General features: G+C 34.6%; 1 non-coding gene across 1 annotated transcript; it reads right to left on the reverse strand.

The window, feature by feature from the left end:
* Positions 1 to 16,783: 16,783 nt before the first annotated feature.
* Positions 16,784 to 16,886, reverse strand: LOC124523371 (U6 spliceosomal RNA). The gene has a single exon (XR_006964985.1). It is a non-coding gene; the product is annotated as a U6 spliceosomal RNA (small nuclear RNA).
* Positions 16,887 to 72,089: the final 55,203 nt, after the last annotated feature.

Raw genomic sequence — 72,089 nt, forward strand, 5'->3', positions numbered from 1 at the left:
GCACACCAAGAGACTGACATTCTGTCATGTGATTATATGCTCATCTTCTTGTACACTTTATTACCACATCAACATGTTTCCAGTAAAATAACAAAAGATCACAGCTGAAAGAGCCATAAGGCACACAGACTATTTAAGGGGAAGTTGTTAGTGAAATCTAAACACAATCGGTGGATCAGAATGAGGACCCTATTTGAAGTTTCCGATCCCTACAGCCTCAGACAACATTAAACATTATCCAATTCCTATGAAAATTAACATAAACTCTTCTACTAAAGGTTGATTTATCTCAGTTTCTGTTACCTGACAAATCATGTTTGGCTTTCAACAAACAGATTAGAAGATGTGTCATAAACCAAGAAAAATTATAGTCTAAAGAGATGCAGCATTAGAATCATAATGGTATGGAATTATCACTCAGGGAATTTTAAATAATTATAACTAATATGTTAGGGGCTGTGGTGGAAAAGAAGAGACACTAGAATAGATAGGCAAAATAAACACAGAAGTAGACAATCTAAGAAAAAATCAAACGGAAATGGTACAAATAAAAAACACTATTATAAAAATGAAGAATGCCTTTGATGGGCTTATCAGTAAACTGAAAATGACTTAGACAAAAGTAAGTGATCATGAGGGCACTGGGTGGCTCAGTTAGACTCAGGTTATGATCTCACGGGTTTGAGTTCAAGCCCTGCATTGGGCTCTGTGCTGACAGTTGCTGGGGATTCTGTGTCCCTCTCTCTCTCTGCCCCTCACCAGCTGGTTCTCTCTCTCTCTGTCTCTCTCTCTCACACACAAAAATAAGTAATAGACATTAAAAAAAGTTAGTGATCACGGAAATATGTCCGTGAAAACTTCAAAAACTGAAATGCAAGAAGAAAGAAAGAAAGAAAGAAAGAAAGAAAGAAAGAAAGAAAGAAAGAAAAAGGTAAGAGAAGCCAGACCAAATTCTAAGAACTGTGGGATGATATGAGATGTAACATACATGGTGACTGGGATGTCAGAAGAAGACAGAGAGAATGGAGCAGCAGAAATATTCAAAGTAATAATAGTTAAATATTTTCCACAATTAATAACAGGCTCCATACCACTGATCCATGAAGCTACGAAAACAATAGGAGAAACAGAAAAAATCCAAATACATCTAAGTAGATCATAATCTAATGCAGAAATCAAATACAAAGTAAAAAATCTTGAAAGAATTTAGAGGGCAGGGATCTTACTACAGAGTATAACAACTGCATTATTATATAACAAGTATAACAATTATATTGGACATCTTGTCACTACGCAAGCAAAGGAAAGTAGAACATGTTGAAAGAGTAAAACTCTGCCGCCCTAAAATATGACATCGAGCACAATTATTCTTCAAAAACAAAGGACAAAGAAAGAATTTCTTAAAAAAAAAAAAACTGAAGAAATTCATTGCTAGAAAGTTTGCCTTGCAAGAATTGTTAAAGAAAGTTTTCAGTAAAACAAAAAATGATATAGATTAGAAACTCAAATCTACATATTTAAAGGAAGAGCATCAAGAAAAGAACAAATGAAAGTAAATAAAATATTTTTGTGTTCTTAACTGTTCTAAAATTCACTGTTTTAGAAGTAATTATAGCAACAATATATTGGATTGGTGAAATGGATGACAGCAGCCTTATCAGAAATGAGAGGAAAAAAACTTGGGATACTTTTATAAGGTACATGTGAATACTTCAGTATTTGAATGTGACTTTAAATTAATCATAAATGTATACTACAAACTATAGGGCACTCTTTCTTTTTTTAAGAGCATAATCAATATGGAAACAGATGACAGAAAATAAAATTCTATAAAACCTTCAATTAAAATCAGAAAAGGGGGGCGCCTGGGTGGCGCAGTCGGTTAAGCGTCCGACTTCAGCCAGGTCACGATCTCGCGGTCTGTGAGTTCGAGCCCCGCGTCGGGCTCTGGGCTGATGGCTCAGAGCCTGGAGCCTGTTTCCGATTCTGTGTCTGCCTCTCTCTCTGCCCCTCCCCTGTTCATGCTCTGTCTCTCTCTGTCCCAAAAATAAATAAACGTTGAAAAAAAAAATTTTTAAAAATAAAAAAAAAATAAAAAAAAAATAAAAAAAAAATAAAATCAGAAAAGGCAGGTAAATAGAGAAAGAAAATGAAAGATAACAAGTGCAATAAACAAATTACAAATAGATACAATCCAACAATGTCAATAATCATTTTAAATAGTAATGATTTGAATATATTAATAAAAATGGTAAAAAAGAGTATCATGGACAACTATGTGCCTACAAATTTGACAACTTATATAAAATGGACCATTTTATTGAAAGGTACAAACTACCAAAAATTATGCAATAAGTAAATAAATAAATAAATTGAATTAGGCTGCATATTTTGAAGAAACTGAAAGTATAATTAACCTTCCAAAAAAAAAAAAAAAGTAATGCATTACGGTTCTACTGGAGAAGTCTACTATTTAAAAAGAAATGGTACCCTTCTACACAACTATTTCTAGAAAGCAGGAGAAGAAATGCTTCCTAACTCATTCTCTAAGGTCTGCATCACCCTGAGCAAAACCATATAAAAACCATTACAAAAACAAACAAACAAGCAAGCAAACAAAAACTATAGATCAACATCTATCAAAAACATAGATGCAAAATGTTCAACAAGACCTCAGCAAATTGAATCTGACACTATATAAACAGAATTACCATAACCAAGTAGGAATTATTCCAAATAATGTTGGTTGCAAGGTTGGTTGTATATTTAAAATCCAATTAATGTAAACCACCACATCAATACAATAAAGAAGAGAAAACACATGATCATATCAAAACACATGATCTACAAAGATAAGAAACAAGATAAGGATCACCCTCCCCATAATCCAATTGCACATCACGACAGAAGTCCCAGGCAGTGCACTAAGAAGGAAGGTATACGATTGGCAAGGAAAAGGTAAAACTATCTTTGTTCAAAGATGATAAAACTATCTATGCAGAAAATCCCAAAGAACCTAGAAAATTTTTCTGCAACTAATTAATAAATATACCAAGGCCACAAAATCAAGTTTAATATCCATAAATTGACTGCTTTCCCATATGTGAGTAGTCAGCAATTTCAATCTGAATTTAAAAAATGCAATTTACACTACCAAAACTACCAAAAAAAGTGAAATTCTTAAATATACATGTAGTGAAATATGTACAACATTGATATGCAGAAAACAGCAAAATCATGATGACTAGAATAAAAGCTGATTCAAATAAATGGAGAGATGTTTAGTTTTCAGGGACTGGAAAATTCAATATTGTAAAGATATTAATTCTTTCCAAATTAATCTATAGACTCATTTAAATTATGATCATAACCTTAAGAAGTTATTTTTTTAGATACCAACAAATTCTGAACTTTGTATGAAAAGACCAAAGACTGAAAATAACCAATACATTACTGATGAAGAACAAAGTTAGGGAACTCACATTACCCAAATTCAGTATTTACATTACAAAGCTATATCAGTCAAGGCGGCATGATACTGATGAAAGAATAGACACACAAATAAATGAAACAGAATAGAGAGTTAAAAAAATTGACCCATATGAATACAGTAAACTTTTTTTTTGACAAAGAAACAAAGGCAAATCAAGGGACAAAGAATAATATTTCAACAAATAGTGCTGGAACAATTGGACATCTACATGAAACAAGAAAAAAAGAATCTAGATACAGACCTACACAAAAATTAACTAAAAGTGGATCATATATCCAAATGAAAAACATAAAACATTAACACTTACAGAAGATAGCAGGAGAACATCTACATGACCTGGTTTTGGTGAAAAGTTTTAAGATGGAAAACCAAAAACATGATTCCTGAAAGAAAACATTGATAATTTAGATATTATTGAAAATTAAAATCTCTGCTCTGCAAAAGACACTGTTAAGAGCATGAAAAGCAGGGTGCCTGAGTGGCTCAGTCCCTTAAGTGACTGACTCTTGATTTCAGCTCAGGTCATGGTCTCAAGGTTCACGGGAATAGAGCCCTGTGTTGGGCTCTGTGCTGACAGCATGGAGCCTGCTTGGAATTTTTTATCTCCCTCTCTCTGTATCTGTCCCCTGCTCACATAGGCATGTGCACTCTCTCTTTCTCTCTCTCTCTCTCAAAATAAATAAATAAACATTTTTTAAAAAGGCATGAAAAGATAAGCCACAGACTTGGAGAAAACATACCTGATAATGGTCTTGCATTCAAAATGTACAAAACCTCTTAAGCTTAAGAATAGGTACACAACTCCGTTCTAAAGTAGGCAAAAGAGCTGAATGGACACCTCGCCAAACAGGATATACAGATGACAAACACACATATGAAAAATGCTCAATATCATTTGTGATTAGGGAATTGCAAATTAATACAACAATGAGGAATCACTACACACCTGTTAGAATGGCTAAAATCCAAAAATCTGACAATACAAATTTCTAGTGAGGATGTGAAGCAACAGGAACTCTTATGTGTTGCTAGTGGTAATTCAAAATGTACCAGGTGAAGGAACATTATTCAGTGATAAAATGAAATGTTATCTCCACAAGTAGACATGCATAAATCCTAAATATATATTGCTAAGCAAAAGAAGCTACTCCAAAGAGCCTACAAAATGTATGATTTCAGTTATATAACACTCTTTAATATACAAAACTATATTATAAAATTATACAAAGGTCAGTGATTGCCAGCAGTTCAGGGGAGGACTGGTGAGTTGAATTGGTAAAGCACAAGTAATTTTTTAGTGTTGTAAACTATTTTTGACACTTTAATAATGGATAATTGTCACTAGGTATTATTCAAAACACATACATAGAACTTTACATCACAAACAGTGAACCCTATTGCCCATTTTGCCTTCCTTCCAAAGTGTAAGGGATGGAAAGGCAGGAGAACAGAGCACCCTCATCTTGTAGAAATGTGACTAACACTACTGCCACCAGATGATCAAAGTTCTCATTAACAGTGATAAGTCTTGAGGTAACACGGATCCTTGATACAATACAATGAGAATGCAACTTTATCTCTATGATTTTTCTTGCAAAAACTCAACCTCAGTTTCATCATGAGAAAAATGCACAAAGCACAAAGGGGCATTCCACAAAGTACCTTGACTCCTCAAATTTGTCACAGTCATCAAAAATGAGGAAACTCTGAGGAACTATCACACCCAAGATGGGTTAAAGGAGGCACAACAACTAACCGCAACCTGCTATCTTAGGTGAAATCTTAAAACAAATAAATGTCCTGGGATGCCTAGGTAGCTCGGTCAGTTAAGCATCTAGTTCTTGGTTATGGTTCAAATCATGATCTCACTGTTCAAGCCATGTGTAGGGCTCTGTGCTGACAGTGCAGAGCCTGCTTGAAATTCTCTCTCTCTCCCTGTCTCTCTGCCTCTCTTTCTCAAAATAAATAAATAAACAAACTTAAAAAAATAAGAAACAGCAACAACAACAAAAACAAAATGATGTTAGGTCAAAACTAAGGAAATCTGAATGGAATATGGACTCTAATTAATAATTGTACATCAATATGGGTTCATTAATTTTAACAAGTGCACTATACTAATATGCTAATAGTAGGAGAAATAAGTTGAGGGTATATGGTAACTCTCTATTATCTACTCAATTTATTGTAAGCCTAAAATAGTTAAACAGTAAAATCTTTTTTTTTAAAGGCAATTATTGGAGAGAGTTGTGGAAATCATATATAAAATCTAGTAAATAAAATTATGCATTATAATAGTTGGACAATAAAAATATGTTGATATTGTAGACATACACATATCTAATATAAAGAGGAAAAAATTACTATCATTGCAGTAGATGTTAAAAAAGCATTGATCAAATTTAAAATATTACTTACCAGAATTTAGATGATCCAGTAATAGGATTAATCTCTCTTAACAAGTTTTAAAAATAATAAAGCAAATGAGCAACCTGTGCAACACTAAATGAATTTCATTATAGTGAAGACTAAGGAAGTATAATATCATTGTAATGATCAAAATGTGTGGTTGAAGTATTAGCTAATACACTCAGACACATATATTAAAAGTTAGAGAATAAATTTCAGTTGTTTCACAGAAACGTGTTGTTTAAATATACTAAAATCAAATGAAAATCATTAGTACTAATATGAGAATGATATGGCTACATGGATTTCCTAGGGCTGCTATTACAAAATCTCACAAACTAGGTGGCATAAAACAAGGCAGATGTAATGTCTAAAGGTTCTGGAGGCTGAAGTTCAAAACAAAGGGTTGGTTAGGGTTATGCTTCCTTTGAAACCTCTATGGGGGGATCCTTCCTTGCCTTCTGCAGCTCTGATAGCCTCAGGTGTCCCTGGCTTTTGGTCAACTCCAATCTCTATCTCTTCTTATAAAGGCACCCGTTTTTGGATTAGGGTCTCTTAACTAACATGGACTCATCTTAACTTCATTGTATCTGCAAAGATCTTATTTCCAAATAAGGTCGCATTCACAGGTTCTGGGAGTTAGTACTTCAATGTATCTTTTTTTGAGGATACAGTTTAAACTTTAACACTGGTATACAAGATAAAAACACAGGTTTCTTATGCACCAATAACAAACAATTGAAAGCATACCTGCGTGTGAATATAAGTGTCTGTGTTTATCTATGTATTTACATATTTGTATGTATCTCTCATATTAACTTCCAAATAAGTAAAACATATATATAAATATATATATAAAACAAATACATAAATAGGTATCACAGATAATGTACAACATATACTTATATGGTATGTACTTTTTTTAAGTTCATTTATTTTGAGAGAGAGAGAGAGAGAGAGAGAGAAAGAGAGAGGACACCAGCAGGGGAAGGTCAGAGAGAGAGGGTGAGAGAATCCCGAGCAGGCTCCACACAGTCAACACAGATCCTGACACTAGGCTCAAACCCATGAACCATGAAATCATGAAATGAGCCAAGATAAAGAGTTGAACACACTTAACCAACTGAGCCACCCAGGCATCTCTGGTATGTAATTTTATTACAAAAATATATCATAGTGTCTCCATCACATTGTAGCTCCATGACCTTAGATGGTTTCAAAAATCGCTCCGTTTTCTGTTTTCACAGCAGTAAAATGAGAGAGTAGTAATACAGGCACCAAGGAGTGATAGTGATGATTAAATATGTTGCATTTAGGAATGGGGACTAGCATAAAGTCAATTCATGATAATAGTATCTAGTAATTAAATTATAAGAAACGTAAGCCCTATGTGAAGGATCATATAAAACTTTACCATGAAGCATTAAGAATAATTTATTAAATAAATATCCTATCTTGGAAAACATTCTAAAGATAAACATTTCCCTCAATAAAAGTACAGATTAATGCAAACTCAATTAAAACCCAATTTCAATTTATGGAAAAACCTTACAATGATAACCATCTGTCATTTGATGCAAACTGTGTAACAACTCTGAAGAAATTTTTGAAAAATAAAGGTAGTAAGAGAAGTATTATAAGCTATAAAAACCTGATTTTAAAAACACTATATTAATCAAACATAATGATAATGATGTATGGATTAGACTTTTGTATTTAAGTCTCATTTGGATCAGCGGATGAAGAATTATTAATTTAATATTGCTTCTGAGAATATAAATTATATATTAAGTATACTTTGAATTTATATTCAATATGAAAACAATTTTCAGATGAATATGACAGCTAACTGTATGGTAAAAAACTAACAAATCAAAGGCAAATATTTATTAAATTCTCATGGTGGAGAAAAAAATGGTGTATTAGTTTAAAAATATTTACCCAGCAATTCCAACCTCTGTAAATTTAAAAAAGGGAAAAGTACATTTGAAAAAAATATTTATTGAATATTAAGAGAAAATAACTGGAAGTGAAATAAATACCTATTAACAAAGAAAAGTTTAAATAAACATAGTACATCAATACAATTGAATTATATTGAGTATTATGTAACCATTAAAATATATTTTGTGAAATAATGAGTGAATAAAACCATCTTCCATAATTGTAAATGAATTAATGAGTATTAAACTAACGTATTCAGTGTGCTCTTCGGTTTTGCAAGTAAATAAATGTGTTCGATAGAAATACATAAACAAATGTAATTATTTTTAATGTATTATATAATAAACTTCTATTATTTATATAATCCTAACAAAATATAAGGGCTCGTTTTTGAAATTTAACATAAGCAATAAAACTTTGATTTATCAGTTCAAGATCTTTAAACGATACACTCACAATTCATATTTATCTCTACCTAATGCATTAGAATGGTTCTTTCTAGCAGCACTCTGCAGACAATCTGCCCCATTTTTTTAAAAGGGTAAGATTTTTCCTCCACTAAACAAAGGCTTATTATCTGACCAAATACGTTGTTTGAAATTATATAAATTTAAACATTTCTTTATAAAGGTCCAAAATTCTGTAGGAATATCTGACAAGTGTAGACAGAGCCCCTTCATCGTATACCCAACATTTTACACTGTATTACACTAAAGAGCAATTTGTTTCTGTCTCTCAGGGTTGAATCATCCAAATAGAAGTCAGTTCTAAGTCAAATCCCATGAAGTCAATATCAATCACCAACTACTGATGTTCACCCAAATTCTACACACTGGCATTTACTCTTAATAATGAACAATCACTGATGAAAAATAAATATGGAAAAGTTTTCAGAATTTAACAAACTTTAAACAAATCAAAGGTTTGACAGGTAACTCATTTCCTTAATAAATTAGTGGTTTACTGTGGGAGAAAAAAATCCAAGAACACAAGTTACATAAAATGTGATATACTTTGGGTATTAAATTAAGGAGGCATTACTAGCTGAGAAGGTATCAAAACATAAATTAATAAAATAGTATGCACGTAAGAAAAATTAATAATATGCCTAACAAATTATTTTTAAAGATAATGTACTCTCAGATCAGGAAAAATAAAGTATGACAATACTGACACATGAAACATAATTACATTAAAAATACATGTTTTGCTTAAGCAGTTCTTGAATCAAGCCTGTAAAATGAGTCTTTGAATATTTGCCATTACCAAAATGGAAAAATTTATGGAGTATATATCAGAAGAGAAGTGAAGGTATTAATTTTTAGGTATAATTGAAAAGACTATTTATTGAACTAAATTTTCAGAGAGAAATGAAAGGGGTGAGAGGAAAAAGTCTGCTATTACTTGCTGGTGACCTTAGGCAAATATGTTTTCAATGTCTCAGTTTCTTCACCTAAAATAACATTTCTAAGCCTTGGGATTTTGGATCAGACAGGTTTTTTTTTTATTTTATTTATTTATTTATTTTAATTTTAAGGGGTGTTCTATGCATTGTATGATGTTCACCAGCATGCTTGGTCTATACCCACTGGATGCCAGGATACCATTCTGTATACATCCTATTATGTGGATTTTCTATCACTATTATACAGTAATTTTCACAAACATAAAGGTCTTATTCCAAGCTATTTTCAGAGAATTAGCAAAATTAATGTGTAAAAAATAGATATACAATCAAAGTACACAATATATACACTTAGGAATACATTATCTTCATTATATTTCACTTCATATAAAATCGTAACTTGGAAAGGAGGCAAGTTTCTTAGTCTTGCGATATATATCAAATGCGTTTCGTTTCAACATTTGATATTGAAAATGATCAAAAATTTTCCTGCATTTAAAATTATCTATTAAATACAAATTGGTAGACTTATTTATTTTTCAAAGACTAAAAAATAATTACATGGGGGCTTCAGTTATTCCTTATTTGGGTGGTTTAGTTTTCTTTCTAGTATTTTGTGCTTTTACTACTATACATATAAGAATATTGTGTAATTTTTTTTCAGTTTCTAACATTTATTCATTTTGTTTAATGGTTTTCCAAATTTGCTTTCTAAGTGACATTTGCTAAAATGCTATGTTATTCTCCATATCTCTCTACAGAGCACATTTATCCTCAATTATTTTATAATTCTTTCCTGCAATTATATGGGATTCTCTTTGTTATTAGAGATTGCTTTTTGCAGTAGAAGGACATTCTTCTCACTTTTAATTATGTTGTCTCTTAGAGGCACTTCCCCCCTCCCTGCAACAGTTGGAAAACTTGTTCTCAATGTACCATATGGTTGTCACCAAATTTTTTTATTTCTTCACATTTGATTAATATTCCTGCAGTGTTATGATTAGTAAACACATTACCTTCTGTCATGTTGTAAGTTTAAATTATTGACCTCTAAGCAAACATTTATGAAATTCATTTTATCTTTTTTCTCAATATAAAATAAACGGCTCTCCTGAGGAAATGTATATTTTCCCTTGTATGTTTCCAAAAAATAAAGCATTTATTTTGGAGGTGTTTTAATTTCAACATATAGCATTAACATTACTAATCTATATTAATAAAGAATTCCAGATCCAAAATAAGACAGCCCCTTCTTTCAGTAAATCTTTGGTATTCTTGAGTTTAATTGTGGTTGTATCTTATTGGTATATAGGAGACTGATTTTCCATGTCTGAGTTAACAGTTCCTGTGACGAGGTGGACATAATGATCCTGGTTAAGCAGCATTGAGATGTGGGTGCATCTCTTATGTGGACAAGATAGGAAAAAATACAGATGACTCATGTGTCCTACATATGTAATATCATATCATATTATATAATGTTATAGATGTTGTTATATATGTTGATTTTATATATATCAATCACATTCTGTAATTATGTTATTTTATTTAAAATCATAACTATCCTGAGTGAATTTATTACTAAAGAGTACCAACTCTCTCTCTCTCTCCCAGCCCCTGCCTTTTCTTTTACATGCACTCACACACACACACACACACACCACTGATCATTTTGAGGTTCCCCCCTTTTTTTCGTAATATAGGACTTCATTGTCTGATCTTTTTTACAAGTATGACTTATGTTGTAATCAGAAAACGTTACCTTACATAAATGTGTGAAACATTCTGTTGCAGATAACAGAAGTTATTAACCCAAACTAGTTTAAGCTCACCTGGAAATTTTTTGCTTTAGACAACAGAAAATCCACATACACAATGTGGCTTCAGAAATGGCTAGATTTAGCTTCATAAATGATGGGTCTGAACCCTGTTTCTGTGTCTTGTCCAGATTTGGATTATGTCTCCATCTCAGAGTTCACAATTCCTGTGACAAGGCAGGCATAATGATCCTGATTAAGAAGGTTGAGTTGTAGGTGCATCTCTTATGTGGATGAGATAGGAAAAATTGCAGAAGACCCAAAAACATGGAGATTAGATAGATATAGATATAGATAGATGTAGATACAGATATTTCTCAAAAAGAAAAAGAATGTTGAATAGATGGGAATAGGAGATGTCTCTTCCATGTGTGATTAAGTTTTGGTCTGAGACAAATGCATGAACTATTAATTTCCTGAGGGCAGTGTCCACTGAATAAATTGTTGAAAAGGTAAATGAATCATTGTTAATAAAATAAATATATCCAGATGTGTTTGTCACATTAACATGCCTCCCCCATCCTCTATATGATAGGAATTCTAGCAGAGGACAATGTTGGCAAGTATCTTCTCAGATACCTTAAGGATACTCATAGGAACTTTCTGTTCACTATAAGAATTGACCAAACTATCCTCATTCTGTCAGACATACCTAGTCACGCAAACGTGGTACTCAAAGGAACTGACAATAAATAGGAGAACTTTATCATACTAATGATATCTTACCACTCCTTGGAAACCAGAAAGCTCAATGTACTATGCTGTTTTGTGTTAATCATGTATAAGTTTGACATTTTGCAGGCAAAACCATGGATCTTTCTTGCAAAGTGTTCAGAAACAGATCAAGGTAGATTTAACAAAGGATTTAATGCCTAACACTATTTACATATTTGTTGAATAAATGAATAAATGAAGGAATATAAAATAAATTTCAATGAGCTATAATTGAGTTAGAGTGAAAGCCTTGGTTTCTTAAAAAATTAAGCAGAAATCTCTTCGGTTATAATACTTCGTGAAGCTGAAATAAACATATTAATCACTTTCTAAACTAAAATGTATTAAATACTTCCTGTTTAGTAATCAGGGATTAAATAATAAAATTGAATCTTCCTGATATTTGTAGAACCATTCTGTGCTCATTAATATAAATCCTAGAATCTATGATTACCGTCCACAATTTACATGTAAATGTGGAAAGTGTTGGATGTTGTGCAGCTCACTCAGTTCCACATACTGTGGAGATCACCCTCCCTTAAATAAACACCTGGCTTTATCACTTTTAAAAATTCCTGTAAGTTAAATAATTTTAAGCCATTCATTTATTTTACCTGAATCTCTTTACATCAGATGCTTGGTGGGACTTTTAGTGTAAAATGTAGTGTGAACTCAAGAAAGTATTTAGAGTCCCTAAAAGAGCATACAGAATAGAACTCTGAATAACACAGGAGAAGAATTAGCCATCGTATAACTATAATTATAACATAATAAACAGGATAGCACTCAATAAAATATTACAGTAATTAACTGAATCCTATATTTGTATATACAAATGGAATCTGCACATGTTAGAAAAGCAAAGTAATTAGTATCTTCTACTTGAAACTGATTAATTCTCTTTTGAAACTGAGAGAGTTCAAAAGAGACTAAGTGTTCAATCCATTTTAAGATAAACTTCAGAATGTTTTTTTAGATTTTGGAAAGATATGTATTGCAGAGGAACTTCAAATAAATGTAACAAAGAAGGGCCAGTATTAAAAGTAGATATGAAAAAGAAGATCAGAAAGAAAAATCTCACTTCAGAAATGTAACAATTAGATTTTAAAACAGGAATAAAGTACTGCACTGTGAATGTGTGGAAGAAAAATCAACAATCCAGAAAAAGCACAGGATTAAATGGGAGGGGTAAAAATGATGGTTGTCCTCCATTAACACCATCATTTAAAATTGCAAACATACATGAAATTTCAGTTAAAAATGTTAGAATTAATTTTGCAGGACAGCCAATGCTTGGGAAGGCTGGACTAACCTGTCATTTTAATCTATAAGTGAGGCTTTGTCCAAGATCCTGCTGGATACAGCACTCCTGAGAAGCTAAAGACTTGACAACACTCATTAATGTTCACACAAAGATGCTGTCTAAAAAATGTAATCCATGTTGGATATGTATTTCCAGATTAGATATGAAAGATGAATAAAAATATTCCCATAAATCTTTCATGTCTTAAAATTCCTTTGGTCAAAGATTTTCCTAACTTTTTGATGCTAGGTAATGTTTGCTTTTGTTGTTGTTATTTTGTTTTCTTTTGTTTTCAATTGCTAGCATTTATTTTTAAATTAATTACTAAAAGCCCTTAAACATGTCCTGAGGTTTAGACATCTCTTTAATTTTGATTTTTATTCTCGTTATTGCTATTAAATGCCAGAATTATATTTGCCTCATCTCTGTAATTATTGTTTTATCTCTCTAAGAAGCTTTTAAAACTCAGAGCCTTGAACCTGTTTTTTATTACAATTTAAGAGAACAATAACTGAGGGTTTTTGTTTTGTTTTGTTTTGTTTTTCGGCATATTTTCCAGGTTTTAAGGACAGAGAAAATCCCTCAGAATTTAATTACATGCAGATATTTAGAAGGAGGCATGGGAGGTAATAAATTTTATATTTAACGTAATTAATTGCTTGGCTAATCCTTGGAAGTTTGAATAAAATATCTCCATAATTTAACATTAATTTCCATTTGGATAATGCAATGAATAATGTATTATGCTTTGTTAACTAGATATCTTTTAATAGGAATAAAAGTGAGCAAGAACTAGACAAAAAGTTTTATGCATACAATTGATTATAGAAAAATAAAAATAACTATTACATAGAAAAATGGTATAAATAATTCAGTTAATATCATTAATAGTCTTATCTAAGAAATATCAGGGGTTTTTAAATTGTTTTTTCTGAGCTTAAATATTAACATCACATCAAATTTTATTTCTTTTTATGTCCTTTTATAAATACTTCAGTGTACCGCAAAAAGTAAGGTAGTATCTTCTTTTACAAAACATAATACCTGAGACATTGTGGGAAACGTGGCTATAAAATCTGTATTAAACCAAATAAATTATAGTATTAGATATTCTCTCCACTTGTAGTCAAAAACTTAGCTAGTAATTTTCAGGGTGCCTTATTAACTTTTAAGGGCTGAATGGAGAGTTCTAAGATTGCTATTTGATTGGTATAGATAAGGACTGTTATTGGCAGTATTTACAATATTACAGGTTTTCCCCTTTGCAAATATGAAAGCAATCATCTATAAAGGTTATTTAGGTAAAAAAAAAGTTCGCTAAAGCAGTAGGGAACATATCTTAATATTTCTCATTTATACTGTGCTTTTCTACACTTACAGTATGATACATGCAATTTAAAACTTTTACTATCCTTGTTGGCTTTAGTTAGGCACTTTATGGGTACATGAAATAGTAACATGATTCCAAATGGCCAACTGTACAAACACTGTCATTCTAGTATTAGATGTGCCATTCTCACCCATCCTGTCATGGAAAGAAAAATATCTCCTTAGATTCTGGTTTATCCTTGCTGTGTTTCTTCCTATACAAATAAATGGTATATATTTTTTTAAATTATTTTTTATTCAAAAAAAATTTAACGTTTATATTTTATTATTGAGAGACAGAGCATGAGCATGGGACAGGCAGAGAAAGAGGGAAACACAGAATCCGAAGTAGGCTCCACGCTCTGAGCTGTCAGCATAGAGCCCGACGCGGGCTCGAACCCACAAACTGTGAGATCACAGTCTGAGATGACTTCAGATGCTTAACCGACTAAGCCACCCAGGCGCCCCTTTAAATATTTTTTTAATGTTTATCCATCTTTGAGAGAGAGAGAGAGACAGAGTGCCAGTGGGGTAGGGGCAGAAAAAGAGGGAGACACAGAATCCGAAACAGCCTCCAGGCTCTGAGGTATCAGCACAGAACCTGACAGGGGGCTCGAACTCATGAATGGCGAGATCATGACCTGAGCAGGAGTCAGAAGCTTAACCGACTCAGCCACCCAGGCGCCCGTGTTATAAATATATATATATATATATATATATATATATATATATATATATATATATTTTAGTTCTCATTTTCTACAAAGAGTGCTATACTGAAGATAGTCTTTCCGCCTCACCTTTTTTGAAAAAGGTGACTAACACATCCCTTGGGATTTCCTCCACTTTATAAATATCCGTATGTTTTCAAGTTTTTCGGGTATTTTTTTCTACTTCTTTTTATATTAACACAGTAAACTTAAGATATTTTGTGTACAATTCTTTAATTTTGATATATATATATACAGACTTTTATAAACACCACTGTAATAAACACCAGCCCCAAATCTATTGGGTATTACCCCTTTACAGTCACATCCTCTCCTCTCTCACCCTGGCGACCACTCATCTGTTCTCCCTGACTATAGTTTTGTGATTGTGAGAATGTCGTGTCAATGAAGCATATAGTTTTTAACAATTTGAAACTAGCATCTCTCACTCAGTGTAATCAAAACTATCAAAACTATTTATGCATATCAAGTTTATTCACTGTTATTTCTGATTAATATTCTGGTGGGTGGATGTGCCAGGGGACACTGACCCATTCACCCACTGAAGAACATCTGTGTTATTTCCAGGTTTTGGAGATTATGAAAGAGCAGCTATAAACATTGGTGTACAAGTGATTGCGTAAATATAGGTTTTCATTATTCTAGAACAAATATATAGGAGTAGAATTTCTGAGAAATACAATTAGTTTAACTATATAAAAAACTGCCACAACTGTCTAAAGCAACTACACCATTTTGCTTACCTACTATCACTTTACGCCAAGTCCCATTTAGTCTGCATCCTCACCCACACTTGGTGTTACTAGCATTTTTCACTTTAACTATTCTATTAGGTGTGGAATAGTATCTCATTATGGTTTTAATTTGTGTTTCCCTAATAGCTCAGAATATTGAACTTGGTTCATATGCCTAATTGCTTTCCATATGTCCTATCTGATGAAGTTTCTCAAGTCTCTGATTTTTTTTAACTGGGTCATTTGTTTTCTTACTATTGAATTTTGAGACTTCTTTATAATATTCTGGATAAAAGTCCTTTTTCAGATATGTTATCTGCAAATATTTCCTTCTAATTTGTAGCTTGTTTGTTTTTTCATTCTGTTAGTATCATTTCATCCTCTTAGTATCATTACTTTTCTATGGCATTTTAGGCATGCAGTTTATGTCTATTAAGTATAATTTGTCCATCTTTTTTTAAGCATCTACATTTTTACTTGTAGTTAGAAAGCATTTCTGCACAATCAAAGAGGAATTCACCTACGTGTTCTTCAAAAACTTATTTGGTTTTATATTTTTATATTTAGAGCTCTGAACTCTAAATGTTTAGCCTTGTGCAATGGTGTGAGATTTGGATCTGATTTTATCCTTGTCAAACGGCCAGCCAATTATCCAAATAATATTATTTAAAAAGCCTCTTGTTTCCCAAAAGATTTGAGATGCTACCCTCATCTCATATTAAACTGTCATATACTTTTAGTGTAATTCTGAATGTTTGTTTCTCTGGTTAGCATGACTCTTCATGCATCAGAACCATGTGTTTTAATCATGTAATGTCTAGGTTATAATCCAGTGTAGGTTTATTCTCTTTCAAAGATTTTCTTTTTTTTTATGGAACACGTCACAAATTTGTGTGTCATCTTTGCACAGGAGTCATGCTAATCTCTATATTATTCCAATCTAGTATATGTACTGCTGAAATGAGCACTCTAATGGTGTCCTTAATCAGTATTCCTAATGCTAGTACCACAATCAATAAATATATGCTTATTTTTTCTTGCCCTATTTCCTTTCCTTATTTGTAGCACTATATTGTAAGTGACATACATCATATAAAGCATTTTATTCCAATACCATTCATACATTCCTTTTAGTCTTTAATCTAGAATTAAGTATACAAAATGTCTAATGTTAGTCCTTTTGTTGTTATTGCCCCTATTCTCTCTTGATTGGATGAAGTTCATCTTCTAAAAGATTCCTCAGGAAGGGCTAATGAGTGCACAATTCCTTGATCTCTTGCATATTTAATCTTTTCATGTAACCTTGATAGAAACAGTTTTGCTGTTTATGAAATTCTTTGTCCACAATTATATTTGAGTTTCCTGAAAATGTTGATCCCTCTCAAATTTTTCTTGTTTTCCGTAAGTACATATGATGGAGCATGGCCAGTAGCTTGGTGGAATGTGCTATTTATTTTTTCACTTAGAGCAATATTTATCCTAATAGCATGAATGGATATTTATATTTATCCTAATAGCATGAATGGATATTTATAGTTTTATTTGTTCTTATTTTTATTTTATTTTTCTGTTTTAGAGGCGTGAAGAGGACATGTTGCAAGATTTATATTTATACAACCACCATTATTATTATAATAATTCAGAAAATATGTAAATGAAATTATTTTGCTACCAAATATGGAGACAAACCTAAAATTCCTAGGTCATTGTCAAATCAGTAGCTTATTTTGTGTTGTAACTTGCCAGAGATAGTGACACCACTAGCTGTTTTTGCTTATATATCAATAAGGGCAATGCACTCCCATGTAGTTGGGCTTAATGAATGCTTATTGGCTGAATAAATACTGTATGTTGCTGAAAAATTAGTCAAAGGCATAATCCTACAGTTTATTCATGTTAAAATCAATCCCGAACACCAGAAACGATGCTCAGAAAATGTTATTTTTCTTGGCTATTTAATCTTAAATGTATGCCAATAAACCTAATAGTCACTGAGAAAAGGGAATCATGGAAGTTCTATAGCTGATTTGTGTTCTTTGTTCCTTACATCCATATGGATCTTTTTTACAACAATGCATAAACCTTCATTATCCACCTAATTGCTTTGAGGCAGCCTCCCTCAAGGTGGACTATTCCAAATCTCAAATGTCCTCAAGGAATGAAAGGACCACTCAGCCTTTAAAGTAGAGCAATAACAAATTTATATCATTTTGCACTTTCAAAGCCTTGCTAATCATTAAAGAATGAGGCTAGGATAAGCAGCATCAACATCACTTAAGAATTTATCAAAATCACAAAATTTCATGTGTCTTCTCAGACTTAACTTAATTAGAACCTGCATTTCACTAATACCCCAAGTAATTCAGATGATTATTAAAGTTTGAGAAGCACTACTTTATATGGATTGGAAAAAAAATTTAATAAAAAAAATACTAACAAAAGATAAGGAAGAAAAGGAAGAAATCAAGGTTGTCTACAACAGAGTTGAATTTAGCCATAGTATATTTAAGCAACATCAAGAAAAAAGATGAAAAGGCTAAGACACCAGCTACAGATTCAAAAGTCAAAGCAGCTGAGAAAGGGACAAGTTCTTCCATATCTAGGTATCTTTTCCTAGATCTATAATCATACATTTTCTTCAGATGCTTAGGAATCTATAGAAAACATACATTTTTCATTCTGGACCTAAAAATAGCAAACCATATGAACTTGAAAAAATTAGTGTGTCTCTCACCATCAATTTTCTTATGTGTGAAATAAAATGGTTGGCTAACAATTATAGTTTGACAATAATGTGAATACTGTCCTTTACAACAAAGAAAAATACTGTCAACTGAGACCATATTAGAAATTATGTTCTTCCTTTCTTCCTTCATTCCTTCTTTCCCTGTGTAGGAAAAAAGTCTCAAGGGCAGGGAACATTCTATTTATTTTTTAATCTTCAGAATCAAGCATAATAATGTCTCATGGTGAGTTCCCAGATGATGTTAGTGGATCAAACTGACAGAATACAATCACCAATGTTGGAGAATTCAGGTATTTCTTGCTTAGTAGATATCTGGTGGCCTCTCTTAGTGATAACTTTTTGCCAAGTGTTAATTCAGTTTGGAATGTAGTAAAGTTTATAACAAGGTAAGATGTAAAAGACAGATATTGTTCTGGGTTAAGACTATTAATGTACAACTCATTCCATTAATTTTTGTTTTCTTTTGAGAATATTTTATTTGTGCAAGTGTACAAATGTCTGCAATGAAAATATTTACAAAAGATATGAATTTGCTGTTATGTTACTGCCTATATTTAGACATAAATGCAAACAATTTTATCACTAATTAATTGGCTAACACTTGACAATAATAAAAATAAACATTAGTAAATGAAATCATTAAATAAATAAAAATATAAATATTTCAGATGCTCATTATTGACCTCTCTACAAATATTTGTGAGTATAGATTATTTTTTCCAAATGTTTATTTATTTTTGAGAGAGACAGCATGCAAGCAGGAGAGGGGCAGAGAGAAGGGGACAGAGGATCCAAAGTCGGCTCTGCACTGACAGCAGTGAGCCTGATGTGGGGCATGAACTCATGAACCGTGAGATCATGACCTGAGCTGAAGTCTGATGCTCAACCAACTGAGCCACCCAGGGGCCCCAATACAGATTATTTCTAACACCTGGACTAGCTGAATGTATAATACGTATCTTTGGACCTGTAGTCATACTGGAAGTTTTGTACTGATACACATCAAAGCACCAAACTATTCTAACTTATATGTGCATGCATCTGTATTGACATTTCAGGATTAACTGTAAAATGCCTAACTTTATTCCAATATTGATACAGATACTAACACATAAAGATTTAATACAATGAGCTGTAAGGTAATCAAATGAAATAACCTAGAATCACTAATTATCCTTTTGTGGTAGTTGGCTTGATCTCCATCTACTTCTTAATATCCTGAAAATGGGTAAAAATATGGAAGCACCTTCATTTAATCTTAAAAAATACCACATTTCATTTTCAACATAAAAATAAGGCACTCAGAGTAAAGGGTAAATTCGTTAGTTTTATTACTGGGAAAAAAAGAGGAAAGTACTAAAATAAACTTTTTCTCCAACTTTGCAATTCATACCAATGTGTCTAGTAGTATCACTGATTCTGATGGCCTCAAACAGACATAACCATAAATGCTAATTAGGAAAAAAGAAGAAAGTTAGGATGCTTCATTAATAATTAGAATGTGCTCTTACTATATAACCAGAATCAGAGTTCAAAAATAATTCATATTTTAATTAACTTCTTAAATATTTGCATGCAAGTCCAGTACAACTTGATCTTCAAAGACATACTGCATCAGTATTCTCTAAATATTACTGTGGAGAGTTTTAATAAGTTTATGGTTATTATAAGGCTGGAAGTTATAGTTAATTACTTTTTCTCTCTTGCAACCTATTAATAGTCTTCATGAAAATAAATTAGTCCTTTCCATATGCATGCATTATCACCAAGCCCAGCGATTTACTGATTACAATTATAGAATGGAAAGGATAAGAACTGAAGCTCACATTTAGAGAAACAAACCTTGCTCCTACTCCACTTCCCACCTCTTAGGACTGAATCTTCTACTAGGGTAAACAATTAAAAATTTTAGGGGATTTTTTGTTTTGTTTTATTCTCATTTGAATGATCACAAATGGGGATACTAACAGTACCAGATTTAAATGTTACATTTTAGCAATATTTATTTTAATTTTCTGCTATATTTTTGTAAACCATTTAAGATTTCACCAAAATTCAAAATGCATTTCTCCTTGCTCTTAGATTTTCACCATAACCACAACGCTATTTGTTTCTTTTGACTGTTTAATCATTTCACTTTCTCTTGCCTAACTTAATGTGCGTGTGTGGACATGTTTACATGTTGGTGCTTAAACAACAAAATAATCAAAAGATCAAGATCAGGATTCAGTTTCTCAAACTATTGCTCATCTTAACCTAAAAAGTTATGGACAAGCTTCCCATCCCCCAATGTGTTGAAGAGATGTGAAGAAAAACATTTGCAAAGGCAATTAAGAGTCTAGATGTAATTAGAACAACACAATCATTCTCATGAAAGATATGAAAAGAAGCAGATAAAAGAAAAGGGATCATTTTTTGTTGTTCTTTTTAAAAAATATGTCTCAACAGGGGCGCCTGGGTGGCGCAGTCGGTTAAGCGTCCGACTTCAGCCAGGTCACGATCTCGCGGTCTGTGAGTTCGAGCCCCGCGTCAGGCTCTGGGCCGATGGCTCAGAGCCTGGAGCCTGCTTCCGATTCTGTGTCTCCCTCTCTCTCTGCCCCTCCCCCGCTCATGCTCTGTCTCTCTCTGTCTCAAAAATAAATAAACGTAAAAAAAAAAAATATGTCTCAACAAAGCAAACAAAAACATTGATTTGAAAAGATATATGCACCCTTATGTTTTATTGCAGAATTATTTATAATAGACAAGATATGGAAGCAACCCAAGTGTCCATCAATAGATGAATGGATAAATAAAATGTGGAATATTACTCAACCATTAAAAAAGAATGAGATCTTGCCATTTGCAACAACATGGATAGACCTAGAGGGTATCATGCTAAGTGAAATCAGTAAGAAAAAGACAAATATCATAGGATTAAATTTATATGTAGAATATAAAAAACAAAACAATTAAGCAAAGAATGGTCTCTTAAATATAAAGAGTAAATTGGTGGCTACCAGGGAAGTAAGTGGTGGGTAGAGGGATGGGCAAAATAGATAAAGGGGATTAAGAGGTGAAAAATCTTCCAGTTATATAATAAATATATCACAAAGATGAAAAGGAAAGCACAGGGAATATAATCAATAATATTGCAATAATACTGTATGGTGACAGATGGTGACTACTCTTACTCTGGTGAGCATTGTGTAATATATAGAATTGTCGAATTATATGTTGTAAACCTGAAGCTAATATCATATTGTATGTTATTTATACTGAAAAAAAATACAATCCAGGCCGTGGTGGTATAATGTAGCTCAAATTTTTATTCATTTTCTTATGTGTGGCCTGAACCAAGGTTCAGGAAAATTTGTAAGCTCCTGCTTCAATGAATGGAATTCACGGAATAAACTTGGGAGTTAAATCTAGATCTTTGCTGAAGGAAAGTTATGTACTAAAAGACCAAGAAGCTAAATCTTACAACAAGGAGACTGTCCTTTTTAAGGGTGGTAATACAGGCCTGATTTTGTATGGCATATAGCCTTCATTAAGTAAATCCACATGAAGAACCCTGGATCAGCTAATTCATAGAGAAAATGTATTAGAGATATAGTACCTATAATAGACAAGTAGATCCTCATGGCTGATAAAAAATATGATTTATATAGTTACCTTTTCACTTTAGCCAATTCATCACATATTATGTTTCAAATTTATAAAGTGCAGCAACATTCATTTACACCCATGTGCACACACGCGCACACACACACACACACACACACACACGCCACGTTAGGCTGCACATGGGTTCTCTTTCCAGTCATTACCTAATCCTTTAGGGACCTTGGAAACATTGGGTTCAAGAGATTCTGTAATTCTTTTCTAGGTTTTCTCATTTATTTAAATAAGGCCTCAGTGATGAACATATTTATATGCAGAAGTTCCCCCTTGTCTTTCTAGATTAATTCTGGAAATATAAATTTCAATGTTATTGGCATATATATGGCAACTGAAGTCAGCAAGTTTATGTTATTCTTATTTTCATGTTTATGGCATTGGTTTATGTGTACCTTAAATTCACAGATAAACTCCACTTAGCCACAAAACATAATACTCCCATTGGATATTCCATTAGCAGCAGCCCATTTTATCCAAGTTAATTTTTACCCTGGAATTAAACATTAAATTCATAGCATAGAGCAAGGCCTTCTAAGCTTGGGGTGACACTTGACTGTGGCATTTCAGGAGTGTTTTGTATGAAAACAATACATGGAACAATTAAAGGTATAAATATGCTGTCTTTATCAAGCCATGGATGCTGACTGAGGAATGAAGTGAAGGGAAATCTATCCTTTCTCTTTATGGTGACTATAAATTTGTAAATTTGGAGTGGATAAAATATCCTCAAATTTTAAATTAAATATATGCAATATAAATATTAGGATTCATGGATTTTTCTTCAATGAAGCACATAAACAAAGTTAACAGATGGGGTGACAGCTTGGACTTTGATATTTACAACATCTACAACTGACAAGGGATTAGCATCAGGAATTTAGGAGGAACTTTTGCAAAACAACTAGAGACAGGAAAAACAATAGGAAATTGAGCAAAGAATATGAATACGCCAAGAAGTTAAAGTAGAAAATTCAGATTAAATTAAAACTAAACTAATATATTCACACCAATGGAAATTCAGATTAATACAATAATGAGGCAACATTTTAAGATGATCTGCTTAGCAAAAACTAAAAGATAATACCAATGTAAGAGATCTGGGAAAATTCAGTGGCTCATGGCAGAACTGTAAACTGGCTATATTCTAAAAAGAAAAACATTGTGGAACTTCATGAAATTAAGTAGCATATATTAACATTCCAGAAATTCAGTACTGGGCATTTTTCACCAGAGAATCTCCCATTGACGTATAAAGGAACATGAATATGCTCATTTTCATGGTGGGAGAACTTACATGTAGTTAAATCTAGATATCTATTTTTAGGAGGAAAAATAAGTAGGATTCTTTGGATATATGCCTCAAAAGAGGCATAGAGGGACACCTGGGTGGCTCAGTCAGTTAAGCATCGGACAATGAATATTGGCTCAGGTGATGATCCTGTGGTTCATGAGTTTGAGCCCGGCAACCAGCTCGGCACTGATAGCACAGAGCCTGCTTGGGATTGTCTTTGTCTCTCTCTCCCTCTCTCTCTCTCTCTCTCTCTCTCTCTGGCCCTCCCTCACTCACTCTCTCTCTCTCTCTCTCTCTCTGAAAATAAATAAATAAATAAGCTTAAAAAAAAGCAGCATACTAGAAACAGAAACAGAAACTAGAACATATCTTAAACTTCTGATGTTAATTCTATTCTTTAACATTATAGTAGAAACCCTTTTTTTGTTTTTTCTTGTTCTTTGATTTATTCATCTTCACCCTAATAATGCTGAATTGCTTTGTTATATTTGACTGTCGTTTTCATAACTTTGTTTTATACTGTCTTTGTATTTGTCTTTATTTTTATGTTCCCTCTCTTAAAATATGGCTAATTTTAATACATTTCTCATGTTTTTAATCAAGATAATTAATGTTAAATGTAGATTTATTAATGTAATTTAATTTATATTTCCTTTTTACCTTCTTTCTTTTTTTACATTTTTAAAACATTTTTTCTATGCTTCTATTTGTTCTTTTCTGCATATTTTGAATTATTATTCATCTTTTTCCTCTACTAGGTTATACGTTATATGCCCTATTTCTATCAAATGTGTTGTTGAAATTTTAAAATGTGTATTCATTCAACTGGGTTCACAGATGATTACTAACATTCCTCTCCTCCTGAAAAATAGAATAATCTTAAATGGTCCTGTGAACTAACTATGCTTCTTCTTATCCTGTGTTGAGTTACTCTCATTTGCTTTTTTAATTCCTCAGAGAGAATTATCATAGTGTTTTACAGCTGTGGATATTTAATCCATGTTTACAGCTTTTTCTTACTATTTGTCTTGCATCTTGAATTATTTTAGGTATCACTTTACACTTTCCTCTGCCTTGAGGACATACTGTAGAATATATATATGTATATATATGTGTGTGTATATATATACACACACATATATATACATATATATATACACACACATATACATATATGTATATATATTCTACATATATACATGCATATATGTATATGCATGTATATATTAGTTTTTAGGCTGCATTCTACTCTTGAACACAAATAATACTTTCTTGTCTAAAAAAGGGTAAATCTGCAGTAAGTTCTGTAGGTATTTTGAAGCTATTACTCCATTCTGTTGTCTTTATATACTTACTGTTAAAACATGTCTTGTTTTAACAAGTGAATCCCCCATATGTAATATCTTCTTTCTCCATATATAATCTCTTCTTTCTCTTTGATTATTTTTAAGATATTATTTAGTAAGTTTTTGGCACACTTAATTATCTGCACATTATATGTAGCTTGTTATGGACTAATTATATTTATCTTTGTTGGAATAAGCAGTAACATCAGTATCTGAAAATTCATAGAGAATAAAATCAATATGGTCATCTTAAAACATTCAGAAGAAGCATATTAAATAAAAATGCAACAACTACTTATGATTTTTTTTTAATTTATTTTTGGGACAGAGAGAGACAGAGCATGAACAGGGGAGGGGCAGAGAGAGAGGGAGACACAGAATCGGAAACAGGCTCCAGGCTCTGAGCCATCAGCCCAGAGCCCGACGCGGGGCTCGAACTCACGGACCGCGAGATCGTGACCTGGCTGAAGTCGGACGCTTTAACCGACTGCACCACCCAGGCGCCCTAATTTTAAAAACAAAAGTAATAACCCTAGGAAGAGAGAAAAACATCCTCAATCTGATAAACAGCATTTTGGAAAAATATATAAAAAGAAACACAAAACTACAGCTAACATCATTGTTAATGGTGAAAGACTACATGCTTTTCCTCTAATAATGAGAAAAAGACAAAGATATGCACTAAAAACAACTATTTAACATTGTTCTACAGATTACAATAAGTCCAAAGGACAAGGGAATGGAATAAATAAATCAAAGCATGCACTTTGGATATACAAAAATTGTACATTTACAAATAGAAATTTTATTTACAAAAGGAAAAGTGGAATCAAAAGTATGAATGAAGGAAAATAAGATAATATAAAAAATAGAGAGAGACTTTACATTGACCAAGGATTGTAGAGAAGTTAACTCCATATAAGCTAGCTATCAAGCATATGAAAATGTACTCATATGATTAGTCATGAAGGGAATGCAGATTAAATTTACATTTTGAGGGGCGCCTGGGTGACTCAGTCGGTTGAGCGTCCAACTTCGGCTGAGGTCATGAACTCACAGCTCGTGAGTTCGAGCCCCACGTTGGGCTCTGTGCTGACAGCTCAGAGGCTGGATCCTGTTTCGGATTCTGTGTCTCCCTCTCTCTCTGCCCCTTACCCACTCACATTCTGTCTATGCCTCTCTCAAAAAATAAACATTAAACACAATTTTTAATTACATTTTGAAACAGTTACAAACATACTATAATTAATAAATAGTTAAAATGATACTATCAAATGCTGACAAATATGAAGTCATTGGAACTTACAGACTCTTGGTGTGGATGTACAATTTTACAAGCCTATGAAAGCAATTTATTAGTTTCTTATAAATTGACACACACAACACAGCAATTCCTTCCAAGAGAAACAAAAACATAAAATGTTCTTTATCCTCAATAGCCAGAAACTAAAACATCTCAAATTCACATGAACAATGTAATTACACATGAATATGTAAACAAACATATGTGTGTGTGTGTGTGCGTGTGTGCATGTGTGTGTGTGTGTGTGTGTGTGTGTGTGTGTGTGTGTGTGTGTGTGTTGGCATGTGAATAGTCTTGATGCTCCCAACTACCTGGCTACAGCCAGGTCAATAATCCTATTTAATCATAAGTTCTTTCCTTGGCAATTTAAACCCAGGTGCAGAGTCCCTTCATAAGCGAGGCAGTGAGAATTTTGGGGCACACATCTGGTTTAAACATAGCAATAAGAAAAACCTGATTTTTATTTTTTATTTTTTATTTTTTTTTTATATGAAGTTTATTGACAAATTGGTTTCCATACAACACCCGGTGCTCATCCCAAAAGGTGCCCTCCTCAATACCCATCACCCACCCGCCCCTCCCTCCCACCCCCCATCAACCCTCAGTTTGTTCTCAGTTTTTAACAGTCTCTTATGCTTTGGCTCTCTCCCACTCTAACGTCCTTTTTTTTTTTTTTTTTTTTTTTTTCCTTCCCCTCCCCCATGGGTTCCTGTTAAGTTTCTCAGGATCCACATAAGAGTGAAACCATATGGTATCTGTCTTTCTCTGTATGGCTTATTTCACTTAGCATCACACTCTCCAGTTCCATCCACGTTGCTACAAAAGGCCATATTTCATTTTTTCTCATTGCCACGTAGTATTCCATTGTGTATATAAACCACAATTTCTTTATCCATTCATCAGTTGATGGACATTTAGGCTCTTTCCATAATTTGGCTATTGTTGAGAGTGCTGCTATGAACATTGGGGTACAAGTGCCCCTATGCATCAGTACTCCTGTATCCCTTGGGTAGATTCCTAGCAGTGCTATTGCTGGGTCATAGGGTAGGTCTATTTTTAATTTTCTGAGGAACCTCCACACTGCTTTCCAGAGCGGCTGCACCATTCACAATTGCACCAAGAAGCATAAAATACCTAGGAATAAATCTAAGCAAAGATGTAAAGGATCTGTATGCTGAAAACTATAGAAAGCTTATGAAGGTAATTGAAGAAGATTTAAAGAAATGGAAAGACATTCCCTGCTCATGGATTGGAAAAATAAATATTGTCAAAATGTCAATACTACCCAAAGCTATCTACACATTCAATGCAATCCCAATCAAAATTGCACCAGCATTCTTCTCAAAACTAGAACAAGCAATCCTAAAATTCATATGGAACCACAAAAGGCCCCGAATAGCCAAAGGAATTTTGAAGAAGAAGACCAAAGCAGGAGGCATCACAATCCCAGACTTCAGCCTCTACTACAAAGCTGTCATCATCAAGACAGCATGGTATTGGCACAAAAACAGACACACAGACCAATGGAATAGAATAGAAACCCCAGAACTAGACCCACAAACATATGGCCAACTCATCTTTGACAAAGCAGGAAAGAACATCCAATGGAAAAAAGACAGCCTCTTTAACAAATGGTGCTGGGAGAACTGGACAGCAACATGCAGAAGGTTGAAACTAGACCACTTTCTCACACCATTTACAAAAATAAACTCAAAATGGATAAAGGACCTAAATGTGAGACAGGAAACCATCAGAACCTTAGAGGAGAAAGCAGGAAAAGACCTCTCTGACCTCAGCCGTAGCAATCTCTTACTCGACACATCCCCAAAGGCAAGGGAATTAAAAGCAAAAGTGAATTACTGGGACCTTATGAAGATAAAAAGCTTCTGCACAGCCAAGGAAACAACCAACAAAACTAAAAGGCAACCAACGGAATGGGAAAAGATATTTGCAAATGACATATCGGACAAAGGGCTAGTATCTAAAATCTATAAAGAGCTCACCAAACTCCACACACGAAAAACAAATAACCCAGTGAAGAAATGGGCAGAAAACATGAATAGACACTTCTCTAAAGAAGACATCCAGATGGCCAACAGGCACATGAAAAGATGTTCAGCGTCGCTCCTTATCAGGGAAATACAAATCAAAACCACACTCAGGCATCACCTCACGCCAGTCAGAGTGGCCAAAATGAACAAATCAGGAGACTATAGATGCTGGAGAGGATGTGGAGAAACGGGAACCCTCTTGCACTGTTGGTGGGAAAACCTGATTTTTAAATATCTTTTTTTTTAATTTTGTTTTTTAACGTTTATTTTTGAGACAGAGAGAGACAGAGCATGAACGGGGGAGGGGCAGAGAGAGGGAGACACAGAATCTGAAACAGGCTCCAGGCTCTGAGCCGTCAGCACAGAGCCCGACGTAGGGCTCGAACTCACGGACTGCGAGATCGTGACCTGAGCCGAAGTCGGCCGTTTAACCGACTGAGCCAACCAGGCGCCCCAGATAAACCTGATTTTTTAATAAACATGGACTATAAAAGCAAGTATCTACTAGCTCTGCTGATTGAAAAAAATAATAAGTAGGGGTGCCTGGGTGGCTCAGTCGGTTAAGCGTCCGACTTCAGCTCAGATCACGATCTCGCGCTCCGTGAGTTCGAGCCCCGAGCCGGGCTCTGGGCTGATGGCTCAGAGCCTGAAGCCTGCTTCCAATTCTGTATCTCCCTCTCTCTCTGCCCCTCCCCCGTTCATGCTCTGTCTCTCTCTGTCTCAAAAATAAATAAAAACGTTAAAAAAATTTTAAAAAAATAATAAGTAATTTGGATTTTAATAGAGATACAGTAGTAAATTATTAATAGAAAATAAATATCAATAGATTATTAAAATACACTGATTACAAAAAAGCTTTTTCATGAAAAGCTCTTTTATGAATAATTTTATTATAGAAACAGTAATTATTTACATAGATTTTTAAATTAATGTGAAGTTAATTTATGTGATTATGAATCATAGTTAATGTAACTATGGCAGTAATTTAGGCTATAGTTTCTGAATCTTTAGGTTTGGCAAATTGAGCTAAACATTGGAGACTCATAACCACACTGTAGCAGGATTCTCCCACATAATGGAAGATAAAATAGAAAATAAAAACAAAAATATGACATTTAAAGAAATCCTCAATAACACAGAGCCAAACACTCTGCAAGATTCAGTGACTATTTTCATTTCCAGTTAAGCAACTGATGAGACACAGATAATAGTTCACATAGACACCCAAATATTTTTGAAATTGACGAGAAAAATAAAAAGTAACTCAATTACTAAAATGAAACTACTGAGGTAAGATGAATGTATCATGTGTTACATGAATATGAGCACTAGAAAGAAGGCTAAAACATGGATCTTTTTAAATATATAAAATGTATACAATCTAAATAGGAGTGGGATTCAAAATGAGTTGGCAATAGAAAGAAGGTAAGAGGGGCAAGGGATTCGACAGCCAGAACTTGAAGGTTTTCCAGACTTATATAGGACAATTTTGAAACCCCAGCTATTATATCTGTGGAAGCACCTAACTATAAAATACTCCAAATAAATGTAGTCAAAAGAGTAAGAGATTGAAGTGATCCAATCAATCCTCAGATGATTATCAGAAGACCAATAATCCTCAGATCCACAAGGAGGTCAAAGTGGGAAGGGGGACTTCATTTCACTGAAGGCATATTACTCAGAGATAGCTACATACAGTAAAAGGAAAATGTGAATGGGGAATAGTGGCAAGAGATTTAGGAAAACTCAGCTGTTCCCCTTTTAGTAGCACCTGCATGGTAAGGGTTATGCGACATTATCTTAGATAAGGAGTAAGGGCTTCAAGACCCAGCACAGAAAATGGAATAATACCTGCTCATCACCTCTATCACTTTACTTGGCCCCTAAATGAGCTTGACTACAACAGTGAATAATGAACATCGAGGTATTAGATTTTTCTTCCCTTTGTTGAACCCAAGTATTTTATAAATGTTCCATTATCCAGCATGAAGGATTACAGATGAAAATACAAAAGAAAAAAAAAGTCTAAAGATACAAACATGCATGGCGCCTGGGTGGCTCAGTCAGTGGAGTGTCTGACTGATTTCCACTCAGGTCATGATCTTACAGTACATGAGTTCAAGCCCCAAGTCAGGTCCCACACTGACAGCCCAGAGCATGCTTCAGACTCACTCTCTCTGTCTGTCTGTCTGTCTGTCTCTCTCTCTCTCTCTCTCCCTCTTTCAAAATAAGTAAATAAACAAAAACAAAAAAAAAAGAAGGTAAGCATGCATTGTGGGAAAACAACAACGACTCTTTAAATACAGTGCCATGCGACCTATGACTTACAACTTAGGATATTTCACATCCCCATTGTACCCCATCCACTGTAGTCCTTTCCTTTACTGCTACTTACATGGGTCCTTGTTTCTCTCTTTCCCACCCCATTTTCAGAATTTCCTACCTCTACCTTCTCTGTCTGATAGGATTCTCAGGATTAGAACTCTTCCATTCCAAACTATCTTGAAATGTAATGAATTCACTACATTTGTATTTGTATGGGATCTATGGTCATTAAGCCACAATTTGGGCTGCCACATTTGTGTCTATTTTGCTCCAAATACCTAATAATTGCTCTTTCCTTAAGATAGGTCTACATTAAAATAGGTCTTTCCCATAATTTTACAAGCTTTTAAATTATAAAATATTTTAAAGATAATATTGATCATCTCAGTTATTATATCCTCTTTTTTTTCTTTTTTAAAAAAATTTTTTTTCAACGTTTATTTATTTTTGGGACAGAGAGAGACAGAGCATGAACGGGGGAGGGGCAGAGAGAGAGGGAGACACAGAATCGGAAACAGGCTCCAGGCTCCGAGCCATCAGCCCAGAGCCTGACGCGGGGCTCAAACTCACAGACCGCGAGATCGTGACCTGGCTGAAGTCGGACGCTTAACCGACTGCGCCACCCAGGCGCCCCCTCTTTTTTTTCTTAATACCTTTTTTTTAAGTAGACTCTAAGCCCAGCACAGAGCCCAGTATGGGGCTCAAACTCACAACACTGAGGTAAATACCTGAGCTGAGATCAAGAGTCAAATGCTTAACCAATGGAGACAGCCAAGTGCCCCTTAAAACTTTTTTTTTAATTGAGGTATAACTGACATATATTATATTCAGTTGTACATTCTAATGATTCCATATTTGTATGCACTATGAAACGATCACCACTAAGTAAGTCTGTCATCATCTATCAGCATAAAAGTCACAATCTTTTTCTCATGAGGAGAACTTTTGAGATTCATTCTTAGTGACTTTCAAATACACAATAAAATATTATTGACACTAGTATTCATGTTGTTCATTACATCTTCATGACTATTTACTTTAAAACTGGAAGTCTGAACCTCTTCACCTCATTCACTCCCCAAAACTGCCAAGACCAATATCAAGGAGCTAATTGCTTATGTTTTCTTCTATAAGTTTTGTGGTTTCAGGTCTTAGGTTGAAGTGTTTAATTCATTTTGAGTTAATTTTTTAATATGATGTAAGACACTGTTTTAGTTTCATTCTTTTGCATAAGCCTGTCCAAATTTTTCCAGCACCCTTTATTAGAGAATGTCCTTTCCTTATTTTATATTCTTGACTCCTTTATCACAAATAACTGACCATATATACATAAGCTTATTTCTGGGCTCTCTGTTCTTTTCCATTATTTGTGTGTCTATTTTTATGCCAATACCATACTGTCTTGATTATTATAGCTTTGTAATTTGATACATCCAGTTTCATTCTTCTTCTACAAGATTTCTTTGGCTATTCAGTGTCTTTTGTGTTTCCGTATAAATTTTAGGGTTATTTGTTCTATTTCCATAGAAAATCCATTGGAATTTGAGAGGGATTGCATTGATTCTGTGTTTCTTTGGGTACGATGGGCATTTTAACAATATTAATTCTTCCAGTACATGAGCAAGGATGGTTCAACATCCACGAATCAACCAATGTGTCTCAAATCTTTCATTACTTAAGCAGCTCAATTTATTCTTAATTAACTGGAAGCCAGATGCTCAGTCAACAGTTTTCAAAGTATGCAAATATATATATTCCTGTGGAACTGCAAATCATAAACACGGCTCACCTCAAAACCAGGCAGTCCTAGAGAAGTCCCCTATGTGACAGTTGCAAAAATTGGAGCTTTATATGAGTGTGTAACTTCCTTCCTGGTCAGTACTAGTGAGCTGTAGTGAGGCCGAGGGAAAGCCCAAAGATGGCACCCCCAACCTACATTCTCTGAGAGCACCTCAGAAGTCTCTAGATGTGTGGCAAACTTAAAGCATATCTTTCAGACTAAAGCTCCAGGACAAATAAACAGGCATTTTTCACAGGAAGACTGTGGTATATTTCAGTCTGCTGTCTGTGCAGTGCCCTGTGGGATGTATACTGACAAGGACTGCCTCTGGTTGTTTCACTTCCTTGGGTCCCAGACATATAAGCCCTGCCCCTTGCAACAAGAGGTGATAAGGGGCATCCCTTGTGTAGACTTCATATGCCCACTAGCTTTAGTGAGGCAGAGGGAGAATAGCTTTAGTGAGGCAGTAGGAGGATCCTGTGGCTGCATGCACTTGCTGCGAAGGTAGAGGCAGAGTACAAAGATAGCACCTGCCAGTACCTCCATCCAGGCAAGAGTCCCAACAGGCCCCTGCTCCTCTGGGAGAAGCTTTAAGATTGGCAAACGATCTCTTTCAAATGCTGCTTTTGTGCTAGGTCCGAAGTAAATCTGAGTACAAATACTTTAAGAGCAGAAACTCAGTTCCCAATGGCCCTGTGAGTGAGATCCATTGGTTTTCAAAGCCAGACAGTTTGGGGGCTTGACTTTCTGGAAGAGTCCCAAGGCTGGGAAGCCTGATGTGGGGCATAAACCCCTGGACCCTTAGGAAGAAGCTCCATATTTGTGAGACCCTCCTGATTATGGCTTGCTGCACCTGGGGTGAGGTTTTCTGTGAGACTATGCCTCTGCCTCTCCTAACCATCTTGATGTGACTCATCCTTTGTTGAGGAAAGGCTGTTCAAATAGTTTTGAGATCTTTTCCAGAGATAACTGCTCCATATGTACCTAAAGATTTGGTATATCTGTAGGAGGAAGTGGGTTCAGGATTTTCCTATACCGCCATCTTTTTTAAAAAAATTTTTAATGTTTTTATTTATTTTTGAGACAGAGAGAGACACAGCATGAGCAGGGGAGGGGCAGACAGAGAGGGAGACACAGAATCTGAAACAGGCTCCAGGCTCTGAGCTGTCAGCACAGAGCCAGTTGTGGGGCTCGAACTCACAGACTGTGAGATCATGACCTGAGCTGAAGTCAGATGCTTAACCGACTGAGCCACTCAGGCACCCGGTATGCCACCATCTTTTAACTGCCTCCATATCCCTTCTGTGATGGCAATACTGTAGAAAGCAGACAGTCTTTCCCAGTCTAATTGGACAGAATTCCATAAACAGAACTCAGCTAAAAATAACCCATCATGGAATACTTTATATTGATACTTATTCAGTGCTGAGAACTCTAGTCACATATTGGAAATACATTGGTAACAAGGTATACACAATCCTTCTATTTAGGTAGTTAAATATTCTAAAAGGCATATAGGCATTACATAAAAAATACCCCAAAATATTTGAGTAACAATTTTAGTAGGGGATACAGAGAAATACAGGATACTGAAAAACTATAGATGATAAAGATATTTTCCAGGGAGACAGCATTGGTCAATCTAATTTTTAATCCTACAACCCATATTCTAGTCACATTTCAATTACTTACAAGAGGTGAATTATGGCTAGTCAGTAGTATCAGAACATTTTATACTTTATACACTTTAACTGTATTTATGTAACACAGAATGAATTGGAAGAAGCAAGTATGTGGTAAACTTTATCTGTATCCTGTCCAACTGGGTAGTTTAGCTCCATAACAAGTGTATTGAAACTAATGGGCAATTAGCAAATATTTCCTTTATTTCATGTAAACCTAGGAAAAATAGCAGGATAATTACTAAAATCCTTCTTTTAAGAGAAATAGTAATTCCCTACTTGGGAACCAATAGTATAATATATGTTAAATGAATATAATTTAAATAAAAAAATTGAAACCAACAAAAAATAAAATAAAAATTCAGATAAAAAAATTCCATACTTAGTATATCATATTTTTTTCAGATTTCTGTATGACTTAGAAGTATTTCATAAACACATCAATTTATTCCCTTTTTTTTTTTAAATTTTTTTTTTTCAACGTTTTATTTATTTTTGGGACAGAGAGAGACAGAGCATGAACGGGGAAGGGGCAGAGAGAGAGGGAGACACAGAATCGGAAACAGGCTCCAGGCTCTGAGCCATCAGCCCAGAGCCTGACGCGGGGCTCGAACTCACAGACCGCGAGATCGTGACCTGGCTGAAGTCGGACGCTTAACCGACTGCGCCACCCAGGCGCCCCTTTATTCCCTTTTTAAAGCTGAAGAATCACAAGCAGAAATTTTCAGTGTACCTCATGTTACCATCTGCATTTTTTTTTAATTTTTTTTTAACGTTTTATTTATTTTTGAGACAGAGAGAGACAGAGCATGAACAGGGGAGGGTCAGCGAGAGGGAGACACAGAATCTGAAACAGGCTCCAGGCTCTGAGCTGTCAGCACAGAGCCCGACGCAGGGCTGGAACTCATGGACCGCGAGATCATGACCTGAGCCGAAGTCGGCCGCTTAACCGACTGAGCCACCCAGGCGCCCCTACCATCTGCATTTTTAAGTGAAAATTTGAAACAATTTTAATATTGTATACCATGGCCCTGATTTATCCTTATTATTTATCTTATAATGTAAAACACACTAGTAAATACAAATTCTTGGTGACAAATATTTCTCTTTCTCTAAGTAAAATTTAGGATGGATTAACTAAATGATTTTCCTAAACATTCTATTACTTCCTCTATTAATGTTTTTTTATGTGTAGAAAGTGCTTTTAATTATGGTTTATATACAGCAAGAGTACAAAGTAGACCCATAGTGAGGAAATGACAAGCTTGCCAACAGAGCCTAAAATCTCCTAATACTAAGTTCCAAACTCCATTCTTTTTTTTTAACTTATTTTTAATGTTTATTTATTTTTTAGAGAGAGACAGAGCACGAGTGGGGGAGGGGAAGAGAGAGAGGAAGGCACAGAATCTGAAGCAGGTCCCAGGCTTTGAGCTGTTAGCACAGAGCCTGATGTGGGGCTCAAACTCACAAACCATGAGATCATGACCTGAGCTGAAGTCAGACACTTAACCAACTGAGCGGCCCAGGCACCCCCAAACTCCATTCTTTACAGATTTCCTATTTTAAAGAAATGACAAAACACTATTCTTTCACGTTTTTTCTTTAAAAAGATATGTGATTTAAATTTATTGTTTAAGGAGATATTTTAGTTGCTACTTAGGCTAAATATCCATATATATCAGGTACATCACATATATATATATATATATATATATATATATATATATATATATGCTAATTGTATATATATATGCTAATTGTATATATATATATATATATATATATATATATGTGCTAATTATACCAATAGCACAAACACACAATACATTTACAGACTCCATATGTATAGAAACCTGGATTTGTAAATAATAAATGTATTTGATAGAGAACTTACAGAATAGGCAGAATTTATTCTGTAGGTGTCTTTGTTTCTTTTTGTTGTTTTCAGTTGACCTATGAATACATAAGGAAATAATTCAGACCAAGCAAATAAAAGGGTACAATAGCTTTGACTGATAGTAACACATACAGAGAGCCTCATTATAAATATATATGGTGATATTATCTCTGCTTGTACATTAGCCCAAATAAACTTTGGTATCCCTTTGGAAATAAGTAACACAAACTTTCTAGAAATACATTTTCAAAAACAAGACACATGAGAAATTACAGTGGCTATAATGTAAAGCAGTTTACTTGAAACATAACTGTATATGTAACTCTAATGTATTTATAAATTTCAAATATTATATACATTATTTTACTAGTCTTTACAGAGACATTAATAAGAAGGAAGAGATTTGTTCTTATCTATATAGCTAGTAAAGCAGTTGCTTCCTGAATAAAGATTTGTTCTTTTCCACTACCACATTTTATAGAACAGTTTGAAAATACTCATGGTGCCATGCCAATTATGTAAAAATCTCTATAGAAGTAAATCACCCCATTAATTTATGTCATTAATGAAAGTAAATTATAAATAATGGCATACAGACATTTTATTTCTCTAATTCAGTGAGGTTTACTGAATACATACACACATCATCAACCTAATTTTTAAAAAAAATTTTTTATGTTTATTTATTTTTGAGAGACAGAGAGACAGACTGCGAGCAGGAGAGGAGCAGAAAGAGAGGGAGACACAGAATCCGAAGCAGGCTCCAGGCTCTGAGCTGTCAGCGCAGAACCTGATGTGGGGCTTGAACTCATGAACTGTGAGATCACAACCTGAGCTGAAGTTGGATGTTTAACCCACTGAGCCACCCAGGTGCCCCATCAACAACCTAATTAAGATGAAGAACACTTCCATCGCTCCAGAGAATTCCTTCATGTGACCAATACCCCTTGGAAGTCGATGTTATTATTTCAGTCACCAGAAATCAGTTTTAAAATTTGTCACAAAATTTAATATAAATGAAACAATACATTGTATATTAATATGCATCTGATTTCTCTTAATAAACTAAGGTTTTTGAGACTAATCATTGTTTTTGCATATTTTGGTATGTTTCTTTTAAACTGTTGAGTAGGATTCCACCATATAAATCTAGAAAAAATTTATCCCCCCATTCGTTAGTTGATGGATATTTGGGTTGTTTCCACTTGTAGGTTATTAAAACCAACCTATAATGCATATTCGTTTAACCTTTTATTACTTCTATTTAATTTGTTTAATTTTTTACTATATTATGCTTTTTAAGTTAGAAATTTAGAAAATGGATTTTTTAATGTTTTTAATTTATTTCTTCTTTTAAGTTTATTTATTTTGACAGAAAGACAGTGATCGTATGAGCAGGGCAAAGGCACAAAGGGTGAGGAGAGAGAGAGAATCTCAAGAATCCTGATAGCACAGAGCCTGACAGGAGGCTGTATCTCACGAACCATGAGATCATGAACTGGGCCAAAATCAGGAGTCAGAAGTTTCACCAACTTAGGCACCCAGTCGCTCCCAATTTTTTTTTTTTTTAATAGAAGCACTTATACTAAGAAAATTCCTTTTAACACTGTTTTCACCACATCCCACAAAAAGTAATATACTGTATTATTATTCAGTTGAAAATAAAGTCCCTTGTGGTGTATATTTTAACCTAAGGGATATTTATATGTATGTGGCTTAAGTTTTCAAATACATGAATATCTTACTTTTTGTTAATAATTACTAATTTTGTTCTGTTTGGTCACTGAATATGTACTCCGTAGGATAGCAATTTTTTTTGAAATTTTTGAGACTAACTTTATGGCCTACCTTATGGTTATTTTGTTGAAAATTCTATGTTTACCTTAAAAATATGTATTTTATTGTTGTTGGATGATGTGTTCTAAAAATATCAATTAGGGCACTTGTAATGAGCACAGGGTGTTGTAGTAAAGTGTTAAATCACTATATTGTACATTTGAAACTAATATTACATTGTATGTTAACTAACCGGAATTTAAATAAAATCTTTTTTTTTAAGGACATTTGTTTTTAGTGTTGTTGAAATCATCTAGTTCCTTACCAATTGTTCTGAATGTTCTATATGGCTACTTATGATATGCATGTTTTACCTATTAAAAATAACTTCCATATTTGGGAACTAGGATTGTACATATATCTCTTTTTCTCTTTTATGTTTTTGCTGTATCATTTTCCTAACTTTGATTTTGAGTACCACCTGCTTCATTTCTGATATTTGTTATTTGTGTTCTTTTCCTGAGAAGCATGTCTAGATGTTGGTAATAATCTTCTGAAGGATACAACTATTCTATTCACTAATTTTCCTTATTTTCTCATTTTTACAGATTTTGCTTCTTTTTTTTAATTTTTTCTACTTTGTTTCATTTTTTAATTTAACTTTATTAAAAAGTATTTTAGAGCAATTTGGGGTTCAGAGCAAAATTGAGAGAAAAGTACAGAAATTTTCCATGTATATAAGCATAGCCTCCCCAAGTACCAAATCCCCCACCAGAGTGGCACATCTCTTGCAAGTGATGAACTGACAATTGACACATAAAAATCAAAGTCCATACTTTATATAAGACTTTATTCTTGGTGTTGTACATTCTATGGGTTTGGACAAACGTGTATCATGTAGCCAACAAATGGTATCATAAGGAATAGTTTCACTGCCCTAAAAATCCTCTATGTTTCAATACTCATCCCTTTATTTCCCCCTTAACACTTGGCAACCACTGATCTTCTTACTCTCTCCATATTTTGCCTTTTCCAGAATGTCATTGAATTAAATCACGCAATCTGTAGTCTTTTCAAGATTGGCTTCTTCCACTAAGTAATATGCATTTAGTTTATTCCATGTCTTTGCATGGCTTGATAACACATTTTTTTACTGCTGAATAATATTCTATTGTTTGAATGAACCAGAGTCTAGTAATCCATTCACCCACCATAGAACATCTTGGTTGCTTACAAGTTTTTGCAATTATTATGTAAAAAAAATATGTTTATTTATTTTTGAGAGAGATAGAATGCGAGTGGGTTAGGGGCAGAGAGAGAGGGAGACACAGAATCTGAAGCAGACTCCAGGCTCCAAGCTGTCAGCACAGAGCCTGACGCGGGGCTTGAACTCACAAGCTGTGAGATCATGACCTGAGTTGAAGTCGGATGCTCGACCGACTGAGCCACCCAGGCGCCCTGAGTTTTTGCAATTATGAATAAAGATGCTACAAATATTTCTGTGCAGTTTTCTGTGTGGACATAGTTTTCAACTCTCTTGGGTAAATACTAAGAAACACAACTGCTGGTTTATGTTGTAAGAGTATATTTAGTTTTGTAAGGAACCACCAAACTGTCTTCAAATTAGCTATACCATTCTGCATTCTCAATAGCAATAAATGAGAATTGCTGTTGCTCAATATCGTGGCCAGCACTTAATGTTGTCACTTTTCTGTATTTTTGTCATTCTAACACGTATGCAGTGGTACTTGATTATTGTTTGAATTTGTATTTCCCTGAAGACATGATGGGGAACATCTTTTCATGTGTTTATTTGACATGTGTATGTCTTACCTGGTGAGGTGTCTCTATAGCTTTTGGACCATTTTTAATCAGGCTGTTTGTTTCCTTACTGTTGAATTTTAAGACTTCTTTGTATATTTTGAATAACAACCTGTATCAGATATATATTTTGCAAATGTTTTCTTTCAGTCTGTAGCTTGCCTTTATTCTCTTGATAATATCTTTTGCAGAGCAGAATTTTTAATTTTAATGAAGTCTAGCTTAATTCTTTATTTCATGGGTTGTGGCTTTGGCATCCTAATGTTATTATCTAACCCAATATCATCTAGATTTTCTTCTATATAATTTCTATGAGTTTTATAGTTTTTTGTTCCACATTTAGGTCTATGATGCATTTTTTAAACATTTTATTTTTAAGGAATCTCTGCATCCAATATGGGGCTCAAAACTGCAACCCCATGATTAAGAGTTGCATGCTCCACTGACCAAGCCAGCCAGGCATCCAGGTCTACAATCCATGTTGAGTTAATTTTTTATAAAGTGTGTAAGGCCCATGTCTAAATTTTTTAAGCATATTCATGTTCAGTTGTTCTATCACTATTTGTTGAAAAGACTATCTGCTCCATTGTACTGCCTTTGCAACTTTTTCAAAGATTAGTAGACTATATTTCTCCCTCAATATTGTGTTGGCTATTCTGAGTCTTTGCCTCTCCACATCAACTTTAGAATCAGTTGCTCAATGTCTACAAAACAATTTTCTGGGATTCTAACTGGGATTGCAATGAATCTATACATCAACTTTTAATGCACTTATTGATATGATATGATATGATTTTTCTTTGTTTAGTCCATTGATATGATGGATTACATTAATTTTCAAATGTTGAATAAGCTTTGTATAACTGGAATAAATCCTTCTTAGTCAGGTGTATAATTTTCTCATAAATTATTGGATTCAATTTGGAAATAATTGGTTCAGGATTTTCTTCACCTATGCTCATGAGACATTGATCTAGTTTTATAATGTTTTGTCTGATTTTGGTGTTAGGCTAATGCTGGCCTTGTAACTTGGCTTAGGGAGTATTCCTTTGATATATATCCTTTGAAAAAGATTGCAGAGAACGGGTATAAATTCTTCCTTAAACAGTTGATAGAATTCACCAGTGATCCTATCTGGGCCTGGTGCTTTCTGATTTGGAAGGGCATTAATTATTAACTATACTTATTTAATAGACATAATATAGTTAGATCATCCATTTCTTCTTGTGTGAGTTTAGCAGAATGTGTATTTCAGAGAATTAGTCCATTTCAACTAGGTTATCAAATAGCAGGAATAGAGTTGTTTATAGTATTCCTTTATTATGCTTTTCCCATCCATGAGTTCTATAGTGAACTTTTATTTCTGTTATTAGTGATTTGTATTCTCTCTTATCCTGGCCAGAAGAATATCAATTTTATACTTTTCAAACAGCCAACTTTTGGTTTTGTTGATTTTCTCTATTGATTTTCAGGTTTCTATTTTATTGATTTCTGTTTTTATTCTTATTATTTCTTTTCTTCTTTGAATATAATTCACTCTCCTTTTTCTAGTGTCCTAAGGTAAAATCTCAGATAATTTTAGATATTTTAGATCTTTCTCTTCTTTAAATTTGCATACAATGCTATAAATTTCCCTCTATGCACTACTTTCAAGCGCATCCCACACATTTTGGCAAGTTGTGCTTTCATTTTCAGTAGTTCAGTGTGTGTGTGTGTGTGTGTGTGTGTGTAGAGAGAGAGAGAGAGAGAGAGAGAGAGAGAGAAATTACAGATTACTTTTTTAATTTTTTCAGAATTTTTAAAAATTTAAATCCAAGTTAGTTAACATACAGTATAATAATGATTTCAGGAATAGAATCCAGTGATTCATCACTTACATATAACAGTGCTCATCCCAACAAGTGCCCTCCTTAATGCCCATCACCCATTTAGCCCATCCCCCACCCAACATCCTACCAACAACCCTGTTTGTTCTCCGTATTTTAGAGTCTCATATGGTTTGTCTCCCTCTCTGTTTGATCTTATTTTTGCTTCCCTTCCCCTATGTTCATCTGTTTTTGTTTCTTAAATTCCACATATGAGTGAAGTCATATATTTGTCTTTCTCCGACTGATTTATTTTGCTTAGCATAATACACTCCAGTTCCATCCACATTGTTACAAATGGCAACATATATATAGGAGGTATAGATAGACAGATACACACATATCACATCTTCTTTATCCATTCATCAGTTGAAGGACATTTGGGCTCTTTCCATATTTTGGCTTTTGTAGATAGTGTTGCTGTAAACATTGGGGTTCATGTGCCCCTTTGAATCAGCATTTTTATATCTTTTGTATAAATACCTAGTAGTGCAATTACTGGGTTGCAGGGTAGTTCTATTTTTAACTTTTGAGGAACCTCCATACTGTTTGCCAGAAGGGCTACACCAGCTTGCATTCCCATCAACAATGCAAAAGAGATCCTCTTTCTCTGCATCTCGCCAAAATTTGTTGTTGCCTGAGTTGTTAATGTTAGCCATTCTGACAGGTGTGAGGTGGTATTTGTGTGGTTTTAATATGTATTTCCCTGATGATAAGTGACGTTGAACATTTTTTCATGTGTCTGTTAGCCATCTGCATGAATTCTATGGAAAAGTGTCTATTCATGTCATCTGCCCATTTCTTCACTGGATTATTTGTGTTTTGGGTTTTGAGTTTGATAAGTTCTTATAGATTTGGATATTAACCCTTTATCAGATATGTCATTTGCAAATATCTTCTCCCATTTCATCAGTTGTCTTTTAGTTTTTCTGGTTGTTTCCTTCTCTGTGCAGAAGTTTTTATTTTGATGAGGTCCCTGTAGTTCGTTTTTGCTTTTGTTTCCCTTGCCTCCAGAGACGTGTCAAGTAAAACATTGCTGCAGCCACGGTCAAAGAGGTTGTTCTCTGTTTTCTCCTCTAGGATTTTGATGGCTTCCTGTATTATGTTTAGGTGTCTCATCCATTTTGAGTTTATTTTTGTGTATTGTGTAAGAAAGTGGTCCAGGTTCATTCTTCTGCATGTTGCTGTCCAGGTTTCCCAACACAATTTACTAGAGACTGTATTTTTTCCACTGGATATTCTTTCCTGCTTTGTTAAAGATTAGTTGGCCATATATTTGGGTGATCCATTTTTGGGTTCTCTATTGTGTTCCATTGATCTATGTGTCTGTTTTTGTGCCAGTACCATACTGTCTTGATGATTATCACTTTGCAATCATACTTGAAGTCTGGAATTGTGATGCCTCCAGATTTGGTTTTCTTTTTCAACATTACTTTGCTCTTTGGGGTCTTTCTTGGTTCCATACAAATTTTAGAACTGTTCCTTCTGGCTCTGAAGAATGTTGGTGTTATTTTGATAGGGATTGAACTGAATAAGTGATTACTTTAGGTAGTATTGACATTTTAACAATATTTGTTCTTCCATCCATGAACATGAACAGTATATTTTTCAATGTCTCATGAGATTTCTTCTTTTATGTTTACATAATTTAGAAGTTTGTCATCTAATCTCAATATAATTTGGGATGTTTCAAGTTATCTTTCTATCATTGATTACTAGTTTAATTATATTGTGATCTGAGAGCAGACATTGTATGATTTATATTCTTTTATATTTTTTAATGTATGTTTATGGGCCAGAAAGTCTATCTTGGTCTATGTTTTTGTGAGCTCTTCTTTATTTATTTTATTTTATATTTATATTTATTTTTACTCACTCTTATTATTATGTAATAACCCTCTGTAACTCTGATGATTTCCTGTTTTGAAATTTGCCCTATTGAAATTCATATAGTTGCCCCTTTTATTAGTGTTAGCATGTTTCTCCATTCATTTATTTTATTATTTGTTATTTATTTATTTTTTTAAATTTATTTATTTTGAGAGAGAGAAGGCATGAGCAGGGGAGGGGCAGAGAGAGTGGGAGACGAAGAGAGAGATAATCCCAAGTAGGCTCCATGCTGTCTGCACAGAGTCAGATGTGGGACTCTGAGCTGAAATTGAGAGTCAGACGTTTAACCGAATGAGCCGCCTGGGTACTCCTCAATTCATTTACTTTAAATCTATGTGTATATTTATACTTAAAGTGAGTTCTTATATAAGATAGAGTTGGGTGTTATTTGATTCATTCTGATCATCTCTGTCTTTTTACATGGTGTATTTAGATCTCTGAAGTTCAAAGTTATTATTGTATATTTGGAGTAATATTTACCTACTGTCTTCTATTTGTTGCTCTTGTTCTTTGTTCCAAATTTTGTTTCACACAATTTTTTTCTGCATTTTTTTGGTTTTCACTGAATATTTTATATCATTCTATTTTTTCTTCCCTCTTAGTGTATCAGTTATACATTTTTTTTTTTAGTGGTTGCTCTAGAGTTTGCTATATGCATTTACAATGAATCCGAGCCATCTTTCAGAAAACATTACACCACTTCATGTGCAGTATGAGTACCTTATAATAACCAAATAATTCTAATTCTTCCCTCCTATCTCTTTTTTTTTCTGGTATTTATTTCACTTATATATAATCATTTGTACACATATATACATAAGTATACATAATCAAATATACTGATGCTATTTTAACTTGAACAAATTCTTACCTATTAGGTCAATTAAATTTTATTTTTACTTATTCCTTCCTCAGTGCTCTTTCTTTATGTCAATTCACATCTGATTTATATTAATTTGCTTCTCTCTAAAAATTTCTTTTAATATTTCTTGCAAACCGAGTCTACTGGCAATAAATTCCTTAAATTTTTGTCTGAGAAAATCTTTCCATCCCTTCACTTTTGAAGCATAATTTCAGAGTAGTCACTCTTGCAGGTGACTATTTTTCCCCCCCTCTCATCTGCTTTATCTATCAGAGCTCTTAGCATAACAATCACAGCTGTTTTAAAATCCCAGTCTGATAACTCCAACATCCCTTCCATGTCTACATTTCTTTTTTTTTTAATATGAAATTTATTGTCAAATTGGTTTCCATACAACACCCAGGGCTCATCCCAAAAGGTGCCCTCCTCAATACCCATCTGTCTCTTTAAACTATTTTACTTTTGTTTGTTTGTTTTGCCTGTTAGTATGTCTTGTAAATGCCTTGGTAGCCAGACATGATGTACTGGTTAAAAGAAACTACTATAAATAGTCCTTTAGTAATGTGGTGGAGGGAGTGGGGTAGAGAGATGTTATAATCCTATAATTTTGGTTTCAGTCTTTTCATTAGTCTATGCCTCTGGACTGTGAGTTTTACAACTACTTCTGAGTTCCTCCACCCCCACTCCTCCTTTGGTGGTACTAGATTACTAGAGTGGTCTGGAGTTGGATGTTTCTTTTCTTCCAATGAATTAGGCTCTGAAAAAACCCAAGGAGATTAGTAGCTGGCTGACTAGTTTCTCCTGAGGAATTTTTTATTAAGAAGAGCAGGGTGCTCTGGCATATTTCAAAATCATTCCTGTTTCCTTCCACCTGATGTAAACACGAGGCTTTTTTTCTCCAACATAGGGATAACTTGTGTTATTATACTTCACATTATTGTGTTTCACAGAGAGTGCATTTTTCTTCCAAATTGAAGATTAGTCATAACCCTGTGTCAAGTCCATCAGTGCCATTTTCCAAAGTATTTGCTTATTTTATGTCTCTGTATCACAATTTGGTAATTCTCACAATATTTCAAGGTTTTTATTATTATATTGGTTATGGGATCTGCAATCAGTGATTACAATTTTCCAAAAGCTCAGATAATAGTATTTTTAACAATAAAATATTTTTAAATTAAGGTAAGTACATTTTTTTAGATACAAAATTATTGCACACTTAATAGACTAGAGTACAGTGTAAACATGCATTTTATATGAACTGGGAAACCAAAAAGTTAATCTGACTTGTTAGTTGTGATATGTACTCCATTAGAGTGGTCTTAAGCCAAACTTGCAGTATCTCTGAGGAATGCCAGTATTTATAGTGAGAAAATGGCTGAACTCTTGGAGGTAAAATTCACAAAGCACAGGGCCCCTCTGTGACTGGAGTTTTTAACTCTCAGAGCTGTCCACACTGAGCCTCCAGAGATTTGTCAATTATGGTTCAGGTTTCCCACTGTCATGGGGTGTCTTGGTTCCTGCAGATGTTTCTCCACCAGGATGTTGTGATCCTCTGTATCCATTTGTCTGTTTCTCCATATAGGGGAGCATGGCTTCCCTGTGACTTCATTTCTCTTAAGAACCTAAGATTTATTCACTTTTCAATTTGTTTAGCATTCTACTCCTAAGAAGAGAGGGGCAGCTACATGCTGAAATGGAAAACCTGTCCCTTATTTAGTTTCTTGAAGTGGACACTAAAGGACAAACCATTTATTTGAACTATTTCTTTCTTTCTACTATATGTCCTTCATGCTATATATTTAAATATAAGTACTGGTTTAGCTGGATTCCACAATTTTCAAAATATTTTGTTTTTACTTTCTTTCAGTTTATTTCTCCTAATTTTTCTGTTGATTTCTTCTTTGACACATGGATTATTTGGAGTGTTTCTATTTTTCAAATAATTTGGCATTTTCCAGATATTTTTGTTATTGATTTCCAATTTACACTGCAGTCAGGTTACATTATGTACAAATGGCTTGAATCTTCTTGAATTACTTTATACCCCAGAATGTTGTTCTCCTTTGCAAAATGTTCTATGTGCTTTGTGAAAGATATATGCTCTGTTGTTATTGAGTATAGTGTTCCTTAAGTATCAGTTAAGTCAAAGTATTTGTTTTATTCAAGTCTTCCATAACCTTACTGATTTTCTGTCAATTCTTTCAATCATTTATTGAGAAACATGTTGAAATCCCTGGCTGTGATTTACTTTGTCTATTTCTGTTTATAGGCTTTTCAGATATTGCTATATATATATTAGTATATTGTAAATGTTTTATTATATGCAAAAATGTTTACTATTTTTCTGTTATCCTGATGAATTGACACACTTATCATTAAAAATCATTGTGATAATGTTCTTTATTATGAAAATTATTTTGCCTGATATTCATATACCCACTACCAGTCACTTGTCATTAGCATGGTATACTTCTTTGCTTTTATTCTTATTTTGCTTGTATATTTATATTTAAAGTGTTTTTCACTGATGAATGGCTAGATGTGAGGCTGCTTTGTTAATATATACAGTTTGAATTAATCCTTCTCTAAATATTTTGTAAGTATATTCAGTTTCAAACCTGCCACCAAAACTAGTTAATAGCATTCATTGTGCATAAAGTTTTTCCTAAGTGAATAAAATTGCACATCTGCAAAAAAAAATAAATTGTTTTTATTGTAGGCTGCATATAATTGGCATTGCTTTTATATACAATCTGATAATCACTGCTTTCAATTTGCATTGTGAGATGATTTACACTTATGTGATTACTTATATGCTTGGGTTTAAATTTATACTACCCCTATTATTACAATACATTATTTCACATGTGTGAAAGAATTCTACATTTGTATTTTTTAAATTTTTTTTAATGTTTATTTTATTTTATTTTTTTAATTTTTTATTTTTTTTACGTTTATTTATTTTTGAGACAGAGAGAGACAGAGCATGAATGGGGGAGGGTCAGAGAGAGAGGGAGACACAGAATCGGAAACAGGCTCCAGGCTCTGAGTGGTCAGCACAGAGCCCACGCGGGACTTGAACTCACAGACCGCGAGATCATGACCTGAGCTGAAGTCGGACGCTTAACCGACTGAGCCACCCAGGCACCCTTAATGTTTATTTTTGAGAGAGAGAGAGACAGAGCATGAGCAGGGGGAGGGACAAAGAGAAAGATACAGAATCCGAAGCATGGTCCAGGCTCTGAGCTGTCAGCACAGAGCCTGATGCGGGGCTTGAACTCACAAGCCGTGAGATCAAGACCTGTGCTGAAGTCAAAATCTTAACTGATTGAGCCACCCAGGCATCCCCCAAACTCTACCTTTGTAATTAAGGTTCAATTAACCAGCTCACTTTGAATTAATCAAAGCAAACTCCTACTGGGTAGGCCTGACCTAATCAAATGGATTCTTTTAAAAGGCAGTCTAGAGATCAGAGAAAAACTCTCCTGCTAGCTTTGAAAAAGCAAGTTTGCCATGAGTTCCATAGTTGCAAAGAAATTTATTCTTATAACCACCACATGATCTTGAAAGAGGACCTTGGACCTCAGATGAGAATGTAATCCTGATTAACACCTTGAATGCAGCCTGTGGAACCCTGTACAGAGAACTCATCAAAAACAAGCCTGGACTGGTAACCCAGGGAAATTTGGTAACAGAGTGAAATAATAGGTATACATTGTTTAAAGACACTAGGTTTGTGGTAATTTATGTGGCAAGTGAAACTAATACATGATTATAAAACTGTTCTGGCACTTACAGGTTAATTTAGGGTTTATAGTGTACATTGTTCACTTATCACAATTTACTAATAAATATAAATTCAAGTTTTATTTATCAAAAAATAATGTATCAAGAAAGAACATTATAACAGTATATTTTGGATTTCTTCCTTTCTGACCTGTGTGCTATTGCTGTCACACATTTTCCTTCTACATGATTCCCCCATGGTACAGTTTCATTATTTCCATTTTAGACAGTTAATTATCATTTTAAAGGATTTAAGTGATAATTTTAAAAATATTTATTTTATTTTATTTAATGTTTATTTATTTTTGAGAGAGAAAGAGAGTGCAAGCCGGGGAGGGTCAGAGAGAGAGGGAGACACAGAATCTGAAGCAGGGCTCCAGGCTCAGTGTCTGTATAGAGCCCGATGTGGGGCTCAAACACACGAACCATGAGATAATGACCTGAGCTGAAGTCGGAGGCTTAACTGAGTGGGCCACCCAGGTGCCCCAGTAATTTTAAAAATCTTTGTATTTATCCATAAAGTTACTGTTTCTGGTGTTCGTCATTCCTTTATTTTGAACCAGATTTCCATCTGGTACCATGTTCCTTCTACTTAAATAACTTCTTTTAGCATTCCTTGTAGTGCAGTTCTGCTGGGATGATATATTCTTTTAGCTCTGTGTCTGAAAAATATCTTTGTTTCACTTTCATATTTGAAATACATTTTTTTTCTGGATAAAGAATTCTAAGCAGACAGATTTCTTTCTTTTTTTTTTCCTTTTACTACTTTAAAATTATTTTCCACTATGTTTTTGCTTGTATTGTTTCTAATGAGTGATCTGCTTTCAGTCTTATCTGTTTTTTTTTTCTGTATATAACATGTCTTTTTCCTCTGGATGCGTTTACAATTTCCTACATTTTACTGTTGTTGAGCAATTTTATTGTGATGTGCCTTGGTGTGGTTTTCTTTATGTTTCCTGTGCTTGGGCTTGATTAGCTTCTTGATGAATGAGTTAGAAGTACTGTGACACATTCTAACTATGCATTATAAATTCACACTCTGAATCAATGTGTTCATGCACTAATATCAAATTTAAAAGCAAAACCATCCAGAATGTCTCAGAGATTATAATGATATAATATTGAATTTGACGGATATTGAATTTCATGTGATTTGAATGACTCAGTGTTTATTATTTTTAAAGAACTGCTTAAATTCACAATTATAAAAGGAAAATGCGGATTATATACATAAATGTTGAGATTGAAAATAGTATTATAGGTTATTGAACATTTTATTTAATTATCACTGTGTGCCTTGTGGCATTACCAGTAAAGCAAAGTCTCTTTAAATTATCTAGTCATGTACATTCACTGGGAATTTGGGGGAAGTGCCTTTTTGGGTGTAGTACTCTATTAATATGTTGTGATGGTCTTTTTTTTAAAGTTTTTTTAATGTTTATTTATTTTTGAGAGACAGAGAAAGAGAGACACAGAACATAAGCAAGGGGTTGGGGATGGGGAGCAGAGAGAGGGAGACACAGAATCTGAAGCAGGCTCCAGGCTCTGAGCTGTCAGCACAGAGCCCTATGCAGGGCTCAAACCCACAAACCGAGAGACCATGACCTGAGCTGAAGTCGGAGGCTTGAATGACTGACCAACCCAGGCGCCCCTAATATGTTGATAGTCTTAATGAACCTCAAAGACAACATCTATTATTACTATTTAAATCCTAGTATACACTTTCTGTTTGATGGCAACATAATGAAATCATACAGTAAAATGCTTCAAGAAACTTTCAAAACTGGTAGCACTTTATGGTCTGGCAGAGGCTAACCCAACACTCTTAAATAGCATGCTCCTGGCAGCTGCCCTGTGAGTACAGCAGGGGAGATATTGGCATTCCAGTCCTGCCTACCAGTTTCACAATACCACCTGCCCTGAACATACCTGCTGAGAATGCTGGGGTCATGGAAGAATCCAAAGGTCAGGCTTCTGGTTTTGGTGTAGCTTTAGAGGAGATAGAAAAAGCTTGGAGGGAAATTTTCTCTGTATTTTTTCTCAGCAAAAGGAAAGTATATCCTCTAAAACCCTGTGTAAGAAGTGAAAAAATAAAAAGAGGACATTTATTCTGCAGCTAAAGTAGGACAAAAACACAACTTAGAGTCATGAGTTAAAAGTCAGTAAACATATTGTAGTTCTTTTCCAAAGAGCTCAGTTGAGATAACGGTTCTTTAGGAAGGTGTAAGGAATAATAGTACTTACGATTTGTAAAAGCTGTCATTTGAGGTGGTCAGAATGCAAGACTATAATGCTGAATTGAAGTATAAGACAAACAACAAGCTTCTGAAATCATAAATCCGGCATGCAATTTTGAGAAGTGAGGTACATTTGTTTTGAGTGGGCTATTGGTGAGCCTAGGCCAAACAGTCTTTGGAATTGAAAGCAAGGCTCATATGACTTGTTACAAATTTTATATGTTTCAGACCTAGTGAGGTTCAAAAGTGAGGAATTTGTTTGCATTCTGATGCAATACCAATTGTATTAACAGATGTTTAAGGATGAATGTTCTAAACCAAAGGCATTTGTTTGATATTTTCAGCATCATTTTTTCTACCCACATATGTCAAAACAATTCTGAACAGCATGCTTTCCAAACTGCTAGTAATTTCTTTAGAGAAATAACTTCAGAAGCAAAAGTAATTAACTAAGCAAATAAAGTTTGTATAAAATTAGAACCTATTCAAGTAGAACAAAAAAAATTTTTTTGTTAAGAGCTAATACAGAGGGATCACAGTGAATTAGATTAAATTTCTTTTTCACAAATATTAATATTCTTTGTACTATTATGGGCTACGTATTCTGATTCAGGTATTAAGAGTTGTCATAGTCCAACTGTTTCTGTGGTGGAGAAGGAAATGTTCACCTTTTATATTATCTTTTTGAATAATTTTTAAATTTACAATTTTTAGTAAAGAAATAAGCTTGGAGGTCAGCAAACTATACTTATAGAACCAATGTTGGCTTATTACTTGATGTTCTCCAAGGCATATGCTTTTCTTCTATTCACCCACAGCATAAACTAAAAACTGTCAGTGTGCAGGACCCAGAGAAGAGCAGCGTCATTCTGTGGACAACAACCATCATATATACCTTGCAGCAGAAACTTACTGTATGGGTCATTCTCTCCACACACATATCAGTATACCCAGTTCAGGTTAAGCTGTTGAGTCATTTTGGTATCTTAGAGCACTTTTCCTTGTGTGGAATCCTCTTCTTTGTAGACAGGCCTAATTATAGTCATCGACGATTATCCAATGAACAAGTCTTCTAGAACATGTAGATAACCTGTTTCCTACCCAACTCCTCCTTAAGAATCCCGGTACCTCTGGGAATCCTGAGAGAAAGACTGGAAAAGAAACAGACTCTTGGCAAAAGAAGTGGACTGGAATTAGTTTTTGAATTCTCTAAACAATGAGTTTGCACAGCAATGGAACTTTAAACTGGTACCTCCACTAACCATAATTCTATAGAGTTGATTGCTTTGAAAGATCTGTAACATACCACACTGTAAAAATACAAATAATTAACAAGATGAGTTATAGAATTTATTGTTTTCTCTCTCAAGTCTAATTGGTTATTAAAATCACAGGAATATTTTTGAGTGTTAATCAGTGTATACATGCAACTTCATATCTCTATGGTAAGTTGGTCATCATTTCCCTCAGTATTTAATTTTTATTGTATTAAATATATTAAATATTAAATATACATAAAGTATTACTTTTACCTTAAATTCCAAGTTGCAGATTATGTTCTTATTGCATACCAATGCAATGAAATGAGCTATTTCTACTGCTAAAAAGCATGTATTGATTAAAGAGTTATAGCTATAATCATATTAAACCCCCAAACTGTGGCAGATGCTGGTTAAAAAAAAAAAATGCAGAGGCACCGGGGGGGCACAGTTGGTTAACCGTCCTACTTCGGCTCAGGTCCTGATCATGGGTCCGTGGGTTCAAGCCCCACATTGGGCTCTGTGCAGACAGCTTAGAGTCTGGAGCCTGCTTCAGATTCTGTGTCTCCCTGTCTCTCTACCCTCCCCTGCTTGCACTCTGTCTCTCTCTCTGTCTCTCAAAAAATAAAATAAAAAGTTAAACAAAAGTTTTTTAAATACAGAAATCTCGCATATTCTCACAAAAGATAGGATAATCTTATTTTTTCCCCATAGAAAACAATTTTTGTAAATAAACAAGTCTTCTGTAATGTGAAGCAATTGCTTTTTGCAAAAAATGATACTTCAGTATAAAAAATTAATTCAGTTCATAGAAGATGGTTAGAGCTTGACAAGTTTTATTCCAAAAATAAATAAAGGTCTGTCACTGTACATTTCTCAGACTCTAGCAATCTTTCACACAAGGTATTATCTGTAATTTCATTGAAAATAAACATGACTACTTTCTACCATGCATAAAGATATATAGTTATATGTTATTCTAGGCCAAGTGAATTATTCTGTGTTACTGATTGGTTTAAATTAGGTAATTTGTGAGAAACAAGGAAATCCTACAACAACAAAGCACACGGATTGCTTCAAAATTGAAACGCTGCTGTAAGGAAGCTCACACAGCAAGATGCTTTCTTTGCACAGTAAGAGACCCACCTTTTGAGAAATACAGTCTGCACAGGTTTATAACATCATGATCTTAAAAAAAAAAACACACTTTTCAGAAAGCTGTTCAGTATCTATAGATTCTATGAAGCAGAAATCATGCTGATGTCTGACAGGTGTGAAAAAAAATTAGGGTTCAGCAGGGTTTTTACATGACCAAAATTTGTGCTGAATCCACGTTGCAAATTTGTTGTGTGTTTTTAGTCTTCAGTGGAGAACAAAACCAGTTGTATGCTAAAACAGCCCCTCCTTTCCCCACCATACTCTAGAATCCATCTCCCACGTGCTGGGGAAAGGGACATCTTTCTTTTCCATCACTTTAGCAGAATGATGAATTCCCCAATCCAGTGGAATTTACTCTTCAGTTTAACTGTTTAAAAAAAAACGTATTTGTTGTGTTATGTAGGCCCAGGGCCTCAGAAAAACAAACAGGCAAAAGCACAGCAACCCCAAACCTTCCCTGATCTAGGAGTTATGAAACCTGCTCCTGTCATATAGCACTGATCTATCCCTTTATCTCTAGGATCCTCAGTTTACCCACTTACATAATTACATAGTTGAACGGGGTAACATACTAGCTCCCTAAAAGATTTATCTGATTCTAAAACAGAAGTTTTTAATCTGACCATTCAGTATTGTCTCTCTGGTTTCCCACAAACTTAAAAGAGTCAGTAACTGATAAAGCTTGATTTACTGTGAAACAGATTCTTAAGAGACAATAGCAATTTAATAATCACAAACTACTTACTATATCCTCTATTAATATTCCATTGTCATGTGAAGTAATTGTATTTTATTTTTTCCATTCTAGAAGTGTTAAGAAAATATCTCCATTGAACAAAAATACCTCCCAGTGACAATTTACTTTTTGTTATTATCTGCTCCTTGTTTTCTTTTCTAAATTTTTTTAGTGATTTTCAGTAAATTAGATGAAATGGTGAAATAGATTGAACCTGTAGTGCGATAGTAGTTGTTTCCTTTTTATTCCCATCAAGGTATCTTTCTGTTTTTCTGGTTCATGTAAGCTCACAGCTGCCCCAGACACTACCTAAGAAGAATGCCACTTCCTTATCCACAACATGAAGTTAGAGTCACACATCCCACACTCTTCTTTTCACATGGCTGTCCAAGGAACTACTATTGTTAATACAATCATGCTTTGGAACATTACTTTTCTCACCATCACTACTATTTAGTAAAGTTTAATTTGTATTTGGCTAAGTTGGAAAAAAGTTCAAATCTGAATAAAGCATGGCATTCTGTAAACAGACGCTTCAAGTAGTAACACAATGGACAGTAAGATGGGAACAGGGCAAACTAGATGTTTAGCATCAGCAATACAGAAAAAACAAAAGCTAAAATGCTATTTATTTTTTTGACAGAGAGAAAGAGAGAGCGAGAGCGAGAGCGAGAGAGAGAGAGAGAGAGAATTCCAAGCAGGCTCCTCATTGTCAGTACAGAGCCAGGCAGGGCTTGATCTCAGGAACTGTGGGATCATGACCTGAGCCGAAAACAGTGAGACACTCAACCGACTGAGCCACCCAGGTGGCCCTAGAATGTTATTTTCAAATTCAACAATTGGGTATTACTCTATAAATACTGGATACAAAACAATACCCAGGAAAGGCAGGGTAATTTAGTATGCAATAATTAAATTGGTATGTGGCAGAGGATAGAATTATCCTTGAAACAATAAAAAAAAAAGTGTATTGCAACTGTTGCTTTTTTCCCAATTAATAACAGATGTAGCTTTCAATAAATGTATACACTAATATTTTTTTTTTTATATGAAGTTTATTGACAAATTGGTTTCCATACAACACCCAGTGCTCATCCCAAAAGGTGCCCTCCTCAATACCCATCACCCACCCGCCCCTCCCTCCCACCCCCCATCAACCCTCAGTTTGTTCTCAGTTTTTAACAGTCTCTTATGCTTTGGCTCTCTCCCACTCTAACGTCCTTTTTTTTTCTTTTTTACCTTCCCCTCCCCCATGGGTTCCTGTTAAGTTTCTCAGGATCCACATAAGAGTGAAACCATATGGTATCTGTCTTTCTCTGTATGGCTTATTTCACTTAGCATCACACTCTCCAGTTCCATCCACGTTGCTACAAAAGGCCATATTTCATTTTTTCTCATTGCCACGTAGTATTCCATTGTGTATATAAACCACAATTTCTTTATCCATTCATCAGTTGATGGACATTTAGGCTCTTTCCATAATTTGGCTATTGTTGACAGTGCTGCTATGAACATTGGGGTACAAGTGCCCCTATGCATCAGTACTCCTGTATCCCTTGGGTAGATTCCTAGCAGTGCTATTGCTGGGTCATAGGGTAGGTCTACTTTTAATTTTCTGAGGAACCTCCACGCTGCTTTCCAGAGCGGCTGCACCAATTTGCATTCCCACCAACAGTGCAAGAGGGTTCCCGTTTCTCCACATCCTCTCCAGCATCTACAGTCTCCTGATTTGTTCATTTTGGCCACTCTGACTGGCGTGAGGTGATACCTGAGTGTGGTTTTGATTTGTATTTCCCTGATAAGGAGCGACGCTGAACATCTTTTCATGTGCCTGTTGGCCATCTGGATGTCTTCTTTAGAGAAGTGTCTATTCATGTTTTCTGCCCATTTCTTCACTGGGTTATTTGTTTTTCGTGTGTGGAGTTTGGTGAGCTCTTTATAGATTTTAGATACTAGCCCTTTGTCCGATATGTCATTTGCAAATATCTTTTCCCATTCCGTTGGTTGCCTTTTAGTTTTGTTGGTTGTTTCCTTTGCTGTGCAGAAGCTTTTTATCTTCATAAGGTCCCAGTCATTCACTTTTGCTTTTAATTCCCTTGCCTTTGGGGATGTGTCGAGTAAGAGATTGCTACGGCTGAGGTCAGAGAGGTCTTTTCCTGCTTTCTCCTCTAAGGTTCTGATGGTTTCCTGTCTCACATTTAGGTCCTTTATCCATTTTGAGTTTATTTTTGTAAATGGTGTGAGAAAGTGGTCTAGTTTCAACCTTCTGCATGTTGCTGTCCAGTTCTCCCAGCACCATTTGTTAAAGAGGCTGTCTTTTTTCCATTGGATGTTCTTTCCTGCTTTGTCAAAGATGAGTTGGCCATATGTTTGTGGGTCTAGTTCTGGGGTTTCTATTCTATTCCATTGGTCTGTGTGTCTGTTTTTGTGCCAATACCATGCTGTCTTGATGATGACAGCTTTGTAGTAGAGGCTGAAGTCTGGGATTGTGATGCCTCCTGCTTTGGTCTTCTTCTTCAAAATTCCTTTGGCTATTCGGGGCCTTTTGTGGTTCCATATGAATTTTAGGATTGCTTGTTCTAGTTTCGAGAAGAATGCTGGTGCAATTTTGATTGGGATTGCATTGAATGTGTAGATAGCTTTGGGTAGTATTGACATTTTGACAATATTTATTTTTCCAATCCATGAGCAGGGAATGTCTTTCCATTTCTTTAAATCTTCTTCAATTACCTTCATAAGCTTTCTATAGTTTTCAGCATACAGATCCTTTACATCTTTGCTTAGATTTATTCCTAGGTATTTTATGCTTCTTGGTGCAATTGTGAATGGGATCAGTTTCTTTATTTGTCTTTCTGTGGCTTCATTGTTAGTGTATAAGAATGCAACTGATTTCTGTACATTGATTTTGTATCCTGCAACTTTGCTGAATTCATGTATCAGTTCTAGCAGACTTTTGGTGGAGTCTATCGGATTTTCCATGTATAATATCATGTCATCTGCAAAAAGCGAAAGCTTGACTTCATCTTTGCCAATTTTGATGCCTTTGATTTCCTTTTGTTGTCTGATTGCTGATGCTAGGACTTCCAGCACTATGTTAAACAACAGCGGTGAGAGTGGGCATCCCTGTCGTGTTCCTGATCTCAGGGAAAAAGCTCTCAGTTTTTCCCCGTTGAGGATGATGTTAGCTGTGGGCTTTTCATAAATGGCTTTTATGATCTTTAAGTATGTTCCTTCTATCCCGACTTTCTCAAGGGTTTTTATTAAGAAAGGGTGCTGGATTTTGTCAAAGGCCTTTTCTGCATCGATTGACAGGATCATATGGTTCTTCTCTTTTTTTTTGTTGATGTGATGTATCACGTTGATTGATTTGCGAATGTTGAACCAGCCCTGCATCCCAGGAATGAATCCCTCTTGATCATGGTGAATAATTCTTTTTATATGCTGTTGAATTCGATTTGCTAGTATCTTATTGAGAATTTTGGCATCCATATTCATCAGGGATATTGGCCTGTAGTTCTCTTTTTTTACTGGGTCTCTGTCTGGTTTAGTAATCAAAGTAATACTGGCTTCATAGAATGAGTCTGGAAGTTTTCCTTCCCTTTCTATTTCTTGGAATAGCTTGAGAAGGATAGGTATTATCTCTGCTTTAAACGTCTGATAGAACTCCCCTGGGAAGCCATCTGGTCCTGGACTCTTATTTGTTGGGAGATTTTTGATAACCGATTCAATTTCTTCGCTGGTTATGGGTCTGTTCAAGCTTTCTATTTCCTCCTGATTGAGTTTTGGAAGAGTGTGGGTGTTCAGGAATTTGTCCATTTCTTCCAGGTTGTCCAATTTGTTGGCATATAATTTTTCATAGTATTCCCTGATAATTGTTTGTATCTCTGAGGGATTGGTTGTAATCATTCCATTTTCATTCATGATTTTATCTATTTGGGTCATCTCCCTTTTCTTTTTGAGAAGCCTGGCTAGAGGTTTGTCAATTTTGTTTATTTTTTCAAAAAACCAACTCTTGGTTTCGTTGATCTGCTCTACAGTTTTTTTAGATTCTATATTGTTTATTTCTGCTCTGATCTTTATTATTTCTCTTCTTCTGCTGGGTTTAGGCTGCCTTTGCTGTTCTGCTTCTAGTTCCTTTAGGTGTGCTGTTAGATTTTGTATTTGGGATTTTTCTTGTTTCTTGAGATAGGCCTGGATTGCAATGCATTTTCCTCTCAGGACTGCCTTCGCTGCGTCCCAAAGCGTTTGGATTGTTGTATTTTCATTTTCGTTTGTTTCCATATATTTTTTGATTTCTTCTCTAATTGCCTGGTTGACCCACTCATTCGTTAGTAGGGTGTTCTTTAACCTCCATGCTTTTGGAGGTTTTCCAGACTTTTTCCTGTGGTTGATTTCAAGCTTCATAGCATTGTGGTCTGAAAGTATGCATGGTATAATTTCAATTCTTGTAAACTTATGAAGGGCTGTTTTGTGACCCAGTATATGATCTATCTTGGAGAATGTTCCATGTGCACTCGAGAAGAAAGTCTATTCTGTTGCTTTGGGATGCAGAGTTCTAAATATATCTGTCAAGTCCATCTGATCCAGTGTCTCATTCAGGGCCCTTGTTTCTTTATTGACCGTGTGTCTAGATGATCTATCCATTTCTGTAAGTGGGGTGTTAAAGTCCCCAGCAATTACCACATTCTTATCAATAAGGTTGCTTCTGTTTATGAGTAATTGTTTTATATATTTGGGGGCTCCGGTATTCGGCGCATAGACATTTATAATTGTTAGCTCTTCCTGATGGATAGACCCTGTAACTATTATATAATGTCCTTCTTCATCTCTTGTTACAGCCTTTAATTTAAAGTCTAGTTTGTCTGATATAAGTATGGCTACTCCAGCTTTCTTCTGGCTTCCAGTAGCATGATAAATAGTTCTCCATCCCCTCACTCTGAATCTAAAGGTGTCCTCAGGTCTAAAATGAGTCTCTTGTAGACAGCAAATAGATGGGCCTTGTTTTTTTATCCATTCTGATACCCTATGTCTTTTGGTTGGCGCATTTAATCCATTTACATTCAGTGTTATTATAGAAAGATACGGGTTTAGAGTCATTGTGATGTCTGTATGTTTTATGCTTCTAGTGATGTCTCTGGTACTTTGTCTCACAGGGTCCCCCTTAGGATCTCTTGTAGGGCTGGTTTAGTGGTGACAGATTCCTTCAGTTTTTGTTTGTTTGGGAAGACCTTTATCTCTCCTTCTATTCTAAATGACAGACTTGCTGGATAAAGGATTCTTGGCTGCATATTTTTGCTGTCTAGCACCCTGAAAATCTCGTGCCAATTCTTTCTGGCCTGCCAAGTTTCAAAAGAGAGATCAGTCACGAGTCTTATAGGTCTCCCTTTATATGTGAGGGCACGTTTACCCCTTGCTGCTTTCAGAATTTTCTCTTTATCCTTGTATTTTGCCAGTTTCACTATAATATGTCGTGCAGAAGATCGATTCAAGTTACGTCTGAAGGGAGTTCTCTGTGCCTCTTGGATTTCAATGCCTTTTTCCTTCCCCAGTTCAGGGAAGTTCTCAGCTCTAATTTCTTCAAGTACCCCTTCAGCACCTTTCCCTCTCTCTTCCTCCTCTGGGATACCAATTATGCGTATATTATTTCTTTTTAGTGTATCACTTAGTTCTCTAATTTTCCCCTCATACTCCTGGATTTTTTTATCTCTCTTTTTCTCAGCTTCCTCTTTTTCCATAACTTTATCTTCTAGTTCACCTATTCTCTCCTCTGCCTCTTCCATCCGAGCCGTGGTGGTTTGCATTTTGTTTTGCATTTCCTTTAAAGCGTTTTTCAGCTCCTCGTGACTGTTCCTTAGTCCCTTGATCTCTGTAGCAAGAGATTCTCTGCTGTCCTGTATGCTGTTTTCCAGCCCAGCGATTAATTTTATGACTATTATTCTAAATTCACTTTCTGTTATATTATTTAAATCCTTTTTGATCAGCTCATTAGCTGTTGTTATTTCCTGGAGATTCTTCTGAGGGGAATTCTTCCGCTTGGTCATTTTGGATAGTCCCTGGTGTGGTGAGGGCCTGCAGGGCACTTCCCCTGTGCTGTGGTGTATAACTGGAGTTGGTGGGCGGGGCCGCAGTCCGACCTGATGTCTGCCCCCAGCCCACCGCTGGGGCCACAGTCAGACTGGTGTGTGCCTTCTCTTCCCCTCTCCTAGAGGCGGGATTCACTGTGGGGTGGCGTGGCCCGTCTGGGCTACTTGCACACTGCCAGGCTTGTGATGCTGGGGATCTGGCGTATTAGCTGGGGTGGGAAGGCAAGGTGCACGGCGGCAGGGGGGGCAGGCTTAGCTCGCTTCTCCTTAGGTGATCCACTTCAGGAGGGGCCCTGTGGCAGCCGGAGGGAGTCAGATCCGCTGCCGGAGGTTTGGCTCCGCAGAAGCACAGAGTTGGGTGTTCGCGCAGAGCGAGCGAGTTCCCTGGCAGGAACCGGTTCCCTTTGGGATTTTGGCTGGAGGATGGGCGGGGGAGATGGCGCTGGCGAGCGCCTTTGTTCCCGGCCAAACTGAGCTCTGTCGTCCGGGGGCTCCGCAGCTCACCCTCCCTTTGTCCTCCAGCCTTCCAGCTTTCTGAGCAGAGCTGTTAACTTATGACCTCCCAGACGCTAAGTCGCGCTTGCTGTCGGAACACAGTCCGTCAGGCCCCTCCACTTTTGCAAGCCGGACTCGGGGGCTCTGCTTGGCCGGAGAGCCGCCCCTCTGCCCCGGCTCCCTCCCGCCAGTCCGTGGAGCGCGCACTGCCTCGCCGCCCTTCCTACCCTCTTCCGTGGGCCTCTCGTCTGCACTTGGGTCCGGTGACTCTGTTTTGCTAATCCTCTGGCGGTTTTCTGGGTTATTTAGGCAGGTGTAGGTGGAATCTAAGTGATCAGCAGGACGCGCGGTGAGCCCAGCGTCCTCCTACGCCGCCATCTTCCCAGAATCCACTAATATTTTTCAGTGTAGGAAGTTCACAGTGTAGAGAAAAGCTGAAGAACTGGAATTAAATAGGTAATATATTTCAGGAAATAGAAAGGTCATTTTCTCAAAGACATAAAGTAAAACTATACAGATATCTAGATCTAGGAGGTTATGTACTGAGAAAATTTCCACATACACATACACAGCCTGCCCTCTCACATACACATAAGCACACACAAATGTACAAATGTCAGTCTGTAGATAGAGTTAATAAAAGTAGAGAAACAGCTTAACTCAGAGTTCGAGTGGTAATAAGATTAACTTCCAAAGTATGTTTTTTAGCTTTAAATGCTTGCCAATTTTTAAAATTTTGTTCATTTTTGTAAAGAAAATGTTAGAAAAGGTTTGAACTTACATTGCCTTTTGTAGTAAAATGTGACACACATTAACAATGTTCACAAAACTACTCTGCACCTTAATAAAAGTATTTTATACATAAACTGTTTTAGTGTTTTGAGCCCTGAGAATGCAATTCTCTTCATTCTGGTAATTACTCCCTGGCCACTCACAGATGACAATTTCATTGTGCCTGATCTGATTCTTAACAAAGAAGATCAAATTAGAAATAGTCTTACATTGATAAGAAATTCTACTCCTTTCTTATACAAGTTACATTTGTCAAAGTGAATTGAACTAAATAAAAATGTATGCCAGATTCATTTTGGAATTTTAAAATATATACTTATTATTTATATTGCTCTCTATTAATTTAGCCATATTATAAATTGAGCAGTTTAATGGATTAACGTCTCCTGCTCATTGAGAATATTAGCAAGAAAAAGATCCACTACTCTTTTAGTATCACAGTTTAATTGCTAATATAAACCAGGATTTATCCTTATTCACATCATCTTCTTGCTTTACTTGATTCCTATGATTCCTGCTTATATCCTGTCAACTTAATTATAATTTCATGCCAACTTCTTTCTGCAATTCTTGCAAGGATTATCAGTTATGTATTTATTTTTTCCATCCAGATGACCCCTGCTACTGTAGCTAGACATATCTAACATTGAACTTCTCACTTCTTTCGACTCATGTATGTACATTTCCTTGAATTTCTCTCATTTCACTTGTACTGTCACTGTCCCCTTGTTTTTCCATATCTGTTTGTGGGGATGGCTCTTTCAGTAAACTTTAAACTTCTAAAAGGAAGCCTATCTTATTCATCTCTATATAACTCATTCTATTGCATAGTACAGTTAAGAACACTGAATCTGGGACCAGACTGTCAAAGGTGAAATCTCAGCTATTTATTTTACTACTGATGTGATATTGGGCAAATTGATTAGCCATTTTTTTTTTTTTTGGTTTTTTAGTATTGCAAAATAGGAACTACAATAGTTCCACCTCATAGGGCACTATTCAGGATGAACTGAGATAACAGATGTGAAATAAACAGAAAGCACTTAATAACTGTTAATTACATGGGGCGCCTGGGTGGCTCAGTCGTTGAGCGTCCGACTTTGGCTCAGGTCACGATCTCGCGGTCTGTGAGTTCGAGCCCCACATCAGGCTCTGTGCTGACAACTCAGAGCCTGGAGCCTGCTTCATATTCTGTGTCTCCCTGTCTCTCTGCCCCTCCCCTGCTCAGTCTCTGCCTCTCTCTCTGTCAAAAATAAATAAACATTAAAAATTAAAAAAAAATAACTGTTAATTACAAATTATTATTGAATTTAGTATTATTTCATTTCCATGCCTGCCACAGTGACTAAACTATATGTACTGAATGACTAAATCAATTAACGCAGGCAGCCAAGAACTAAATTGCAATAATCCTAAAATGTCCTTGACATATTACTGCAAACATCTGTGTTTCAAAGGAAAAGAAACATGTTACTTCAGATGTAAAATTATTAAATTAACAATTGTTTACAAATGATTTATAGTAAAGATGTTCTCTGGTACAAGAAAACTACAGGCCAAATCCTAAAGGTATTGGCCATATATTTAGAGGTTACTGATACTATAATCTTCACAATTTCCTCTAGAATAGGAATTAAGAAAAAAATTTAGCTTGGCATACAATTTTCCCAAACATATTTGTTTACATCAAAGAAGAGTTTCTCAAGGTATATTCTTCAAAACACTGGTATGAGCCGATAGCTAGTACTTGGAGAATAGAGCTCTCTGGCCAATAGTTTTGTGATATAATGTGTTAAAGAGCTAAGCAGATGTTTTCACTGCAGTAATTCTCATAACTTTTAATTTCATTATGTAACTTACATTATGATACCTAGAAAAGGAAGTCTATGGAACAGACTTTTCCCTAGATTTATTAAACTTCAGTATGAGAGAATCATTCAGGACTCAGGGCTCTGTCAAGCAAGCAACTAGGAAAAAGCTAATTTAAACTTTTATTTGTTTATTTCCTTATTGTTTGATTTGGATTCTACCTGCATAGTGGATTCAGTTCTTTACATAAAGGGGAACAGAATGCATAGGAACATAATTTTCCTAATAACACTGGACTCTTTGTCCCTATTTATTTTGTCAATATTCTTTCTTGGATTTTGCAGGGCCAGTCAGTGGCACACTGGAACTTTAGGAAGGGATAAGGAAGAAGAAAGTTATAGAATTAATGGGAAATTTCCTGAGGACTTCTCAGTTTCTTTCCTTTCTTAGCATATTAGATGATACTGTATCTAGTGGGATTGCCAAAATATTTTTTTGTGTGGTCAGTTGGGAGAAGGGTACTTTAGAGAATGTGGAGGATATTAAAAAAGTTTATTTTACTTAATAACTAAGACAATGTCATTTATATGTCTTCTTTTGTTCAAGGGAAACTAGGACTCAAAACTTAAATGCATGTTTATTCAAGTATATCTCATAGAAATTCACGAATTAAACTCATCTGCCTTATGTAATTAAAAGTCTTAGGGGTACTTATAATATAATTGAATTATAAGGTGCCCTGCGAGCTTTTGAGGGAGAAAACCATAAAACTTAAATGGCTCTCTGGCTGACTGCAGAATGAATGAGGCCTCTATAATTCATTAACGGATGATCCCAAGATCCTTAAAACTTGAATAAATAGTGAGACCTCATAAGAATCTCTGTCGTTCTAAAATCTAAGTAAAACATGTTTAATTTCCTCCTTTTCTTTATTTAAAACACAAACAACACTTAAGCCTTCCAAATGATCCACATTATTTGTAGCTTATTTTTTTAATTCTTTTCCCACTCCAGTTCAAATTAGCTTATTTCCTTTTTTTTATTTTTTGGTTTTTTTTTTCACATTTATGAGTATTTCCCCAACAAATAACATTGAAGAGGAAAAACATAAAACAGTGCTTATTATGCCACAGGTACGTGTGCACCACATGCATGTTTGTGTTTAATATAAATTTTTCTAAAAGTATATTACTAAGCCAAAAGAGGAGAGAAGGAGAGAGGGAAAGAGGGAGGGAGACAAAACATGTAAAACACGCAGAACGTGGAGCTGAACTCTTGCCATTGTGAACCTTATTCATTCCTCCTCCTTGCATGCATTTGTTCATTTTGTGAAAAGCAGAAGCTGACAGAAGATTCCCTATGATTCTTACTCAGTGTCCAGTGCCCATGCTCAGAGAGGAGAAGGGAAATGCCACAGCTGTTTACTCGCTTTGTGCACTCCCTCTCTTTATGACCAGAACCATCCAATTACCAGAATACTTCACCGTAACATGGTATAGTCACTGTAAATACTGGAGACTTAAATAAAGCAGTGAAAAAGAAAGACTGATTTCAGAAGATTAAAGAAATGTAAGAAAAAAACAGCAGATTCGTGAGGAAGTACTCTGAAAATTACTTTAGTTCTCTCAGATTATTAGGTCAAAAACAAATCACTCTTACTATTATATTTCAATTTATATTCTCATCTTTCCTATTTCTCATATCTGAAGTGCAACAACCAAATCACCACAGCAGTCCATCAAATTTCCATATAATAGTATCCGTGTTCCATTTTCTTTCTTGGAGAATCTTGTTAACATTGCTTTCACACAGGCACTGATGCTAAGAGTGAAGTTTACACAAAGGCAGGTCTACTCAACAATTCTATATGCCAATGACAATACCACCTTGCTGTAGAAGTTGGCACTTCCACTTAGATGTGGCACAAGTTTATTTCAATTTTAATTGTTTTATTACTTTATTACTTTATTTATTAATTTATGTGTCAGTCCTTGCAGTCCTATTTATTCCAAAGCATCATAGATCTATCTGTACTATATACATAACCACTATTATGTAACAGAGAAATGATAATTACTGACACTCTTAACAATATTTTAAGTGTATAATACAGTATAACATTGTTAACATTGTAACTACCGGTATAATTTTGTACAACACATCTCTAGAACTTCTTCATCAAAAACCAAGATAACCTTTTAGGTATTCAGACATATATTAGAAGCGTTATCTTCATTTCTACAACAGATGATTTTTTTCTTTGTGTGACTTTTCACTTACAAATAGTACCTGGTGGGTTAAGAGGCATCCATCTAATTCTTAAAAATTATATTTCTATAGTTTACTCTTCATATTAAAGTCTCAAATTATCATGTTTTATTTTTATTAATGTTTATTTAATTATTTTGACAGTGAGGGTGAGAGAGAGAGCATCAGGGAGGGATAAGCTGAGAGAGGGAGAGAAAATTGCAAGCAGGCGGTCTGACACAGGGCTTAAATTCGCAAACCATGAGATCATGACCTGAGCTGAAACCAAGAGTCGGATGCTGAACTGAATGAGCCACCTAGGCACCCCTCAAATTACCATGTTTTAAAGTGTTAAGCTGCATGCTATTGAATGCTGCATGCTTCCTTAACAAAACTAATGAAACTAGTATGGATCAGATATATTGTATCTCAAGCACTGAAGCCAGGAAGTTTTCCATATGACAAAGTTGATACTTTTAACACTTTCTGTAAAATTATAGGTCTCACTGAAAACAGTGGCTCAAGCTTTTCTTTCACAATCATGCTCAACTGCTAATATGAAATGCATGAGAAAATTCTAGTACTAGAGCACTGGGAAGAAAATGAACTTCAAACAATTCCTCCTCATCAGATCTATGTGGTAATCTGAAAGAAATCAATAAATAGCAAAATAAGCATTTATTTTACTCTTTCTTTATTTCTTTCTTCCTCTCTTCTTTTCTTGTAATAAAAGAAATATCTCAAAGAAGGCAAAACGAGGCCAACTCTATTTGTTTCTGAGCACTTAAAATACCCCATCTCCCAGACCAAAAAAAAAAAAAAAAAAAAAAAAAGAAAAAAAACATATCAAAACAAAAATACAGTCCTTGCTGTTAGAGATGTTCTTATTTATAGGCATTAGCACTTAACCTGCAAAACTTTCAAGAGAATTATCCATGGCAATTTTCTATGTTCTTAGGATGATAGACATCATGAAATATCTCATTTAAACTTTTTAGTACAACAAGAGATCATCATCAATCAAGTGAAACAGGGACATAACTTGTCAGTATTAACATACTCAGTTTTTAGATAACATACAGTATACTTACACCAAACAAATACAAAAACTGAGATAAATAAGCGAGAAATATATTTATATTGCTTTTCAAAGGTAGATTAATTTTTCAACTAAAAATTTTTCAACTAAAATCTTACATGTCATCTTTGTTCCTGGTTCTTTGATAATTATTAAGAGAAATTAAGGTACAAACTATGTATATGTGGACACAATTTTACAGAAAAATTTGAAGTTTAAACATAGTTTACATAAAGTCCCTCTTGTTATTACTTCAAAAGTCTATATATACTATTTCATAATTAAACACACTTATGACATAAATATTCCAAAAAATAATCATATGATAAAACATTTAGCCCAGATGCACTCAAACTGATTAGAAAATAATTGTTCTAGCTAATAGCAGTGCAGTAGTTTGTGGAAATAGAGATTTTTTAAAATTTTGTTTTGTTTTCTTACATAATATGCACCACCCAAAGTCCATATGCCCCCAAATGGAAAAGATAAATCTTTTACTATAGCAGAGGCATAATATTTATTTTTTTAGTTTCACATTTTTATTTAAATTCTAGTTAGTTAACATACAGTGTAATATTAATTTGAGGAGTAGAATTTAGTTACTCATCACTTACGTACAACACCCAGTGCTCTTCAAGAGGCACAATATTTCTGTCTCACTTCAAAATTTAAAAAAAACACAACATAAAATAGAACAAAACAAAATACCAGGTGTACCATGAACTGTTTTAATCTTGTGATATCCAGTCATTCCCTTCACAACACAGATATGCAAAGAAACACAAACACAAATGTCCATATACATTCAAATTAAAAAATTTCCCATACCATGATAATTCCATTAGTCAACAGTCATTTTTCTTTTCCTCAGGTAAAATAGTTCCAAATTTTTAATTGTAATATTTACTAAATTGATTAGAGCTTTGACATTAGATTAGCAGTAGTGACTAAAATAGATAAACATTATTAATTTGTGGGGCTTTTTAAATGTTGACTCTCAACATTTGTATTTTTAGTATCTGGTCCAAATGGCTACTAATTACCAATTTTTATGAGAAGTTAAGGGAAAATTTAACTTCCATTAATGATAGAGTGAAGACTTTGTGTAAGGACATCCTATTCTAAAATAATGAGACGAGCCAGAATCATATTTCAATAAATTTATAATCAGACATTCAAAGAAATATTTTAGAAGGATTTTTAGTATGAGAGAACGACTCATTTTAAAAAATGGAAACATACTAATTCATCACTTACTAATATTTAAAGATATGAGTGTCAAGAGTAAATATTAACTCAAGAACAAAGACTTTTTATAGAGTCTAAAATGATTATCATTGAGGCTCCTAGGTGGCTCAGTTGGTTAAATGTCCAACTTTGCTCAGGTCATGACCTCACGGTTCATGGGTTCCAGCCCTGCCTTGGGCTCTGTGCAGACAGCTCAGAGCCTGGAGACTGCTTTGGATACTGTGTCTCCGTCTCTTTCTCTCTCTGTCCCTCCCCTGCTTGTGCTCTATTTCTCTCAAAAATAAATAAACATTAAAAGAATAATAAAAAAATAAAAATATTACCATCTATTTCTTGCAAAATTAATAGAAAAAGGCCTAAGGATATTCATTTCTAGTTTTGCATATTATGATATCATATTCTGCATTCAGCTTACATCTTAGGAGGTATGATAGGAAAGCTTATCCGGACACCTGTTAAAATAAACGTTTCATTGATTTTAGAGTATTGTTATTGGTATACATAATTGTTCAAGAAGAAAGTCAATGTTATGTGAAACTGTCACTATACATTTATAGAAAACTGTAACTATATGATAGCAGTTTCATCAATAAACACAGTAAGTGAAGTAGCCACACACCATTATACTGCGGAGCTAAGGGAAATCTGCAAAAAAAACAAAAAAACAAGAAGACCAAAAAAAAAAAAAAGAAAGAAAGAAAAAAAAGAAATTTACAAATTTACAAAGTGTTCAAATATTAGGAAACTGAAGTTGGGATTCATGGTGGCATGCTCCAAGTCTGGAAAAGTTGAGATTTTCTATAACTCAAAATAGAACTTCCGTCCTGGAATAACAAAATGAGCATGTGGACAAGCACACACACACACACTTATACACACACCATATATATGTATGTGTATATATATATATATATGTTTTTATATATAAAATGTGTGTGTGTGTGTGTGTGTGTGTGTGTATATATATATATATATATATATATATATATATAATATTTACCTAAAATTACTAGAAAATAAGTTGGAACTAAGTGTATCCCAAACTGACATTGTCCTGCTGGCCATGATTTAAACTTTTCTGCTTGTTGGCATTGTGTGTGTGTGGGGGGTGGGGAGGATGGGGGGCGTTCTTTTCTGTTTATTCATCCCCATGCTTTTATTTTTAATTTATTTATTTCAATTCAAGTTAGATAAAATATAGTGTAGTAATCACCCCTGCTATTTTCCAGGGCCCAGGACATTTGAAAGCACTAGCAATGTACAAGATGCAGGCAAACCATGGAAGATAGCAAACTCCAGATTTTCTTTGGACCTTATTATTTAGCTTTTAAAACAAATTATTCTTAGGGAGGGTATCTTTTCTGCTTTTCTTCAGTTTCTGTATATGTTCAGGAAGACAATACTGTTAATCTTCTCAGGTTGAAGCATTCAAACAAAATCTGTATATATCTGCCAAGGGGAGTCTCTGTGAAGTTAGCTATTTAACTAAATGACCTTTAAAATTTCTCCCCCAAACAAGTGCCATTTATTTCATGAGAGGTTAACAGAAACAAATCAAAGTTGTTTATAACAATTCATTTTACTCAGTAGTCAAAAAATATTTAAAGTCCCACTACTGACCGGAAATTGCATGATATCAGAATATTACGGAAATAAAATAGATTTGGATGCTATCATCACTGATTTTTTATTCTAGTCAGGGAAAAAGATGACAAAATAAAATTAAGTGTTTGTAATTATGGTACTTGTAATAATGAGGTGAAATTAAGAGATGGAGTTGAGAAAGCAATAGATTCGTATAAAACACTCATTTGTATAGGCTGTTTATTAGAGAAAATATCTCAGAAAAGGAAATATTAAAGCATATACCTAATGGATCAGAGGTTCATTAGAGTGGAAGCAGAACACTCCAGGTAGAAGGAAAAGCATACATGTTGGCACTATGCCTGGAAAGAATTTGAAGTGGTTAATGAACTTAATCATCAGTTGGCCTAGAACACAATTTTTGAGAAGGACAGTCATAAACAATTAAAATTGAAAATTAGGTAAGGACCAAATTATGACATGTCTTGGTGAGTCACTAAAAGGATGCCTGATTTTTTTTTAATTGCAATGAAAATTGAAAAAAGCACTGAGGTACCACAACACAATTATGAGAATGGCCAAAAACTAGAGCGCTGACATTAAATGTGGACAAGGATGTGAAGCAACGGGACCTTTGTTCATTGCTGGTGGCAATGCACAACAATGCAGCCACTTTGGAGTTTTCTTACAAAACTAAACACACTCTTACCATAAGATCCAGATATCATCCTTTTGGTATTTACCCAAAGGAAGGAAAAACTTATGTCTGCACAAAAGCCTGCACACAGATGTTTGGAGGGGTTTTACTCATTACAGCCAAAACATGGAAACAAGCAAGGTATTCAGTAGGTGATAAATAGTCTGTGGTACATCTAGACAATGAAATATTCAGTGCTAAAAGTAAATTGGCTATCTAGCCATGAAAAGACATGAACCTTAAGTGCATATTATTAAGTGAAAGAAGTCAATGTGAAAAATCTACATGCTGTATTATTCCAACTATATGACATTCTGGAAAAGGCAAAACTATGGAAACAATAAGATGATTAGTGACTGTGGGAGTTTGGTTTAAGACGGAGGGAAAGGGGGAGGGAGAAGCACAGAAGATCCTTAAGACGGGGAAAATACACTGTGTGGTACTATACTGAAAGCTACATGTCCAAACCCACAGAATGTACACCATCAAATGTAAATGCTAATTTAAACTACAGACTTTGGGTAATTGTGATATGTCAATGTATGTTCATCAATTTTAACAACTGTACCATGCTAGTGGTGGATGTTGATGCAGGGGGTCCAGAGTGCATAATGGAAATTTCAGTACTTTCTTATCAATTTTGCTGTGAACCTAAAACTCCTCTAAAAATATAAAGTCTTTAATAAAAAAAAAAACTGCAGTGAAGAGCTGTTAAAGGGATTTTAATGGAGATATTAACATGATCTAATGTACATTTTAATGGCACTTTTGTTCTCTGTGGAGTGTGCAATTGAGGGGACAAGCAGTAGACACAGAAAAGCTGTTAGAGCAGTCAACATGAGAAATTTTTATCTTCTCTGTCAAGGTGGTATAGAAAATTAAAATACACTGACGTATATATTATATGTATTTTGTAGATAGGTGGACTAGGTGTGGGGATAGAAAAAGAAAACAGAATTAACATGTATTAGCAGTTTCTACCATTAAAATAAAACAGTTTCTATCATTAATAATTGAATGGATTATGGTAACATTACATTCATGGCTGGGGTGAACATACATCTTTTTTTTTCTGGAACAATCCTAATTTACACTTTTATGCTCTAGAGCGTTCCACTTACAGAAAATGATACAGTTGGCATGGTTTTAAAAAGAGTGGAGGTGGTAGTTAGCTTTGTATATGGTTGAGATATATAAATACATTCAAGTGGAGTTTTATAAGTCACAATTTTTATACATTTTCAAGTGGAGAGTCAGATGTTAGATGAATGTACGAATTGAATATTTTGATCAAATTTAGGGATTGAAATACTCCCTTTGGAAATGCTTGAGATGTGCCTATTACCTTTGTGTAAAAGAAATATGATACTTAAGCCTATCTGATTTTATGAATCTCTTGGGAAGTGCCAACTTTTTAATGTGCATTTTATATTCTCCCACTTCCTTAATGTTTGAAAACTCCTTCCTGCTAGCATAAAAATCATGCAAACGACTTTTATTTTCTTCCTTTCCTATGCTGATAAGACAGATGAGAAAAAAAAACATGAAATTCTGTAATTTTGGCTTCATTCATAGCCATCCTGCAACTTCCGCTGTACCTCAAAACTGTTTGAATTTGATTAATTTTAGGTAACATTTTATTCAAAATTTTCAAACTTAAGTAAAGTACAAATGCTAAAATAAATTTCAAACTTGAAAGAATCCTAAGTAACTCCAGGACTCCACTGTTACCAGTTTGATAAATATTTCTCTGAGAAATTGAAGTATGTCCTCTATGAAACAATCTTACTTGGTAGAAGAAACAGAGATCACGGTTCAGGGATGCTAAGCAGGTGAAATCTGAAGATTAAGATACTGGAGAGGAGAGAACTATAAAGAGAAAAAGTTTAAGAAATCTGCATGTAGTACTGTGTGTCTCTGGCCAAATTACAAGCTGGAGAGGCCTGGAAAAAACACGGACTGGAGACCATGTCTTGAATTACAACAACTCTAGCCCTCCTGAAAGGGCTAGTATGGATCTTATCCAAGTAGGCCCCAAATACACCTTGGCAGAGAAATCTCATCCAATTGTAAATATATTTCCTGCAAGAATAAAAATCTACAATCTTTAAATAAAATAAAATCTACAATCTCAACAAACTAGCGATCCAAGAGATCAGAAGTTTTTAATTACAAATTTATAACGCATGTGAAGAAACAGAAAAGTTAAATCCATAGTGAGGCAAAACCCCATCAATAGGACAAAACCTAGACATAGGTTACATACGAGAATTAGCATTCAAGCAACAAATATTAAAATAATGTGTGAACAAATGGGCAACACCAGAGAAGAAACTATCAAAGGAATCAAATGAAAATTCTAGAACTGAAAAATAAAATATCTAAAATTTCATTAGAGGAGCTTAGCAGTAAAATGGATACTGAAGAATAAAAGATCAATGAATTTAAAGATACAGCCATTGAAATTATGCAATGTGAAGAAAGAGTGGAAAAAGAAAAAGGAAAGAAAAAGAGAATAACTCTTCAGTAACCTGTAGGACAACATTAAGTACTCTAATGCATGTATCTGGAAGATACAGGAGAATAATTGTGGAGGAGAAAAAAAAAGTATTTGAAGAAATAATAGTTGAAAATTTTATAGAATGAACTGTATGGAACTTATTC

Source organism: Lynx rufus, unplaced genomic scaffold (assembly GCF_022079265.1).
Source record: "Lynx rufus isolate CCGP_SWC_20201006 ecotype Redwood Valley unplaced genomic scaffold, mLynRuf1.p SCAF_1, whole genome shotgun sequence".
NCBI lineage: Eukaryota > Metazoa > Chordata > Mammalia > Carnivora > Felidae > Lynx > Lynx rufus.